General features: G+C 40.3%; 1 long non-coding RNA gene across 1 annotated transcript; it reads left to right on the top strand.

Annotated features, from left to right (window-relative positions):
* The first annotated feature begins 32,055 nt into the window (after positions 1-32,055).
* On the top strand, positions 32,056-67,453 carry LOC149001246 (uncharacterized). The gene is made up of 9 exons (XR_016170827.1): positions 32,056-32,245; positions 64,657-64,727; positions 64,904-64,993; positions 65,399-65,551; positions 65,692-65,780; positions 66,272-66,323; positions 66,499-66,567; positions 66,721-66,817; positions 67,228-67,453. It is a non-coding gene; the product is annotated as an uncharacterized LOC149001246 (long non-coding RNA).
* The last annotated feature ends 4,636 nt before the right edge of the window (positions 67,454-72,089 follow it).

Here is a 72,089-nt window from a genome sequence, read left to right as displayed (position 1 = left end):
GGTCATGGGTTTGGAATAGTATTACAAGCATCATCCCACAGTTAAAAACCATGGTGAGAAGAGTAGTCAGGAATGGTCGAAGAACATCGTTCTGGTTTGACCCATGGGAACATCATCAAGAACAGAGAATAACAACAGAGCAGGACTTCACAAGATGGCCTCAACAGGCAACAGTGGTAGATGTGGCAGATGAATTACAAAGTCTAAACAGGGACATACGGCCAATAATGGCAAATTCAAACCCGGTGATAACTTTACCAATACTTCTCTCGGACCAAGAAGATTCTTGGTCCACCTCAATTTCTCCAAATGGAAAATTTTCGGCCAAAATGGCTTATCGTGAAATAATGAAACAACGTTTCATGAACCACGAAAACCAATTTGCAAATTGGTGGAACCAAATGTGGAAGTTACCAATACACCCCAAATTTGAAGTGTTCCTTTGGCGTGTTTTAAATGCAGGATTACCGGTTTGTGCAAAACTAGCAAAATGGTTGCAAACTCAACTGGAGTGTGCAATGTGCGAAAAGGAGGAAGAAACAACATGGCATATATCATGTGAATGGGGAAAGAGAGTTCATGCAGCAGGACCCCTGGGGCTACGCACAGAAAACTAGATGAATATATCCATTCTAAGTTGGTGCCACAACATGTGCTCACAATTGACCAAGGCCAAATTCAGATGGTTTATGTCTATCTTCATAATATCATGCTACTTCATTTGGAAAGAAAGGAATGAAAGGGTGTTTAGTCAGAAAACACCCAATCCCCTATGGTGCTAGGAAACCTTATGAAATGGATTAAGGCTCTTCAACTACAAAGGGAGGACGAAACATTACTTTTACCCATTCATATAAATTGTGTAAATCATAGTGATGATGTAGATGAAAATTGGTGGAGGAAGATATCAAAAGCTAATAAAATTATTTTAATATGTGCAGGGGTATATAACCAGCAGCAAGATGGAGCATTGGAATATGCAAAGATGAACATCTCCTGTCTGTCAATTTTGGAAAAGGAAAAGTAAAGGGGATTTTGGAGACTATGCTTTTTGTTGGACTACAACAGGGGATGGACAAAGCGGAAGAAGATGGGCTAAAGATAGAAGAAATTTGGACAAACTGATATGGAGAAAATATAACCGAACCTGGTTCAACCTTGGTACGATACTCGACCCCGGTCGGGACGAAAGGAATAGACTCGCTTCCGAGCGAGCCGGGTCCAAGAGATAGCTTGCTGAGGAAGAAAACTAACTCAGTCACAAGCACGCCCTAATCCGCTACGATCGGAATGGACTAATCATCAAAGAGACGGGTAGCAGCATTGGCGGCTGTTGCTTATCGCTATTATATGGATAACTACTATATAACGATCGTATTATCAAAGGAGTCATCTACTAGTCCAGCCTAGTAGTGATCTATCCGTTAAGATCTGACGACTATTCGAAGAAGGCTCAAATACATCCAACGAAGGAGATTCGAAGGTACACTCTATATAAGACATCACCTACTCACAAGGTAGAAGGACACATACAATCTGAATCATATTCTCGTTATTCATTCCTTAGCTCTGTGCTCAAGCAGAGCCGTTTGTGATTAAGTTCATCAACTGACTTAGCCTTCGGAGGTGGACTCCCAATCCCAGCGGTCGGGCCACATCTGACGTTCGTTTTTGCAGGTCATCCACAGGAGATCTAAGGGCTGAGCAGATTTTGGACGCATCATTTGGCACCGTTTGTGGGAAACACTTCAGAAAGTCATGGTTACTAGATCATCGGCAGCAGCGGTTGTTGCAGCCCAGTGAGACTCTGGCATTCAAATTCCTGGAGCAAATAATCCTGATATCCTTGAGGGGACTCGACCTCTTGAGGTACGAGAAGATGGTGGACAAGGAGGTAATAATCCTCCAGATCCACTCCAGCATCAACTAGATCAACTGAAACTCCAGTTATTAGAGGTGAGTCAAGCGCTCCGTACACTGACCAGACAAGTGGTGGCACCGCAAGCACATGATCACCGTGATGCGGGGAGACGCGCATTACAAAAAGAGCAAAGACTGATCGATGACTAGAATGTCGGTCAGAATTTCCGGGAAGGCGACCGGTGGCGAGAAAGAGAGCCTAGGAGAACTGGAGAACTCCCTAGGAGAGACGATCAGTTCGAAGGATTGCAAGGAAGTACGACCGATTCAAATACGAGGTTAGGTGCAGGAGTACGAACTCACTCACCAACTATCAGACGTACAGCTCGGGAGAATGATCGTTCGTCGGAGATCGGTCAGCGCATATTGGTCAAGAATTGGCCAATATCAATCAAAAACTCAGACAATTGGCGAGAGGGAGAATAACCGAAAAAATTTATTCAGTTATTCAAAAAACTCCGTTTGCCGGGCGCCCGGGCCCATAGCCGAATATTTGTTTCCTCACAATTTCCGTTTGCCAACCTTTTCCATGTTCGATGGTTCGGGAGATCCCACAGCTCATCTCAGTTACTATCAGCAGACTATGGCTGTTGCGGGTAATTCCGATGAAATCCTTTGCAGGGTTTTCGGTTCATCCTTAACTGGAGTAGCACTTGAAATGGTTTCGAACCTCCCTTCGGGAAGGATCGTGGATTTTGAAGAATTGGCGCGCAAATTCATAGGACGATTCCAAAGCGGAATCCAGATCAAAAAGACCGAGGAGACCTTGTTCACTCTCAGACAAGGAAAAAAGGAATCGATTCGAGAATACCTGAACAAATTTAACAGGGTTACAATGGAGATTGAGAATCTAGATGAACAAGTGGCTAAAATTGCTTTGTTCACTAGACTCACTAACCGACGGCTTTTGGAGTTATTACTTTAAGATATGCCTACCACTTATGCTTGAACGGTGCAAAGATGTCGAAGCCAGGCAGAGGTGATGTAGATCCTAGATGCACGCCAAGGGGATAATAAAGCCTCTACGAAAGAACAGAAGGCCCCTGAGAACAAGCAGAGGCCGAAGCAGAATGTTCATGATCAGTTGGGAAGCCTCATAAGGCGTGGCGGCAAAGATCTCCTGGTAAAAGTGAGTATACTCCATTAAATACTCCTCGGGCTGATATTTTAAATATTATCAAGAAGCATAATATCTTGAAATTGCCTCCAAAGCTTCCCACCAAACCTGGGGAGAAGGATAGAGAAAGATATTGCCGTTTCCAAAAGGATTACGGTCACTATACCAACGATTGCAGACATTTAAAGGCGAATATTGAAAGATTGATATCTCAAGGGCACTTGTCCAATTTTATCAAAGGGAGACGAGCAGAACCACGAGACACAGGTAACAAGAGGGAACGTTCGGTTAGTCCAGAACAACCAACGGAGGCTCCTAAATCCAAGAAAGGTAAGGAAATGATCGATGCCACTCGGTCACCCATACTAACAATATTTGATGGTCCCGAACCTGAGTTGCTCCGGAAGCTGAAAGCCAAATCCAAGTTTGTTGGAACCGGAGAATCACAGAAGCGAAAGAGGCTGAGTGGTGAGGGTTTGATCATGTAAAACCCAGCCCTAACCTTGACCCAGAAACCTTGTTATTTGTAGGTCCGATGACCCGAAGTAAAGTAAGAAGTCAGCTTTGGGCCATCCCAGTGGAGGACTTGGTGTCTGGCTTTGAATCCATGAAAGTTGATGATGAAGTTCTATTTATGGAAACTGAATCCTGATGAAGATCTGATCAGTTGATGGACTTGGAGTGCTCTCTATCTTGGTTTGAAGGCATTTTTACCTATTAGGTAAGTCACTTGACTTGTGTGCAAAACCCCTTTAGGATTGGATTTGATCTGGGCCTTCAATTCCCTGTTTTGGACTTGCTTCATCGGCATTGGTCGATTGTGTGGGCCGATCGACCAATCCACTCGACCAATGAGTCTTGTCTTTGGCAATTAGGTTGTTCTTGCTCTATTTAAGTCCAATCTCGAGTCCACTTCGTATTTGCTGCCTCCAAACTCTGGAGCAGACCAAAGACCTCTGCAAGTCATCTCCCTTGCATCCTTGGTGTTTTCTTGACGGATCTTCGTCGAAACTCTTTTTTTGCATCAAAAGGTATGTCTACTCTCTTTTCTTCGCCTCCATCTTTGTTTTTCTTTCCTTTTTGAGTTGAGACAGTAGAAGAGATGCTGCATTCTCTGTTGCAAACATCTCTGAACATGTTCTCATGATCATCCTAAGGATTTGAGGCTAGAACAATGATCTTAACTATGATCATTGCAAGCTTTTGAGGGAATCATGATCAAACCATGATCTAATCTTTGTTAAACTTCTGATTTGAATTCTGATCTCTTTGGATCTTCTATATTGATCATATTAGTAGTTAATTACTTGTGTTTTCCTTCCATGATCCATAATCTATAAATTTCTAGTTGTTCTCTTCTACCATACTATGTGTTCTTCATGATGCATGGTAGTTACATATATGGTAGGTTTTATTTCCTTATTTAGATTTATGCTTCTAAGCCTTGTTCCTTGAAGATCTAAGTATGTTTTCATGATACCTTTACCTGAAGCAATGATCCATCCTCCTATTGTTCTTGTCTTTGTTTTCTATTTCAAATTCATCAAGATCCATGGTTGATCTAATTATGGTAACTTTTTGTTTCCTAATTTGGATCTTGATATCTTGATTTGATTGGTGTTTTGAGGTCCCCTATATGTTAGAATACTACTGATGTAGTTTACCCCTTGATTAGTACCCTTTTGAACCACCAAATTCGGATTTCATATCTTAAAACTGTCGTTTTTGTCTGTGTCTGCATTGGTCGCTGGTCGTTGGACCAGTCGACCAATCCACTCGACCAATGAGTACGGCAACTCCAGAATTGGTGTGTTGGATGTTTTGGTATCTTTTTCTGTTAGGGATCTTTCCTAATATGTTGTATATACTTGTTTAGGACCTTCTTCTCAAGTTTGCCAAGATCTTACTTGATTTCTTAGGATTCCTTTGCGAGTTATAAAAGGTAAGGATGGTTATTTCCTTAATTACATAGATAGCATGAATCTAGTTTCTATATTTGAATATCATAGATATGATTCCTAAATTAGATTCTTACAATGATATACTACTGTTGCATAACTTTGATTACGGTAGCATTACTTATTCATATTGAATTGACTCATGTATGATTTACTTACCAATTATATACAAGGTGATTGCAATTATTGATTTCTTTCCATATATAGAGGTTACCATATATGTGATGATATGAATTGATGCATGTGTATGCTTAAGTATGGTTTGGAAAGGAGAGGTGTCCTTTTGACATACTGTTCTTGGACTACTACGGGAATATTATGGGATGTTTCCGGAGATGCCCTCTGGACACCTTCCTAAAGCTGTTGGATGACATATCTAGGATTGTCTAGTAGTGTTTGGCTAGGATGTCTGTTATGTCAGACCCTAATCGGAGGGGTATTGAGACCGAACGACCCGTGGTAGCAATGGGGATTCATGGGCGCTCAAGACCGGTAACCAACCCGTGAGAGGACGGGAATCACATTGTGGGGGCCATTTATTGGTAGGGTTGCATATGGTTAGACTTGGGCTCACGGGCGCTTAAGACCGGTAACCAACCCGTGAGAGGACGTGAGAGCTTCCCGTTTACCATATGTGGATGATCAATAGGGTTGATGAGTCCGTAGTCGGGGACTATGAGGACTCTAGTGTGAAGGATACCGGAAAGGATCGTCGGGGACGAGGAATGGAAGTATCGGATCGACTTGATGTAACTAAGTAGAAGACTTGCATTTGGCTAGGTTTTACCACGACATGCGCCGTACTTATACCAAATGGTTGTGAGAGAGTGTGTTGACTTAACCCCCTGCCATGGTTTGTTCTGAGGGATGAAGGACCAATTACCAATCGGCTGCTCAAGACCGGTGAAATGATCCGTGAGAGAATCCAAGATATCTTAAATGGTTGAGGATGTGAGTGGACTTTCCTAAAGAAGTACGGTGCTATGACTTAAAGCATGTACGCCAATAGAGACCAGCATACATAGAGTTAGATTCATTCATTCATTGCTTGTCTCATATCATATTGCATTTATGTTTGTTACGGAATCCTGCCATTTATGTTATTATGGATTTTAAGCGCCTTTACCGAGTTTCTTTGAAACTCATTCCTTTATTGTACAATGTTTGTTAGACTATCCTGCAAGTGTCCGAGTACTATGACGGTCCCTATGAAGAAGCGCAAGGCGAAGAGGCATATCTCCGGGGAAGGTGATTGCGGTTACCACAATTACTCACGAAGATCCCGCGAGTGGTTATGCTCCGTACGATGCTTAGTCCGACCATCGAGTGGAAGCGTCCTTGTGCCATTTATGAGATTTACACTTATAAGGATGTTGTCTATAAAGTGGAGAACAATTTAGTTACCCAATGTACTAGCTACTGGGATTAGATTTTATTTAGTTTATTCTCTTTAGAGCTACTTTTCCGCTGGTTGTAAAGTGGGATTTTTGCCTCACTTTACTTATCTGTTTGATACTCTGATTATATCTATTATTCTGATTCATTTATGATTCATTCTTTCTTTATTGGATCTATGGTTTATCTTCCGCACTTTTGTTATTATTGTTCATGATTATGTTATTGTTTATGTGGGAGGTTGATCACTCGATACCTGATCTTCGGGTTGTGGATCACACTCTCGGGTATGCCAGATAGGGTACCGGTTGGGAGGGCGTGACAGATCACCTTCGGTAAAGAAGATGAAAGAGGCGTCTGTTTACCTCATGATAAAGCCATAATCATCAAGGTAGAAATCGCACGCCGAGAAGTGCATAGGGTGTTAGTTGACACCGGGTCTGCTCTGAGACTTTTTATCTTATGCAGCTTATCAAAAGCTTAAAGTGGATGAATACTTGATGGAGCCATCATCCACACACCTATATGACTTTGCGGGATCGTCCGCAATAGCAGAAGGATTTGTACAGCTAGATCTATCAATTGGAAGCTTCCCCAAAGAGGCTACCTTTCGGGTGAACTTCTTGGTGGTTCGAGAACTTCCGGCTTATAACGTCATCCTCGGAAGGCCATCCTTATCGAAGTTAGGTGCTATAGTCTCAACAAAGCACCTGAAAATAAAATTCCCGACAGAAATGGGAATTGGTCAGGTTACATCTGACCAAAGAATCTCCCGACAATGTTATGTAGCATATTTAAAGGATAAGGAGGGCCCGAGAAAGGTAACTGCGTTACCAATAGAAGTACGAGATGATTGGGACGAGGCAGAGATGCAAAGGCCCGAGCCGGTAGAAAAGTTAGAACAAATTCAGCTGTACCACGATGACGAACAAAGGATTACTTATATCGAATCTGAGCAGTTGGAAAGATTCAAGAAGGAGTTGAAGTCTTTTCTTCAACAAAACAGCGATGTATTCGCGTGGTCTACGGATGATATGCCAGGGATTGATCGGCAAGTTGCAGAGCACAAACTTTGGATAGATTCGAAGGTGAAACCGGTAATTCAAAAGAGGAGAAATTTCTCCATAGAAAAGTACGAAGCCGTTCGGGGTGAGGTTGAAAATTGAAGAACTCTAGTTTCATTGAACCCATTGAATGTCCGACCTGGTTGGCCAATGTGATAATGGTCAAAAAGACAAATGGAAAGTGGAGAGTGTGTACAGATTACACAAATCTCAACAAGGCTTGCCCAAAAGACTGTTATCCGTTGCCCAGGATTGATCTGTTGATAGATGCAACAGCTAAATATGAAACATTGAGTTTCATGGATGCATACTCAGGATACAACCAGATCCTCATGAACAAAGAGGACGAAGAGTTTACGACTTTCATGACTGATCGTGAGAGTTTTTATTACAAAATCATGCCGTTTGGCCTGAAAAATGCAGGGGCTACTTATCAGAGGGTCGTCAACAAAATTTTTAAAGACTTGATCGGGAAGAACGTGGAAGCATATGTTGATGATATGCTGGTAAAGAGCACTGCAAGGACAAAGCACATTGAGGATTTAGCAGAGGTATTTTCAGTACTGCGGAAATATCAAATGAAGCTGAATCCGGAAAAGTGCACCTTCGGAGTTTTGTCGGGCAAATTCTTGGGCTTTATGGTATCACAAAGAGGTATTGAGGCTAATTCGGCCAAAATACAAGCTTTGATTGATATGGAAGCCCCCAAGACTATTTGAGATGTGCAATGCTAAACGGGGAGAGTAGCCGTGTTGAATCGTTTCATCTCACAGTCGGGAGAAAAGTGCCTACGTTTTTTCAAAGCACTCAAAGATTTGAGGGGCAGTAAGGAGGCCAAATGGACTGAAGAGTGTCAGAAGGCTTTCGAAGAGTTGAAGGAAACATTGGGAAGACCACCGCTATTGTCTCAACCTGAAAAGGGGGAAACTTTGCAATTATATCTAGCAACATCCTCTTCGGCAGTAAACGCGGTACTCGTTTGGGAAAAAGACAAAAAGCAGTGGCCAATCTACTATGTCAGCCACGTATTACTCGACGCAGAGACACGGTACTCTTAGATCTAAAAGCAGGCTTTAGCTCTTATGATAGCAGCTAGAAAACTACGGCCATACTTTCAGGCTCATCCAATCGAGGTATTCACTACTTTTCCCCTTTGTAAAGTTCTTTGTAAACCTGATTTGTTTGGAAGAATGGTAACTTGGTCGGTCGAACTCAGCGAGTTCCAAGTAAGCTTTAAGCCTCGAACGGCAATTAAAGCCCATACATTGGCCGATTTCGTAGTAGAGACTACTACACCAGTAGAAGAGATTGTTGAACCCACTATTCCAACCGTTTGGGAGGTATACGTGGATGGTTCGAGTAATAAGCAAGGAGCAGGGGCTGGAATTCTTTTGAAGAGTCCAGTAGGTTTTATTATTCAATATGCATTAAGATTCGCATTCGAAGCAAGTAACAATGAAGCAAAGTACGAGGCTCTAATAGCTAGACTTCGATTGTCAAAAGCATTGGCGATAGCAGAGGTAACTATTTTTAGTGCCTCACAGCTTATTGTCAATCAAGTACAAGGGGAGTATGGTGTCAAAGAGCCCCGATTACAAAAATATCAAGAGATTGTGCAAGCATTGCAGAAAGAATTCAGGAATCTAAAAGTATGTCAGATCCCAAGAAAATAAAATACGATGGCAAATGAGCTATCAAGATTAGCTAATGCCAAGGAAAATAATTTAGACCCTTCGGTCTATATCAAGGAAGTAACTTTCCCAAGTTATCACGAGAAGAAGATATCCTATATAGAAGCTGAACGGTGCTGGATGGATCCGATCGTGGAATATCTGAGAGATGGTAAATTACCAAGAGATCCAAAAGAAGCAAGATTAATCAAGGTGTGATCGGCACGATTCATAATGCAGAACGGAAGGCTATACAGAAGATCCTATGCTGGACCCCTCTTAAGATGTTTGGATCCTAAAGGATCGGAGTTAGCTCTAGCTGAGGTGCATGAAGGAATTTATGGTGCTCATATGGGCGGTTGGGCCCTAGCACACAAAATTTTGAAGCTCGGTCTATATTGGCCTAAGCTTCAGCAAGTTGCTATGGAATATGTTTGTCGGTGTAGCAATTGTCAAATCCATGCTACGGTATCTAAAAGCCCGGTTGAAACCTTGACTTCGATTATAGACCCCATCCCTTTTTCGATGTGGGGAATCGATATCATGGGAAAATCCCACCAATGCATCTGGCGGAAGAGAATATCTTATAGTAGCAATTAACTACTTCACCAAATGGGTCAAGGCTAGCGCCCTCACAACTATCACTGAACAAAAGGTGGAGAAGTTCATGCTTGAGTCTATCATTTACCGGTTCGGGATGCCAAAAATAATCGTGATCTATCATGGAACTCAGTTCGATAATCCACAATTTGAACAATTTTGTAGTACTTATCTGATCGAGCATCGTATGTCATCAGTGGCATACCCCCAAAGCAATGGTCAAGTGGAAGTTACAAATCGAACATTACTTGAGGGGATAAACAAGAGACTTAAAGCTGATAAAGCCTTATGGGTCAAAGAATTGCACAACGTTCGTGGGCCTTACTGAACCACGGTTCGAACACCCACAGGAGAAACTCCTTTTAAACTGGCTTATGGATCTGAAGCATTGGCACCTGTTGAAGTAATGGCTGGAACACTACGGGAAAGAGAGTTCGAAGAAAAAGCGAATGAACAAGGACTGCTGACTGCTAGATAGCCTTGACTTGTTAGATGAAGTTCATGCAAAGGCAATAGCACGAACTCAACATTATCAACGAAGGATAGCGTCACATTATAATTCCCGAGTGAAGAATCGTTGATACATAGCGGGAAACTTGGTATTAAGAAATACCTTAGCTTCAGATCCATGCCATCAGAGGAAATTGGACCCTTCATGGGAAGGCCCATATATGGTTATTAAACCAGTCGGTTCGGGAGCTTATAAGCTGAAGAACATGACAATACAGAAAGAGTTGGATCGTTCGTGGAACGCCAGGCACTTGAAGAGATATTATCCTTGAGGAGATTATCATTTTTCATTCATGATGTAACAAAATTCAACTCAATCAATACAATTCTCAGTTTTTCCACATCTGTCTTTTGATTGGGGGCAACACTCAAGATCAGATCCAGCGACAAAATCAAAAGGCATCGGTTTAAAACCTGTGTGGGACCTTCTACAAGGCATCGGTCTAAAACCCGAGTGAGTTCCTTCTCGAACTTATTGAATTTCTCCGGAAATCCTTAAGTAAAGGCATCAGTTTAAAACCCGAGTGAGTTCCTTCTCAAACTTATTGAATTTCTACGGAAATCTCTAAGTAAAGGCATTGTTTTGAAACAACTAAGACCTACTGCAACAGAGATTCAAGTGATTGACAAAGTTCAAAGATGAAGTTAATTCTTTATTCCTTTAAACGACCAGAAGGGGCCAACCTTTACATCAAATATACATGTGAGATAACAAGTGTTGGGTTACAATCTCCGTTCGGTCAAGAAGGAAAATCGTCTTCGGCGATCGTGAAGAACTCTAAAACAAGATCGAAGCAGCTTTGTCAAAGGCAACACAGAGTCAAGAAGAATAGAGTTGGGAAAACATATGTTATCACTTGTTTATCTCCCTCGGGGATTGCGAAGCATTCTGCAAATTCCAAAATCCTCCGCAATTCCATACTCTTTATCCAGCTTTTCCTAAAGAAGCCTGGCCTTTGGTCAAACCTGCATTCAAGACAAGCTCTTCATAGCTGAATCCTTTAAGAGGAGACAAAGGAGGAGAGTCATCAAGATGATTCATTATATCTGGATCTGGAGGTGGAAGGTCCATCACGTCCTTGGCCCAGGCAGGAAGAGGAAGTCCCAACTTTGCAAACACTTCAGGATGACAATTGGCGCGGTGGGGAGTCGTGTTGAAATAAGGATTTCTCCTTAGTATCGATTCCCATACCTCGTTCTCACCGTCCCGGTATGCCTGCAAGTTATAAGCGTTCAGCATGTCAACAAAAGGCTTACTCTGCAAATATTTGAAGATGCAAGCCCTGCGAACATCAGTCAGAAGGGACTAAGGCAAAAGGGTAACAGCTTGCCTTTCAAACCCTTTCACCCCTGCTGAAAGCTTTCCAACTTCCCGCTCCAGCTGTCGAATCTTCTCCCTGACACCATCCAAATCCGAACGAAGACGCTCATTCTTGGAGTTCTTCACTTGGGTAATCTCCCAAGCGTTGTTTCCAAGACGAGCAATCTCAACATCTTTGGCTCTAGATTCTTCTCGAAGCCTGGAAAGCTCATCACTCATGCTACTGAGTCTAAAGGTTGCTTCCACTTGATTGTGGAAATTACCAGTAAGACTCCTGCAACAACTTAAGAGTTAGCCAAAAGCAAAAGAAAAATTTTCAAAATGAAAGATAATGAAGAAAAACTTACATCACTAGGGATTTTATAAACTCCCTATCTGGGACTGTAGAGAAGGCTCTGCTCTCGGCAGGCATTTGACCAGAAGTGCACCATTCTAGTGCCTTGTCAAAATCGCCTGTCACCAAGTCAGATCTCTTCAGCGACCAGGAAGGATGGAATACATCATCGGCCAACTGAGGGCGCTTCCTAGAAGCAGAATCCTCGGCCTCCTTGAAAACCTTCACAGTAGAAGGATTGGAGGAGGATGCCAAACAAGCACTAAAGTCAGGTTCGGAGGCCCGAACGACGACAGCAAGGACCACATCTTCCTTAGAAGCCCGAAGGGTTTTCATCATGGACGAGGATTCCGGCGTAGTGCCGCAAGGGTTTCAGCAGGTGCGAACAACGACAGAGGGAGCCACATCCTCCTTAGAAGACCAAACGGTCTCTCTAGGCAAAGGAGGCGTGGGAGAAGCATCAGCAGAAGCTGTGGAAATCTGATCTGAAAATTCACCAACAGCAATTTCCCCGCGTTTAAAAGATTCACCAACAACAATCACCTCAGAGGGAACAACCTTCGTCAGCACTGGAGCAGTCTTCTTGGAAGATTTCGCCCTAATATTATCCAAGTTAATTCTTGGAGGCACTGCAAAGGAAAGGCAAGCATTGTCAGTACGAGAAACCAACAAAAATATGGCAGAAAAGGGAAAACCCTAGATTTTTTACGAACAGACGAAGCAAGGAATATCCAACAAGAGAACTTCTGAATGAGTAAATCCCAAGTATGAATACTGTGGAGATTACTCAGGGAGAAGAAGAAGTTCGTGATAAAACTGAATGACAGAGGAGAAAACTTACTTGTTCAGGTTCTGTGAAGATATTGTCGGAGGATAAGAGTACAGAGACGGCAAAGGAAGACAAAATACTACTTTGCAAATTTAGCAGACAAGAACAACTTGCAGATAGCGAGGATAAAGATGAAGCACCCTTGAGGAACTTAAATAGCCTCAGGGGGTGATGCGGGGCCCCGACGGGGGGGGGGGGGGGGGGGGGGCGGGGGGGGGGGGGCCGGGGGGGGGCCAACGGGGATGGGGCTCCTCGTGATGTCCTGCAAAACGAAAGCGTCGAGATGTGGCCCGACCGGCTGGGGTCGGGAGTCCACCTCCTAAGGCTAAGTCGGTTGATGAACTTAATCACAAACGGCTCTGCTAGAAGCGCGAGCTAAGGAATGAAGAAGCTGGGAAGGGTGATCTAGATAGCGGATCGGCCGATAGTTTAGGTCTATCGGTATGTATCGAACACTGAGTCTCGGATAGTATTCTTTTTCGATCCCCTCACCTTGTATGGTAATGAGGTTTATATAGAGTGTACCTTCGAATCTCCTTCGTTGGATGCACTTGAGCCTTCTTCGGGTAGTCGTTGGATCTTATCAGTTAGATCCGTTGAGCAATAGACTTCTACTAGTTTGGGCTAGTAGAGGACTCCTGAGATAACCTTTAGGTTATGCGATGATTATCCCTTCGATAATGATTATCCGCAGCCGTCAATTCAAGTCTGCCATCATTAGGGTGATTACCCTAATCCATAAGTAGGATTAGGGCACACTTGCGGCCGAATAAGCTTTCTTCTTGACAAGCCATCTTCCGGATCCGGTTCGCTCGGGAGCTAGTCGGATCTCTCCGTCTCGACCGGGGTCGAGGGTCGGACCAGGTATGAACCCGGTCTGATCATAATCTCTCCATATCACGAGCCCCCCAGACCAAGCGTTCGGTCGATCCCGAGGGCTTGGTTTTTAACTCAGGTTCGTCGTCGGGTGATAATCTCTACGTGCTTCATTAAATGTCATATCACATTTAATGCGGTGGTCACTTTTCCTCGAGCGTTGTGAGTGTAAGGCCACATATCTCCTTGCAGTTGATCTGTTGTGGCTCACGTCATCCAAGCGACGGTTTCCGAACGCCTATTTCGGATTCGTGAGTTCAAACTTTCAAAACGTCTTTCAATCTTGATCGCTGATTTTGAATCAATCTCGATCGTTCAGATTCCCGAACACTCGTGCGGGAATTTTAAAAACGGTTCGTTGTCTTCGAAGGTTTCATTCTTCTTGTCTGGAATTTGAACCTTTGTTGTACGCCTTCGCGCCTTCCTGCTCTCAAGCTTCCGCCTCCTTGAATCGGTAAGTTTCTTGATCTTTTTCTTTTGTAGTTTCTTGAAACAAGTAATGGCGGACGATAGGGCTTCTCCAGTACCAGAGTGTTGGTAATAGCGGTGAGGCTTTTGCTTCTCCTGCTCCCGAACAGATCGGATTGTGATAACAAAACCCTAAGCGTCCTCGCGCGAGTTCGCTGAAGTTTCTCAAAAAGGTTTTGAAAGAAAAACCGAAACTTCTCCTGTCCTTCTCGAGTCCTGGATCTTCCAAGATTGTCGAGTCTTCTAGGCAGCCTCAAACTTCCGGGTCCGATGGTGGACCTGGCTGCATTTCCCTCCATTTATGATGAGGAAACCCTTCTTTCAGCTGTCCAAGATTTTGATTTTCCTTCCTCATATCGGGTTAGGGCTCCCCACCCCGATGAGAGGGTTGATTCATCCCTTTCGGGTGAATTTTCTCTCTATATAGATGCCTTTGGAAAGCGGGGTTCGCTTTCCCTTTTTTAATCCTTGTCGAGCGCCTCCATCAGATCTTAACTTCCCAACCACCTGGAGGAGGTGTACTTCTTCTTCCGAGAATAACCGAGGCCTTCCCTTATCCAGAGAAGACGAGGCGGCCATCAGGAAGATCAAATCCATTCCGTGGTATCAAGAGATACATGGACTTGAAGTGGAGTATAACTCCATCCCTCGATCTTGGGGCTTGGCTCATTGTGAGCTTCTAACCACCATCCTTTAATTTGGTGAAGTGATATGTTTTAATTCGACTCTTGTCCTTCTTCTTTGTAGTGCCTCCAAGAATGAACCACGAAAGCCTGCGGGTGAAGGCCGCTAGGGCCGTTGTGACAGCCGAGCAACGATCGCCCAGAGCCTTGACCGTAGATCAAGAGGCTTCTATTCCCTCTCCCGACCCCTCTTATAGGGGTATCGGGAATATCGGGCCCGTGGGCGATGCTTCGGGTAAAGGGAAGAAACCGATGGTGGAGAGGTCTAATGTCTCTTCCTCCGCCCGAACCAAGAGGAGGCATGACACAATTGATGCTCCCTCCAATAAAAAATCCAAAGCTTCAACGGATGGTGAGGAGGTCTTCACCCCCCCCAGTGGACCCCGAAGGCCGACCGACAGGGTGACTCGGGATCCCGAGAAAGCTGCAGAATGGAGCTCCCTCAGTCTTGCTCCTTCTGATCGCTAGGAATTTGAAGCCCTAGATGACACCTCCCTTGTTAGTCAATCTACAAGGTACCGGTCTTCTTGCTTAGTTATTTTTTCATAATTCCTTATGACTTCTTCTGATATTTTCCGCCTTCCCAGGAATGCTGTGTTGAGCTTTTATCAACACATGGAAGCATTGAGCCCGGTTGGTCGCACCAGCTCCTTGCTGCAAACCTGTGAAGAGAATTTGGCGAAAGCCAATTCTGAAATAGACCAGCTGACTGCAGCTGCCGTGTAGCTGCAGAAAAAGCATGAGGAAGAAGTGATCTCCCTCAAGGAGGCCCTCGAAGCGTCGAAGATTCGTGCCGCTGCTGCCGAGCGCGAGGCCAGGAACCAAAAAGCAGCTGCCACGTTGTTTGGTGACAGGCTTGAATTCAAAAGTAGGGAGCTCGAAGAACATCTGAAGTTGGCAATCCCTAGCAAGCCCGAGCATATAAAGCCAGAGCTTCGGAAGGAGTGTGTTCGGAAATACCTGAACAGCGTACCTTTCTCCGAGCTGCTAGGTATCTACAACCTTCAAGCTTATCGCTTGGGGCAGAACGACGTTTGGGAGCGAATCCTCAGATCAATCCCTGCCTTCGACACTGCTCCTTTTCGTGAGGTGTGCCACAAAGAGGTCTTCGGGAAAGTTGGTATGGATCTCCCGGACTGGGCTCAGGAAGAAGATGATCCTTTTCCAGCTGACCCTCAATATGAGGCATACCTGGCTGACGAGCCGGCACTTCCAGAGGAGAAATCACAAGCCGAGTCTCAAGTTGCTGCTGTAGAGGACTCAGCCGATGCCATTCTTGAGGAAGGCTCTTCTCATGATCCTGAGAAAAGTCCTCCCGACCAGGGTCCCTCGGGCAACAATAAAGAAAAGGCTTAGGGAATTATCTTTTTGTACAGATTTACCCTCTATTTAATGAGTAGACATTTCTTTCTCATGTTGGCCTTTATATTTCCCTGTCTCCTGCCGAAATCTTGCCTTGAATATCAAAGTATTAATGATAAAACTCATCACTTAACTTTACATTCCTCGCCGAATAATAATCTTGTAGAAATATTGTGAAGATGCGTTTCGAGAAGATGCATTAATCTTCTCCACTACTTCATTTATTGCAAAGTCCGCACGTTTCCCTTCTGCGAAGTTCAAACGTTTTCTTGCCTTTGTATACCATTCACTGTTTCCAATGAATCGGAAATACATCCATTATTTTAATGGCGGTGCGACGATTGGAGGTATCTCTGCATCAGGTGCTCGCTTCCACATGTTTCCATGTGGCATCCCTCCGACCGTTGATCTTGCTTTTTGCGGATTTCGAAGCGTCATTTCGATCTAGGTCGTCGGTTGTCCTTAGCCTTCAACCGTCGTCTTAATACCTGAGGCTATTTAAAGCCTTCGTGGGTACTCTCCATCTATCCTGTCTTCTGCAAGTTAGATTTGCTAAAGTGTTAAAGCGACCTTTCGTCCTTCGGCCTGCTTCCGTATTCCTCGTACTCCAACAATAGCTCTATCAACTTCTGAACAAGTGAGTTTCTTGATTACTCATCTCTTTCCCCACTTCCCCCCTGAGTAAACTGCACAGTAGTTATACTTGGGGTTTAGTTATTTGGGTTTGTTGGAAGTAATAAAAAACTAGGGTTTTCCCTCTTGTTGTTGTCGTTTATTTCTGTACTGATACGGCTTGTTTGTTTGCATAGTGGCTCCCAAGATCAACCCGAACTTTATCAGAGCAAAATCTTGCAAGAAAATCGTTCCGTCGGTGGTGGTTGGGGCCGGTGCGGTGGTTTCAACTAGTGAATCCTCCAAGCGTAAGGCGGCTGCTGCCGGTGAATCTTCAAGTCGATTCCCACGGTTTCTATTGATGTCGTCCTGCGCCTCCTTTGCCCGAAGTGATCGCTCGTCTTTCCCGGGGAAGATCTTGATCACTCCGTTGCCGATGGTGCTGCCGACGCCCTGCTGGTGAGAGCTGTTGGTGCACCCCCGAAAGAGACTCTTCGGGCATCTGAAGCAACTATGTTGGCGTACGATGAAGGTGTGGTCCCAGCAGGTGCTGCTCCTATTTCCAACTCCGGTGCTTGTTTGGCATCCTCCTCCTCTCCTTCCGAGTTGGAGGATTTTGCCACTAGGAAGCGCCGTCGGGTGACAAGTGATGCAGCTCATCCTTCTCTTGGTGTAGCTCATCCTTCTCATCCTTCGCCTGAATTAGTGTCAAACGAGTTTGTGGAGCGTTGGAATGGTGTCTTGCTGCTCGAATGACTTCCGAGAGCGCAGTTCTTTCCAAACTTCCGGATGAAGTCTTTACGAAGTCACTTTGGTGATGTAAGTCTTTCTTCATTATCCTCCGATTCTGAAAAATTACTTTTTCTGCTCCTCGTTAACTCGGAAGTTGTTTGCGGGAGTCTTCTTGGTAACTTCCACAACCAAGTGGAAGCAGTTACTAGGCTCGATAGATTGAGCAATGAAGTTTCTAGGCTTGGGAAATCTCCGAAGCTAAAGATGTTGAGATTGCTCGCCTTCGGAATCTAGCTTGGGAGGTGGCAGGAGAAAAAAATTCGATGATTGGTCGTCTTCGGTCAGACATGGATGATGCCAGGGAGAAGATCCGGCGATTGGAGCGAACAGTTGGAAAGTCAGGAGCCAAAGGATCTGAAACGTTACCGAAAGGCAAGCTGTCGTTCCTTTGCCCGAATCCCTTCCAAGCGATGTTCGCAGAGCCTGCGTCTTCAAGTATTTACACGGTAAGCTTTTTGTTGATATGTTGAATGCTTATAACTTGCAGGCGTACCGGGATGGTGAGAACGAAGTATGGGAATCAATATTAAGGAAGGATCCTCATTTTGATACGACTCCCTACGATCGTTGTTTGCCATCCTGAAGTATTTACCGACACGGGTATTCCTCCTCCCGACTGGACCAAGGATAAGATTGATCCTCCACCTTCCGATCCAGGATATTATGCATTATCTGGATGATTCTCCTGTTTATTCTCCCCTGGAAGAAGTCAATTATGACGAGCTTGTCCTGAATGCGAGTTTGGTCGAGGACCATGCTACTCCTAGACAAAGAGTATGAAATTGCGGAGGATTTTATGCATACCGAAATATTTTTGTAATCCTCATTTCTTCTCTTCTTTTCCTTGAATCCCCACCAATGGTTGACTCATATGTTTGTTCTAGCAAAGTCGCGTTGATCTTGTATAACTTCTCAACAGTCACCTATGATGACTTTCTTTTTTGACCGAAGATTGTATCCAGCTCTTGTAATTGTTTTGATACTGGCCTCTTTGGATCTTTTGAAGAAATAAGAAATTAACTTTATCTTGAACTTTGCTAGCCACTTGAATCACTGTTGCATTAGGTCTTAGTTGTTTGAAACAATGCCTTTACTTAAGGATTTCCGGAGAAATACAATAAGTCTGAGAAGGAACTCACTCGGGTTTTAAATCGATGCCTTTACTTAAGGATTTCCGGAGAAATACAATAAGTCTGAGAAGGAACTCACTCGGGTTTTAAACCGATGCCTTTACTTAAGGATTTCCGGAGAAATACGATAAGTCTGAGAAGGAACTCACTCGGGTTTTAAACCGATGCCTTTACTTAAGGATAATTCAAAAATTCAATAAGTCTTGAAGGAACTTACTCGGGTTTTAAACCGACGCCTTGCAAAAGGAACTCACTCGGATTTTCATCCGATGCCTCGACTTAAGAAAGTCCAAAAATTTTCATAAGTGTTGAAGGACCCACACGAATTTTCATCCGATGCCTTATAGTTGGATCTTGTTCTTGAATGTGGTGTATAATGCCCCCCAATCAAAAGATAGTTTGTTGAAGGCCAAAAATTGCATTGATTGAGTTGAAAATGATTGCATCGCGAACAAAATTGAAATCATCCTCAAGGATAAAACTTTTTGAGATGCCTAGCATTCCACGAACGATCCAACTCTTTCTGGGTGTTGATGTTCTTCAGCCTGTAAGCTCTGAACCGACCGGTTTCACAACCATATAAGGTCCTTCCCAGGAAGGGTCTAATTTTCTTTGGTGACGTGGGTCAGAAGCTAGGGTGTTTCTCAACACCAAATCTCCGGCTAAGTACCGACGATTCTTCACTCGAGTATTATAATGAGACGCTATCCTTCTTTGATAATGTTGAGTTCGTGCTATTGCCTTTGCCCGAACTTCGTCCAACAAATCAAGACTATCAAGCAGCCCTTGTTCATTTGCTTTTTTCTCGAACTCACGATCCCGTAATGTCCCCGCCATTATCTCCACTGGTGCCAATGCTTCGGATCCATATGCCAACCTGAATGGAGTTTCTCCTGTGGGTGTTCGAACCATAGTTCTATAAGCCCACAGTACATTATGAAGTTCTTCGACCCAAGAAGCTTTGTCGGCTTCGAGTCTTCTCTTTATTCCTTCCAGTATGGCGTTCGGTTAGTAACCTCTACCTGTCCATTGCTTTGGGGGTATGCCACTGAGGACATATGATGCTCGATCATATATGTTCCACAGAATTGCTCAAATTGTGGACGGTCGACCGAGTACCATGGTCGGTGACAATAATCTTTGGAATCCCAAACCGATATATGATTGATTCAAGCACAAATTTCTCCACTTTTTTCTCGGTAATTGCCGCCGGTGCATTGGCTTCTACCCATTTTGTGAAGTAATCAATTGCTACTATCGGATATTCCCGTCCCTTTGATGCCTTGGTGAATTTGCCCATGATATCAATTCCCCACATTGCAAAGGGAATGGGATTTAGAATTGAAGTCATAGTTTCCCCGGGCGCTTCGAAATCTTGTAGCATGAATTTGACAGTTACCACATCGACGAACGTACTCCATAGCAGCCTCTTGGACCTTAGGCCAATATAACCCAAGTCTCAGAATTTTGTGAGCCAGGGCTCGTCCACCCATGTGAGCTCCACAAATTCCTTCATGAACCTCGACCAAAGCTGATTTTGCTCCTTCGGGGCCTATACATCTCATAAGGGGTCCAGCATAAGATCTTTTGTATAGTCTCCCATTCCGAATGACAAATCTAGCTGATCGAATCTTGATCAACCTTGCCTCTCTTTGGATCCTCGGGTAATTTGTCATCCCTTAGATACTCGATTATTGGATCCATCCAAAGCAACGTTCGCTTCAATATAAGAAATTTCTTTCTCATGATAACTTGGAAAAGTTATCTCTTCAATGTAGACCGAAGGGTCTAGATTCTTTTCCTTGGCATTGGCTAGTCGGGATAGCTCATCGCCATTGAATTTTCATTCCTCGAAATCTGAGATATCTTCAAATTCGAAATTGGTTTTGATATGCCTGCACTATCTCTTGATATTTCTGCAAGCGTGGTTCTTTAATACCATACTCCCCCTGGACTTGGTTGACTATAAGTTGAGAGTCACTATAAATAGTAACATCTGCAATAGATAATGCTTTTGACAACCGAAGTCCTGCTATCAGAGCCTCATATTATTCGCCGTTATTACTTGCGTCAAATGCGAATCTCAAAGCATATCGAATAATAAATCCTGCTGGACTTTTTAATAGAATTCCAGCTCCTGCTCCATCTTTATTACTCGAACCATCCACATATACCTCCCAAGTGGTTGGTATAATGGGATCCTCAATGGTGGGTTCCACTGGTGCAGTAGTTTCTACTACAAAGTCGGCTAATGCCTGAGCCTTGATTGCAGTTCTGGGCTTAAAGTTCACTTGGAACTCGCTGAGTTCAACCGACCAGGACACCATCCTTCCAGACAAATCAGGTTTGTTAAGAACTTTACTAAGAGGAAAAGTTGTAAATACCTCAATTGGATGAGCCTGAAAATATGGCCTTAGCTTCCTGGCGGCCATCATGAGAGCTAGAGCCTGCTTCTCAATCTGTGAATATCTTGTCTCCGCATCTAGCAACACGTGGCTTACATAGTAAATCGGCCATTGTTTTTTATCTTTTTCCCGAACAAGTACTGCACTGACCGCCGAAAGGGACGTCGCTAGATATAGCTGTAATATTTCCCCCTTCTCTGGTCTAGGATCGGTGATAACTCTATGAAATAGAGTTAAGATTGATAACTTTTATACTTGAGATGGCTTGATTTAGGAGTATTTTGTCTTTGTTTTAGTGATAGTATTCATTAGGTGTTGTCTTATTTAGTCTTAACATGTTGCATTTTGTTTAGTTCATTATTGTCACCATTACATGAATTTCCCTTCTTTTTATGGATGAATTTGACTGTTTCTCTTTCTCTTGAAAATGTAGGTGAAGATTCATAATAGAAGAACATGTCCTCTAACTTTGTTGTAGAGTTGTTGCTGCATTGCTAGAACAACGGAGCAGAATATTCTCAGATCCAATTCAAATGGAATTGACCAAAAAGGGCTAACTTAAGTGGACAAAATTCTTGTAAATACATGATGGTTTTCAGCCCTTGATCTCAGGAGGAAAATTCTAATCCTATGGCCAGAATCTAACCTAATGATTGAAGACATTTATGGAAGAAAGAGAAGAGACACAAAGAGAAAAGAGGAGAGACATTCGACCAAGGTGGGGGGATAGAGACTCGGCTGAGAGGAGGGAAGATAGAACCAAAGCTGGAGCTCTTGTGGAAGCAAGGAGCTGCTGGAGTTGCTGATTTGCTGGAGAAGAAAGCTGGAGCTCATGTGGAAGCATTGAAGCCTTAGTTTATTCTTGTTTTTATAACTCTATCTTCTTACTTTCTAGTCTCATGTCAACTATACTTGGTTTTATGCATTTCAATTCTGTTATGGGCTAAATCTTAGCTATGTTGGGATGATAGTAGTACCTAAACCTGAATTTTGATATGTAACTAATCATGTGTTCTTTAGTTTTATTGCAATCCACTTTATTGTTAATGAATTCAGCATGTTATATTGACTAATTTCAGTTCTTGAATGATCTTTCTTGAATGAATGTTATGATTTCATTGATTGGAAAATTAATGAAGTCCAGGTGTTTGTTGAATTGTGTGAGTTAGCATCATCTTTAATTAGGTTGTGTTAATTAGTAGGTTGGGTAGGAATACCCAATTACCTCACATTACCATTGATTGGATTGGGTTTAAATTGCATTCTTAATTCAATTCTTCATAGGAATATGCAGATGTTGATTTAGGAGGCTAGCTTATGTGTATTGGAAAATACCATATTGCCATTCATTCCAAGTTCTTGATTTATCTTGGGGTTGTAGTATTGCTTTAGTATTTGTGTTATAAAATTCAGGGGAAGGGAAACTTGATTCCTAACACACTTGTCACTCATTAAGTTTCTTCCATTGCTTAATCTACATTTTAGTTCCTTAGTTTTCCTTATTTGTCATTTGGTTATTTAGTTAGTCAATCACCAATATACCTTGTTAATTTCATTTAAATCAATTTTACTTTTACATTGAAAGTTAAGGATATAATTCTCCGTGGGATCGATTTTGTACTTATCATTTATTACTTGATTGCGATACGTATACTTGCGTAATATCTTGAGATACAAGCAACAACAGGATCAGTGGTTGTCCAAGTGCTTCTTTTAATTCCTCGAAAGCTTTCTGGCACTCTTCAGTCCACTTTGCTTCCTTACTGCCCTTCAGGTCTTTAAGTGCCTTGAAGAAAGGCAAACATTTTTCTCCAGACTTGGAGATGAATCGATTTAAAGCAGCAACTCTCCCTGTTAAACACTGTACATCCCGAACGGTTTTGGGAGCCTCCATATCAATCAGAGCTTATATTTTGGCAGGATTAGCCTCAATTCCCCTCTGTGATACCATGAAGCCCAAAAATTTGCCCGAGGAGACTCCAAAGGCACATTTTTCTGGGTTTAGCTTCATTTGATGTTTCCGAAGTACTGAGAATACCTCAGTCAAATCTGCAATATGATTTGCTTTTGTAAAGCTTTTCACTAGCATGTCGTCAACATAAGCTTCAACATTCTTTCCTATCAGCTCTTTGAAAATCTTGTTGACGGCCTTTTGATATGTTGCTCCTGCATTCTTCAGGCCAAAAGGCATGACCTTGTAATAATAGCTCTCACGATCAGTCATGAAAGCCGTATACTTCTCATCCTCCTTATTCATAAGGATCTGATTATACCCCGAGTAGGCATCCATGAAACTTAAAGTTTCATATCCTGCGATCGCATCTATCAAGAGATCAATCCGAGGCAACGGGTAGCAATCTTTTGGGCAAGCTTTGTTAAGACTGTGGTAGGTCCGTACACATCCTCCACTTCCCATTCGCCTTTTTTACCATTACCACGTTGGCCAACCAAGTTGGGCACTCAATTGGTTCTATGAAACCAGAATTCTTAAGTTTTTCAACTTCGCCCCGAACGGCTTCATACTTTTCAATGGAGAAATTTCTTCTTTTCTCGTATCTACTTGGTTTCGCCTTAGGGTCTATCCGAGTTTGTGCTCCCTCCGCAATGGCCCGATCGATTCCGGCATGTCCTCGGCAGACCATGCAAATACATCTTTATTCGTTGAAGAAAAAACTTCAACTCATCTTTAAATTCTTCCAGTTGTTCGCACCCGATATAAGTAATCTTTTTCTCATCCTCGGTACACGGATGGATTTGTTCCAAGCTTCTCCTCTGGTTCGGGTCTTTGCATCTCTGTCTCTTCCCGATCATCTTGAACTTCTATGGGGAGGGCAGTTACCTTCCTCGAGCCCTCCTTGTCTTTTAAATAAGCAACATAACACCGCCGAGAGATCTTCCGGTCGAGGAGACTTGACCAATTCCCATATCAGTCGAGAATTTTATCTTCGAGGTGCTTTGTCGAAACAATAGCACCTATCTTGGATAAAGATGGTCGCCCGAGGATCATATTATAGGAGTTGGGGGGGCTCCGGGAACCACCAAAAAATTGATTCGGCCAGTTGTTTCCTTAGGAAAACTTCCAATGGATAAATCCAACCGGACCGATCCTTCCGCCACCGAGATGACCCCGCAAAACCATATAGATGTGTGGATGAAGGTTTCATCAAGTCCTGATCCACCTTCAATTTTTGATACACTTCGTAGGAAATTAGGTCAGCTGCATACCCTGTATCAATCAAAACTCTATGCACTTCCCATCGTGCAATCTCTACCTTGATGACTATAGCATCATCATGAGGTAAACAAACATCTCTTTCGTCTTCCTCGCTAAAGGTGATAGAATCTTCACCATTCAGCTTCTTCCGCTTGCGTCTCTCCGGTTCCAACAAATTTGGATTTTGTTTTCGGACTCCGAAGTGATTCGGGCTCGGGTCCCCCGAAGATGGTAAGGATCGGTGACCGAGTAGCTTCAATCACCTCCTTGCCTTTCTTAGACTTCGGGGCCTCCCTTGATCGTTCCGAACTAACCGAACGATCCCTTTTAGGAGCAGCCGCACGTGGCTCACGTGGCTCTTCCCTTCTTCTGCTAACGAAACCGGACGAGATGTCCCCGAGATATCAATCTCTCAATATCTGCCTTGGGATGACGACAGTCATTAGTATAATGACCATAGTCCTTGTGGAATCGGCAATACTTTTCTCGATCCCCGCTGCTCTCCGGGTTTCAAAAGAATTTTAGGCGGCCACTTTAAAATATTTTTTCTTTTGAGGATATTTAAAATATCAGCCCGAGGAGCATTCAATGGAGTGTACTCACTTTTACCGGGGGACCTTTGGCGCCAAGGCTGAGATTTTCCAACCCGATCACGAACATTTTTCTTTGGCTTCTGCTTCTGCTCAGGAGCCTTCTGTTCCTTATTGGAGACTTTATTATCTCCTTGGCGCGCATCTAGAATCTCCATGACTTCAGCTTGCTTCTGGCATCTCTGTACCAACTCAGCATAAGTCGCAGGCATATCCCGTAGTAATAACTCCAGGGAGTTTCCGATTAGTGAGTCCCGTGAATAGAGCAGTTTTGGCTACTTGTTCATCCAAATTTTCTATCTCCATCGTCACTTTGTTGAATCTTTTCGAAACTCTCTCGATTGATTCGCTCTTTCCTTGTTTGACAAGAAACAAGGTTTCTTCCGTTTTCTTGACCTGTATTCCACTTTGGAATCACCCTATGAATTGGCGCGCCAATTCGTCAAAGTTTACGATCCTCCCAGAGGGGAGGTTCGAAAACCACTTTTCTGCTGCTCCAGTAAGTGATGAACCAAAAACCCTGCATAAAATTTCATCAGAATTACCTGAAACTGCCATGGTCTGTTGGTAATAGCCGATGTGAGCTGTTGGATCTCCGGAGCCATCGAATGTTGAAAAGGTAGGCAAACGGAAGTTATGGGGAAACTGATATCCCGCAATTGGCTCGGCAAAGGGAGTCTTCCGAATGACTGAGTAAATATCCTCAGTTATTCTTCCCTTAGCCAACTGCCCTAATTTCTCATTGATGTTGGCCAATTCCTGACCAATCTGGGTCGGGTGATCTTCAGCAATATGATCACGACCTCGATTAACACGATCATCCCATGCTACTCGATCATCACGAACAGCCCGTCCTTCCCGAGCATTCCTCTCGTCGCGAATCGCTCGATCATCACGAACGGTTCTTCGACGGTGGGTGAGTGAGTTCTTACCCCTATATCCAACCTTGTGTTTGAATCAGTTGTACTCTCTTGCGGTCTGTCGAACCGATCGTCTCGCCTCGGTTGATCATCGATCCTCCTAAGTCCTCGGTCTCCTTCACGGAAATTCTGATCAATATTCCGGTCTTCAGCCAATCTCTGGTCACGTGGCAATGCACGTCTCCCTGAATCGCGTTGATCAGGCTCTTGTGGTAAAACCACTCGTCTGGTGAGCATGCGGAGTGCTTGGCTCACCTCCAAGAGTTGAATCTTTACCTGATCCAATTGATCTTGGATTGTATCGGGGAGGAGGATTACGTCCACCATCTACCTCGATAGGATTTTGGCTTTCCGGGGAATATCTCGTATTATTCACTCCGGGGGATCCGAACACCGGAATTGCGTTGTGCAGCGGCTGCTGCGGTTGCTGATCTAGTCACCATGGCTTTTCAAGTTGTTTCCCACAGACGGCGCCAATTGATGCGTCCAAAATCTGCTCAGCCCTTAGATCTCTTCGTGATGTCCTGCAAAACGAAAGCGCCAGATGTGGCCCGACCGCTGGGGTCGGGAGTCCACCTCCGAAGGCTAAGTTAGTTGATGAACTTAATCACAAATGGCTCTGCTAGAAGCGCAGAGCTTAAGGAATGAAGAACTGGGAAGGGTGATCTAGATAGCAGATCGCTGATAGTTTAGGTCTATCAGTATGTATCTGAACCTGAGTCTCAGATAGTATTCTTTTTTCGATCCCCTCACCTTGTATGGTAATGAGGTTTATATAGAGTGTACCTTCGAATCTCCTTCGTTGGATGCACTTGAGCCTTCTTCGGGTAGTCGTTGGATCTTATCAGTTAGATCCGTTAAGCAATAGACTTCTACTAGTTTGGGCTAGTAGAGGACTCCTGAGATAACCTTTAGGTTATGCGATGATTATCCCTTCGATAATGATTATCCGCAACCGTCAATTCGAGTCTGCCATCATTAGGGTGATTATCCTAATCCATAAGTAGGATTAGGGCACGCTTGCAGCCGAATAAGCTTTCTTCTTCAGCAAGCCATCTTCTGGATCCGGTTCGCTCGGGAGCTAGTCGGATCTCTCCGTCTCGACCGGGGTCGAGGGTCGGACCAGGTATGAACCCGGTCTGATCATAATCTCTCCATATCAAAGAGCCATAAAGGGGGGGGAAAAAAAAAAAAAACCCCCCCCCCCGGACCCCCCCCCCGCCTCCGCCCACCACAAAAAAAAAAAAAAAAAATTAAAATAAAAAAAAACATAATTCAAAAAAAAAAAATATTTGAGGTAAGAGAGAGAAACGGTCGGGGGGGTGTTATAAAAAAAAAAAAAAAAAAAATAAAAAAAAAAAAAGAAAAAGAGAAAAAAAACTTTTAATCATATATAAAAGGGGGGGGGGCCCAAACAAAAAAAAAAAAAAAAAAAAAAAAAAAAAAAAATATTTTTTTTTTTTTTTTTTTTTTTTTTGGGGGGGGGGGGGGGATCTTTGTCTGAGGCAGGCTTTGGGGGTTCTTCGAGAAGAGGCGGCGAATCATTAAGATACTTCTCAATATCTGGATCTGCTGGAATGGGGTCCTCTTCCTCCCAAACCCAATCGGGGAAAGGCAGTTTAAGCTTCTCAAAAATTTCCTTGTGACATACGCCCTGAAAGGGGGTTGTGTCAAAGGAAGGGTTGGATTCAAGAATATATTTCCAGACATCATTCTGCCCCTCTCGATAAGCTTGAAGGTTGAATGAACCCATCAGATTTCTGATGGGAACGCTGTTCAGATACTTCCAAATGCAGTCCCTCTGAAGATCTTGTGAAAGATGTTTAGGTTTGCTGGGAACTGCCATCTTCTTCAGACGTTCGTTATCCTTGGCCTGAAGTTCGAGGCTCTCAGCGCACATGGTAGCAAGATTTTTCTGCTTCTTGGCTTCGCGTTCAGCAGCAGCAGCACGACTGATTGACAAGTCCAGATCCTTTTTCAAGGAGTTGATGACCTAGTCATTCTCCTCTTTTGACTCTTCGGCTGCTTTCTTCGGCCGATCCACCTCAGAATTGGCCTTCGCCAAATTCTCTTCACAAGTCTGCAGTAAGGAGCCACTACGACCAACTCAGCTCAAGGCCTCCATGTGCTGGTAGAAGCTCAGCACGGCATTCCTGAGAAAGTAGACGAATTATCAGAAATCACAGGAGAGATTACAAAGCAAGTAGCAAAAAACTCAAGAAAAATAATACCTCGTGGAAAGATGAACGAGAGCGTCATCTTGTAGGGTTTCAAAGGCTTGCCAATCAGTAGACATAAGGCTGAGAGAGCTCCACTCGGCGGCCTTCTCATGGTCCTGCGTGACTCGGTCAATCACAGCCAATAACCATTGAGGGACGAAGATCTCCTCAGAATCTTTATTCTTTTTGGATTTTTTCAGGGCAAAAGCATCGACCGAGTCATGCTTCCTTTTGGTTCGGACGAGGAGGGGACTTCGACCTCTTCCACCATTGGTTTTTTCCCTCCCTCGAAACCTCAACCACTGGCTTCAAGTTTCTTATACCCTTATAAGAAGGGTCTAGGGGAGGCATAGAGGCCACCTACTCTGCAGTCAATGCTCGAGGAGACCGTTGCTCTGCAGTCACAACGGCCTTAGCAGCCTTCATCCGAAGGTTGTCTGGATTAATTCTTGGAGGCACTGCAAAGAAGGACAAAGATCAGAAAATTGAAATAAGTTTGCAGTACATTCAAGAAAGCAAAATGTGGCAGTTAGAAAGCTCACGTTGAGCCAGTCCCCAGTATTGAAGAATGGAGTTGTATTCCATCTCATATTCATGTATCTCTTGATACCTTGGAATCGACTTGATCTTCCTGACAGCAGCTCTGTCTTCCTTGGATAGTTGAGGGACCTGGTTGCCCTCAGAGTAGGAAGTGTACAGTTTCCAGGTGGTCGGGAAGTTAAGATCCGATTGAGGCGCTCGGGAAGAAAAATACTGCTTGCGCCATCCCTTGTGATTGGAAGGGCAAGTTCCCCTGGCAAGAATGCTGCCCAACCAGTCAAGCTCAACTTTGTTGCGCTTGGAAAGAACAACCTAGCCAGGAGGATGGGAAAGAGAAAGAACATGAAAATGTACAAAAAGAGGAAGAGAAGGTATGATGCCAAGTTCAAAACATAAACCCAAAAAGTCGACGATGAGATGCCAGCTATTGGGAAGAAGCATGCCAGGACATATATCCTAGTGATTTAGAACAGCAGAAAACAAAGAATTGAAGAAAGGAAAGCAAACCCCGCTTTCCAAAATATCTATATACAGGGAAAATTCGTTAGGAAGGATCGAATTAACCCTTTCATCAGGAGTGGGGGCCCTAAGATGGTATGAGGAAGGAAAGTCGAAGCGTTCGATGGCTAAAGGAAGGTTCTCCTCGGTAAAGGAGGAAGCAACAGAACCAGGTCCATCAGTGGATTTGATAGATTGTTTGGACTGCCCAAAGGATTCGGCAGTCGCCTTTGGAATTCTGGATGGTCCAGACTTAGGAAGTGTAGAAGGGGCCTTACCACTTTCTTCTGCTCTTTTCTGTTGGCTAACTTCTTCGAAGTCACGCCATATGGCAGTTAAGGTTTTCTGGTCACTATTCGATTGCTCAAGAGGGACTGAGGCAAAGGCCTCGTCACCAGAGTCAACCTTACCGACACTAAGTTCAGGATGAATTCTAGAGGAAACCCTCTTGCCTTCCATTACTAAAAAAGTCTGGTTGTGGTTTTTAACAAGAAAAAAGAAACCTAGAGATGAAAGTAAAGATTGCAAAGGAGTTAGTAGACTTATTGAATCACCTGAAGCGAAGCTTGAGAGTGAGAAGATCGTTAGAGCGCGAAGAAGACGATGAGGTTTCAAAATTCCAGACAAAGAGAATGAAACCTACGAAGACAACGAACCGCTTTTAAGCACTGACACGAGTGATCGAGGACGTGTACGATTGAGATGGATTCAACATCAACGATCGAGATTTGGAGACGGTTCGAAAGTTTGAACTCACGAATAAAAAACAGGCATTCAGAAACCGTCGCTTCAATTTCGTGAGCAACGATAGTTTCGGTTGCAGAGGACGTGTGGCATCACCCCCATAAAAAGTGAAAATATTCACGATGCTCGAGGAAAAAGCAATACAGCCGCATTAAATGTGATACGACATTTAATGGGTTGGGGATTATGCAAAGCTATTGTTCGACAGGATACCCAGTTCAAAACCAAGCCCTCAGGATCGTCCGAACTCTTGGTCTCGGGGGCTCGTGATATGGAGAAAATATAACCGAACTTGGTTCAACCTTGGTTCGATCCTCGACCCCAGTCGGGACGAAAGGAATCGACTCGCTTCTGAGCGAGCCGGGTCCAGGAGATAGCTTGTTGAGGAAGAAAACTAACTCAGTCACAAGCACGCCCTAATCCGCTATGATCGGAATGGACTAATCGTCAAAGAGATGGGTAGCAGCATTGGCGGCTGTTGCTTATCGCTATTATATGGATAACTACCATATAATGATCGTATTATCAAAGGAGTCATCTACTAGTCCAGACTAATAGAGATCTATCACTCAACAGATCTATCCGTTAAGATCTGACGACTATCCAAAGAAGCTCAAATACATCCAACGAAGGAGATTCAAAGGTACACTCTATATAAGACATCACTTACTCACAAGGTAGAAGGACACATACAATCTGAATCGTATTCTCTTTATTCATTCCTTAGCTCTGTGCTCAAGCAGAGCCGTTAAGTTCATCAACTGACTTAGCCTTTGGAGGTGGACTCCCGATCCCAGCGGTCGGGTCACATCTGACGTTCGTTTTTGTAGGTCATCCACAGGAGATCTAAGGGCTGAGTAGATTTTGGACACATCACAAACAAATCCCAAATAGCATATCTATTACCATGGCCCTCAAGAGAAACATGGTCTCTTGGGGAATTACCTATGTTGATGGAACTGGCAAGGTTAACAAAACTGGTGAAATATGATATAATCCCAAATCCAATGCTCTAGACTTATTTTGAAAAGTATGCAAATATAACAGCTACTCTACAGGATAACTGTAATAGAACAATATTTAGTATTTGTAAGTACTTTCAGTCTTAATTTTAATGTTAAGTTTTTCTTCTATAAAAAAATAAATAAATTCACATGCTCGCTTCATTAATTTCCTCGATTTTGAGCCACGAGATCTATTTAAATCTTAGCCGTCCAATTTCAGCATGTGCTCTTAAGTGAAGCAAACCGTGTGAAGGTGAGCTTTCGCCGAGATTGTGTAAAATGTCGATTGGATTTCGCCGGAAAAAACGAGGAAACTAAGGGGCACCAAGCTTTCGCATATGATTCCTGATTTCGCCGGAAAAATAGGAAACCAAACAAACTTGTTCCGCTAATCTTCAGTTGCTTCTCAGAGCTTCAAAGAAAATTTGTTCCTGTCTTCTCACTGTCTGTCGGATCTGAGGTAGTTCTCTTCTATTATTGTATCTGAAGTATATGGATCAGATGCTGAGGCTTTAGAGGAAGATGAAAGAGAGAGAAGAAGAATGAATGAATGAATAACGAAACCCTAAATAAGGAAGGACTGAGGAACGGGAGAATAGAGAATAGGAAGGTTTAATAAGACAGATATTACATCACGAAGTAACCCTAATTATCCATTAACTCTCTCTCCTTATCTCAGGTGTTGATGATGATGTGAGAGAGAAAGAGAGAGAAAGCTGAATTGCGGGAAAAGTTTTTGGGCGGGAAAGAAGGGAGGTAGAAAATGAGAAGAGAGAGAGAGAGGGACAGAGAGGTGCCTGCGTGGTAGCAACATCCACTGCCACCCGCCACTGACTGAGACTTTTCTTTCTGAACTTGGGACTTCTCCTTCTTCCCAGTCTCTGCGGGTTTCCTTGATCAGACACACAGTATTAAAGACAGCTTCTTCTCTTCTCTTCTCCCACAGAAGAATCCCCAACGGTGAGTCAAAAGATCTCTTCTCTTCTCCCACAGAAGAATCCCCAACGGTGAGTCAAAAGATTTAACGGCACACCTTCTAGCTTTTTGCGAAAGGTTGTTGTTTCGGCGAAAATGGCGATTTTCCACCGAAAAGTTGCTGTTTCGCCGGAAATCGGCGATTTTCGGGTGAAAGGTTGCTGTATCGCGATTTTCCGGCGAAAGGTTGTAATTTCGATTTCGACACTTTTTTTTTATTTCGCTCTCCATCGAACTGGGCGAAATTCGCAGATATATTGTTCCTTGATCCTCTCTCTCATTTCAAATGCCAAAAGCGAGGGAAAACGAACATTTCATTTGTTCTTCGGCTTCCTTCGACGACTCCTTCTCTGCAACAAATGAACACAGAGAGAGAGAGAGGTGGGTTTTGGAGGGGAAGGCAAGGCTTCAGACGACGACAAGAGGAAGGTGAAAGCATACGAAGGGGAAAAAATAGAAGGAGAAAGCTTAGGGCTTCCTGGTTTCGCTACGTTGGTAAGCTTCCATATTTTCCCTTTATTTAGGGTTTTGATCTCTCAATGAGTTGTTCTAACGATTTTGTTTCCATATTTTCCATTTTTTTAAGGAAAAAAGAGAAGTAGAAAGCTTAGGGCTTCCGCGTGTTCCTTCCCTTTCGTGTTGTTTGTTTTGGGGGGTGGGGTTATTTTTGGGTATTTAGTGATTGAACCGAACCGGTTTGTTTTGGTTCATGTGGTTCAAGTCTTATTATTAAGGCTGGGGTTTTTGGTTCGCACGAGTTATGTAACTCAGTTTTTCTAATTTCGATTTGCTCTCTGCTACGGGTTCTTGAAGCATCTTGAGGGTTTCGTTCATGGCTTCCATCTTCGATCTTCTGTACCTATGGTTCTAGGTGGTTGTTGATCATGGAGAGATAGGGCTTCTGATCGTGTGAGCAAGGCGGTCGTTCGATGGTCATATGAGAACCAGATACATTGTATTACAGGTTATATGTTCCTTGCTGTTCTTCTTCTTTAGTTTGTAATCACCCAAACCTATAGTGGATTGGATTCACACTCGAGTCCCGGAGACGTAGGCTTTATAGCCGAACTCCGTCATCAGTTGGTTGTCTTCTCTGTTTTCTGTTTCGTTTTTACCCTTGTATGATTGGTCCGAAACGATTAGGGCATGAGGAATTTTGACCTTGCGATCACAGATTGGCATCAGAGCTAAGTTAATCATGGTCCCTGCTTCTTTAGGTTTTGTGAAATCAATTAAACCCTAAATTGTGAAGATAGTCTATACGGTTAAGATTGTAACATGTTGTTCTAAATTTTCTTTAATTTCTTTCGCTGCTGACATTTTCTGTTATATGAATTATTATGTTGTTTGTATAATTTCCATTCAAGTTCTGTCATAAGTATGAACGTATGAAATTGATTCTCATCTCATATGTTTGGTATGTGATATGACTCTGATTCGGGTTATATAAATCTCTGTTATATTTTCATATAACTGTTTGTTTGTTTAGTTAAGTGTTTAGAATCTGTTAAGGAAACAATCTGAGTATAGATATATGATTCTGATATGTCTTTGGTTGTAATTAATCTCATTCAATCTTGAATTTCTCATTATAATATATGCTGTCTAATTTTTCGTGTTAGTATTGATCTAATACTTGGTATGTATTGATCTGTGGTGTTAACATCTGATTATTAGGCTGCTGTTTTTATAATTTGTATAAACTGAGACTATTCTTTTTTGTGATTAATTAATATTGATTATTTAACACTTTGTTAGAATAATCTTCATTTTTCAGAATTGATTAATCAGTATTGTGAATTGAATTCTTATATATACCGATTAGTGTTTTGGACCGGGTTCAAAGTGGAGCCCGTAAAGGGTTTAAGTCTACCAGGGAGGATACTCCTCCCAAAGGTGGTTAGTGTTATAACCACAGTGCTCTAGTAGAGCTGTAGGACTAGGGAGGGACCCTAGTTACCTAAGTTTGGATACTCCTATGGGGAGTTCCAGGGTAGACATTGAGAAGTTCGATGGAACTGGGGACTTTGGGATTTGGAAGAGGAAGGTTCGAGCCTTAATGGCTCAACAGAAGCTCCTAAGATCTATTGATGACCCAGATGCTTTCTTTGAAAGTATTGATCCAGTCTTGAGGACTGAAGTGATGGAGAATGCAATTGGATGCATGCTCTGGAATATCACAGATGGGGTCATCGAGTGTCTTGATGATGAAGACAACACCCCTATAAAAGTCCTGGAACAAGCTTGGAGCAGATATACCGTAAGAAGAATCTAGGTAACAAAATTTATTTAAAGGAGAGGTTGTATGGGTTTAAGATGGACCCTACAACTACCCTTGACAAGAACCTAGATATATTTAAGAAGCTTATTCAAGACTTAGCCAATACAGTGAAAAGACTAAATTGGAAAATCGAGACTTGTCTATTATCCTATTGAATTCATTACATAATGATTACCTTGTTGTGAAGAACTCAATCAAATATGCATGTCAAAACATTTCCCTAGAACAATTGATTGATGCCTTAAAGAATAGGGAGTCTGAACTATTGGCTTCTGGTAAGACTAAGGGCAGTGGGGAAAACCTGTTTGTAAAGGGCAAGGGCTCTTACAAACAAGGGAGACCAAAAGGAAAAGGGAAAGTTATTGAAAGCCATGAGTCTAACAATAAGAATAATAATGGGAACAACAAGTCTGAAACAAACCTCAAGAGATGCTTCTTTTGCAAGAAAGTAGGACATTTTAAGAAAAACTGTTTTGCTTATAAGAGAAAGATGAAGGAATTGGAGAATACCCATTCTCGATATGCCCGGACCCAAGAATGGTCAAGCCAATGTCTATGAAGACATCAGTGAGGTGCTTACCATTTCGAGGTTAGTAGGCAAGAAGGATGGATTTTAGATTCAAGGTTGTACATATCACATGTGTCCACACTTACACTGGTTTACACACTTGTCTGAGTTGAATAATGCCAAAGTTATGATGGGTAATGATGATTTATGTGATGTAGTTGGTATTGGTTCTGTTGAATTGTTAAATCACAATAAATCTGTTTTTACATTACATGATGTTAGATACATACCTGACTTAAAGAGAAACTTGATTTCAATTAGTAGCCTTGACAGAGGCTGGATTTGTAACTTGTATCTCTCGGGGGTAGTCTGCTCGTATCTAAGGGATCTCATGTATGTTTAAAGGGCATATCTCGACCTGGTTTGTATGTTTTTGATGGTAGTACATTCCTTAATAATATCTCCAATACTTGTTGTCCGTCAAGTGAATCAAATATCACTAGTGTGTGGCATGCTAGGCTAGGACACATAAGCAATAAAGGAATGCAAGCTCTAAGTAAACAAGGCCTGTTTGGCAAGGATGTCATTGATAACTTAGAGTTTTGTGAGTCATGTGTCTTAGGTAAGCAAAGACCGGTTAAGCTTTGGAGCCGGGTCTCACTTATCCGGGGATATATTAGAGTATGTACATGCCGATTTGTGGGGACTCGTCTTCACTCTTGTCTTATGGTAGAAATTCTTATTTCTTATCCCTTGTTGATGACTACTCAAGGAAGGTGTGGATCTTCTTATTGAAGACCAAGGATGAAACTTTTGAAAAGTTCAAGTATTGGGTTGCTTTGGTAGAAAACTTGAGTGATAAGAAAGTCAAAACATTAAGGACTCGACAATGGATTAGAATTTGTTAATGAAATGTTTAATGGATTTTGTAATGATAAAGGGATTCAAAGGCATAGGACTGTTAAATACACCCCTCAAAGAAATGGTATTGCTGAAAGAATGAATAGGACAATTTTAAACAAGACTAGATGTATGCTCATCGGTTCAGGGGTACCTAAGGGTTTCGGGGTGAAGTCATATAACAACACTGCTCACCTAATCAATAGGAGTCCCTCTCGTTACCTTAGGGTTTAAAACCCCCGAGGAAATGTGGTGGGGTAAACCTCCCAGCCTTAGTTACCTCAGTGGTATTTGGGTGTGAATCCTTTGCTCATCGTAGTATTGGAAAATTAGAACCCGGGAGTAAAAAGAGCATCTTTCTAGGTTATCCCGAGGGGGTGAAAGGATACAAGCTATGGGATAGGACTGTGCCTCGGTGTTAAGACCTTTATTAGTAGGGATGTTCTCTTTAGGGAGAGTGTGTTCCCTTGTCTTTCCATTGACAATACCAACTTGAATCCACTTGATCAAAGAATGACAGACTTCACTCAATTTGATTTAGGGCAGTGCTGATGTTTTCTTAAGTCCCGCTTCGTACTCTTGATTTTAGTATACCAAAAGTACCCTTGACTTCCCCTCAACCTAGCTCGGTAATAAAGAGTCCGAGGTTGTAGTTTCGAGAGTGAGAGTGGGCCATTGCCCTCTCCCCGAGTCTTCTACTGGTAAGGTGGAAGAAGTTCCTGATCTGAGTAGTTACCAATTGGCCAGGGATAGAACTAGGAGAATGATTAGGCCACCTAGAAGGTTTGTAGCCAACTTTGCACATGAGACTGATATTTCTGTCTCTGATATTGGGTTAGAAGAACCTAATTCCTATGAAGAAGCTTTGGGTTCCAAAGATAAAGATTTATGGGTTCAAGCCATTAATGATGAATTAGATTCATTAAATAAGAACCAGGTTTGGGAATTAGTTCAGAAGCCCAAGGATCAAAGGTTATTACCTTGTAAGTGGATATTTAAAATCAAAGATGATGGAATTGATAATTCCAAAAGATATAAGGCCAGACTTGTTGCAAAAGGTTTTGTTCAAAGAGAAGGGGTGGATTATGATGAAATTTTCTCTCCGGTTGCCAAGTATAAGACTATAAGGTTGTTGTTGTCCCTTGTTGCTCAGAACAAAATGACAATAGAGCAATTGGACGTGAAAACTGCCTTTCTTCATGGCAATTTAGAAGAAAGGATATATATGCAACTACCTTTAGGCATCTCGGCAGCTGGAGATGAATCACAAGCTTGCTTGTTGAAGAAATCTCTCTATGGACTTAAACAGCTCCTAGGCAATGGAATAAACGTTTTGATTCATTTGTGTTGAGTGTAGGGTTTAAGAAAAGTGTTTATGACAGTTGCCTATATTTTCTCATTTCAGATTTTGTTGTGTTATATCTTATACTTTATGTTGATGATATATTGATTGCTTGTGTTGATTCTAGTCTGATTCAAGATGTTAAGAACAAGCTGAAATCTGAATTTGAGATGAAGGAACTTGGGACAGCCAAGAAAATTTTAGGGATTGAGATTCATAGGGATAAGGGGGAGGATACTATGTTCATTGGTCAGAGGTTATATTTATTGAAAGTGCTTAAGAAGTTTAACATGCTTGATTGTAAACATGTAAATGTTCCTTTAGCTTCACATTTTAAACTCTCAAATGATCATTGTCCTAAGAATAATTTTGAAAAAGATGAAATGTCAAAGATCCCTTATTCTAGTCTTTTAGGTTCTCTTATGTATCTTATGATATGTACTAGACCCGATATTGCTCATGCCGTTAGTGTATTGAGTAGGTTTATGTCTAACCCCGGTAAAGAACATTGGCTTGCTCTTAAGTGGCTTTTAAGGTATTTGAAAGGTACTGCTCATAAAGGTCTAGTGTTCAAGTCCACACCGGTGATCTTATTCTTGAAGGATATACCGACTCGATTATGCTAGTAATATAGATAACAGAAATCATTATCTTCTTATTTCTTTCTCGTTATCCGGTAATTGCATCGCTTGGAAGGTGCAACAACAGCCTATAGTTGCTCGTCCACTCGCGCAGGCCGAGCTTGTTGCCGCATCCGAATGTGTTAAAGAAAGTATATGGTTGAATGGTTTGTTATGTGAACTTGGTATTTTGAAGATTAAACTCGTTGTCTTTGTTGATAACCGAGTGCTATCTTCTTATGTAAGAATCCTGTTTATCATGATAGAACCAAGCATATAGATATTAAATACTTCTTTCTCAGTGGATAAAATAACCGATGGTTCACTTTTAGTTGAAAAGGTAAGTACCGAGCATAATCCTCGCAGATCGTGGTACTAAGTCATTGCCTCTTTCTAAATTTTTACATTGTCTTGATTTGTTGGGAATTGGTAATGTTGTTTAGTACATATGTTCCCGTAAGTTTTTTTGAGTTGTATATTACTTGTTTTTTAGATTGTGGTGTGTGTCTTGTGGTTATTTGTTTGTTTATCGTGTTTGCATTTGTTGCGCTTTTAGGGGAGATGCTGCCCAAATTTTTATAACTCTTATTCTCGTTTATCTCGCTTTGGGATATATGCCTGGTGTGTGCATGTTTGCTCTTCATTGTTGTATGAGTGAGTTATGAGTTATGAGTTATGTTTAGGTTTTCTCTACCTCGGTGCACTGTTGCATGGTATATCCGCATGGAGTCATTAGTGTGATGGTTAGTGTGTCTAGGTATTTTGCATATTCTTTATTTGTTTTGTACTATGTTTTCTTTTGTCTTGTTGTGTGTGTGTATACGTGGACGATGACGGTCGCATCCAATTCACTATAGTTAGTTCTTTGGGGATACAGATTAAGGGGGAGAATGTTGGGGTAATCTCGGTAATCTTGTATTTAGTGATTGAACCGAACCGGTTTGTTTTGGTTCATGTGGTTCAAGTCTTATTATTAAGGCCGGGGGTTTTGGTTCGCACGAGTTATGTAACTCAGTTTTTCTGATTTTGATTTGCTCTCTGCTACGGGTTCTTGAAGCATCTTGAGGGTTTCGTTCATGGCTTCCATCTTCGATCTTCTGTACCTATGGTTCTAGGTGGTTGTTGATCATGGAGAGATAGGGCTTCTGATCGTGTGAGCAAGGCGGTCGTTCGATGGTCATATGAGAACCAGATACATTGTATTACAGGTTATATGTTCCTTGCTGTTCTTCTTCTTTAGTTTGTAATCACCCAAACCTATAGTGGATTGGATTCACACTCGAGTCCCGGAGACGTAGGCTTTATAGCCGAACTCCGTCATCAGTTGGTTGTCTTCTCTGTTTTCTGTTTCGTTTTTACCCTTGTATGATTGGTCCGAAACGATTAGGGCATGAGGAATTTTGACTGGGACACGAAAAATCCAAATTTCCCCTTTTGGGGGGTTGGCCCCCGGGGGGGGGGGGGGGGGGGGTGGTTTCTTTTTTTTTTTTTTTGGTGAAAAAAGAAAAAGGAAAAAGCCTGCATTTGGCTCCTTTGTAAGATTCCATATACATATATATTTTTTTATGGTTTTGATCTCCCATCTCTCTCTTGGTAAACTCCAAGAGTACTCCTACGTTTGTCAACAAAATCCAGTTTCTATAGCTTATTCAGTTTTTTAGTGGTAAACAGAGGATGAGTTGTTCTACTCATTCTCTGTTTTTCCTCCATTATGCATTGCCGCTACCACTTTTCGTTTGCGGTAAATTCCATAGCAATGATATTTGTATTCAGAGGGTTAAAAACTTATGGTGTTTGTTTTCTAATTAACCCCTATTTGGATGTGGTGATTATAACCAGAAATGCGTACTACATACAGAAAGTTATCTTAGGTGATCATGTTAGCAATTGATTAGTGTAGTCTTGAACTGAAGCTTAACTTATTATGGTCCGTAATTATATTCCTTGAGATGTCTGGATGATCCCCCCAATCTACATCCACTGAAGAAGAAAAATAGCATGCTTGGAATAAAGATCTAGTTTGCTTCTTGATTGGTGATTAGAATGTAAAACTATTGTTTATCCTTTATTATACCATTTGCATGAAAAATTGTGGGATCTAAGAGTAGTGGGACATGGTTGATCCCTCATCCTTACTTTATGTTTGTTGGTCTACCATTGATCTTGTGCATCTCTAGGGAGAGTAGAGACACCTTTATCCTTTAATTTTCCCCATATTCTCCTTTCAACCATTAAATTGAATGTGGAAAGTGGACATGATTTCAGTTGCTCTTTACTTGAGGTCTGTGAAAATATGAACTAGCTTTACTCTGAAAAGGTTTATCATGATAAATTTATTGAGAGACTTGTTTAAGGTGGTATGTTCATATTCATCAAAGGCACATAGTGGTGCACCACCATGCAAGAATGTTGTGATCCTTATTGGAGGAGCTAAAGTGGCAGACCTAAAATAACCTTATTCATAGTGTTGAGGACATGGATAGTCTAGGTCTTACCAAGTATGACCATTTACAGAGCCTTTTGGCCATATCTAGCTAAGTGTACATGCTGGTTGTGCTTCTTTCCTCTTAACACTTTCTCTTTTATAGTTTTTTATTTGATTTTTTTCCTTCTTTTTAATCTCCTTTGGTTCTTTCTTTTTCTTTTCTCTCATTTTTCTTAGTTTCGTTCTTTTTTAAAATTTATTTTCGTTATCGTAAACTTTTGCCTTTTCCCCACCCTTTCCCCAGCTAGAACTCTGTTTTCCCTACATTTAACTATTTGGATCCATCATCTTGGTAACCAACCTCATTAAGTTGGACAAGGTTGACTTTGTTGTTGTTATTGTTGTGGAGTTGGCTAGGGATTATGTAGTGTTGTGGGAATGTTTTTGTTATTGCATTGTATTCATTTCAGTGTTGGATGTACGCAAGAGGTTCAATTTAGTCATCACTTTTCCTTGTTTGAGTTATTTTCCAGTTTCATTTTTCTTTATAAAAATCTACTTTAGTTGGAGACTGAGTCATCCATGTGATCTTTCCTGTTCTCAGTTTATCCAACCTTTTCCCCAAGTAAGTTTTTTTTTTAGTTTTTCTTTCTTCTTTGTCACTACCTTTATGTGACCTTAATCTCAAAGCTCTAGACCCAAACCTTGCTAGGACTGAGAACTAACTCGGAGACTGTTCTCCTATTAACTATATTTGAGTTGCAGAGTATTTAATCTCCTTTTACCACTAGCTCTGGCATGTTTTAAAGTTTCTTTAATTTGGTAGTTGTTAAATTGTATTGGGTCGGGTCATAACCCGTATCCAGGTAGAGAGGGTAAGGCGGTGGAAATAAGCCTATAAATTTTGGATCGTTGTAAAACCCTAGACTCAATGAAAACTAAAGCAGCCTCCTTTCTCCCGTGGACGTAGGCCTCTGGCCGAACCACGTTATCTCCTTTTGTTCCTTTTAGATCTCACATCTTCTTCATTGATCTTATATTTGATTATACATTTAACATGGTATCAGTCAAGGTTCTTGATCTGTCCCCTCTTTAGCTGCTGCAATTTTTTTTCTTTCTCCCACCGTTGACTCTTCCTTCTGCTGCGATTTTTGTTTTTCTGGCTTCGTTGGCGTAGACACCGTGGTTCCAATTTTTTTTGGCTTCATTGGCTCAGACGCCGTGGTTCCGTTGGCGAAGACGTCTTATTTTATTTGAATCGGTGATTCCAAATCCTTTTGGGCAATCCTTATATTTTATTTGGTTGGATCCATTGCAAAGCATAAGAGACAAAAGGGAAGCTTATATTCTTATATTTTATTCGGTTGGCAACATCTTAGTGCGGAGAACACTCAAGTTCTTTTTTTTTGTTTGAAGCTGATTGTGGCTGCCCCATTTCTTTTTGGGTAGTTTTTTTTTTTTTTTTTGGATTCTTTTTGTTGCAAAAGATGGCTGCTACTTTGGTTGCTTCTACATCTGCTATTAAATCCGGTGGTTATCATTCATCTTATTATCTCCATCCTTTTGATAATCCGGGTATCACTCAGGTCACTCAAATCCTCAATGGTGATAATTATCATACTTGGCGAGGGGCTGTGCGGATGGCTCTCTCTGCCAAGAATAAAGTTGGTTTCATTACTAGAACCTTATTTAAATCTTCATCCCCACCTTTTGCGATTGGTACTTGGATTAGGTGCAATGACATGGTCTTATTTTGGTTACTTAATGTTATTTGTCCAGAGATCTTATCTTCAGTGGTTTTTATTGATACGGCTTATGATCTTTGGAATGATTTGGCGGAGCGTTTTACTGAAGGGAATGCCACTCGCATATATCACTTGAAACGGACCATTAGTAACCACACTCAAGGTCAGTCTTCAATTTCAGTTTACTTTAATAAATTGAAAGCTCTTTGGGATGAGTTGGCTTGACTTTCTATCATTCCACAATGCTCATGTGGGGCCTTAAGGGAATTGATAACATTACAGCACGCCGAGAAGATATTTCAATTCTTGATGGGCCTTAATGATAGCTACTCTATTATTAGCTGCTAGATTTTGACCATAGAACCTCTTCCAAATATGAATAAAGTGTTTTTTTTATGGTTCTTCAAGAAGAGCGACAATGAGAATTGCGGGTTACTCATTCTGTACCTACTCATCCTGATGTCGTTGCCCTTGCAGCTACTCGCAATAATTCTAGCCGTGAGTCGTTTTTCTGGCACTCATCGATCAAGATCTAAATGTGATTATTGTGGACGTGAAGGGCACTTGAAGGCTCATTGTTATAAACTTAATGGTTTTCATCCTAAAGTGCCAGATTCAGGTTCCTCCTCATCCAGTCTGCAACTTTTATAGTGGCTCCTAGCTCTAGCCCATCTCTCATCGCAGAACAGTACCAGCAGTTTATGCAATTTATCAATAATGGAAGCCCTGGACGCCCTCAACCTTCTGCTAATCTATCTGGTGAGTCTATTTGTTTTTCCTCCATTTTTTCATCTCATTGGATCATTGATACAAGTACCACCAATCATATAACCCACTCTTTTCATCTTTTAAATAATGTTCTACCTTATGCTTATTCTAGACCTATTCGTCTACCCAATGGTACATCTGTCCCAGTGACTCACAAGGGACTGCTCCCTTATCATCTTCTATTTAACTTCATGATGTGCTTTATGTTCCTAATTTTCATTATAATTTATTGTCTATCAGTCAACTCACCAAATCCTTGTATTGCGTTGCTATTTTCTTTCTAGATTTTTGTGTTTTTCAGGACCTCACCACGAAACGAGGGATTGGGATTGGTCTCTACTTTTATTGTGCTCATAATCACTTTGCTCCTTTTGTTTCCCAGACTTCACATAATTTTAACATGTGGCATTGACGAATAGGGCATCCTTCTTATTTTCCTCACAATTTTTTTTATCTCAAATTAATTTTGACGTTACCATTTCACCTCAACATTGTAATATTTGTCCTCTTGCTAAGCAATCACGTTTACCTTTTCCAATGCATGTTAAACGGAGTAATTATCCTTTTTCTCTTTTTCATTGTGACATATGGGGTGATATTTCTATTGCTTCTTTTTATGGTGCTCATTACTTTCTTACCATTGTTGATGATTATTCTCGATGTACTTGGGTTTTTCTTATGCGTCACAAGTCTAAAACTCAGTGTCTTTTGAAAATTTTTATTGCCATGGTAAAAACACAATTTAATTACCTTGTTAAGAAAATTCGTAATGATAACGGAATTGAGTTTCTCTCTATCTTCTTACTTTAATGAGTTGGGCATAATTCATGAACGCAGTTGTGTTGCTACTTCTCAACAAAATGGAGTTGCTGAATGTAAATATCGACATATCCTTGAGGTTGCTCGAGTTTTACATTTTCAAGCACATCTACCTTTTAACTTTTTGGGGGGAATGTGTTCAAACTGCAGTTTATCTCATTAATCGTCTTTCTACCCTTTGTTAAAGGGTAAAATTCCAAATGAGCTTGTGATTGGTGTTTCATCTAAGTATTCTCATCTTCGTGTTTTTGGTTGTTTATGTTGTGCTAAGAATTTAAATCCTCATCAATCCAAGTTTTCTCCACGTGCTATTCCAGGCATTTTTTTTGGGTATCCATATGAGCAAAAGGCATATCGTATTTACAACCCTGTCACTCATAAGATATTCACTATTAGGGATGTCATATTTCATGAGACGGTATATCCATACCAACATGCTACCTTCTCTCAATCCATTCCTTCTCCCCACACCTCTTCCCCACCTGTCCTTCCTTGTCCTGCAATTGATGATATCGTATCCCCTCCTCATCTTGCTCCAACCCCCTCTTTAATAGAATCACACTCTAGAGGATCCTAGAGTCCCTCTTCGTTGTAGTACTCGTCCTATTTGCCCTCCTCCTCACCTCCAAGACTTTCAGTGCAATGTTGCTTCACTCCCTTCTTGTCCTTATCCACTCAATAATTACCTCTCGTATTCGGCTTTTTCTTATACTCATCGTGCTTTCCTTTTTAGTATTTCTACTGATTCTGAACCTCGTTCCTTTGTTGAGGCTTCCCACAATCCCAAATGGTGTGTTGCCATAGCTGATGAGATTAAGGCTCTTGAGCTAAACCATACTTGGAGCTTGCAACCTCTTCCCCCTGGTAAGGTTGCTATACAGTGTAAATGGGTATACAAAATTAAATATCGAGCTGATGGTTCTATTGAACGCTACAAGGCTCGTTTGGTTGCCAAATGATTTACTTAAATTGAAGGTGTTGACTACCAAGAAACATTTTCCCCTGTTGCGAAATTAGTCATTGTGCGATGCCTCCTTGCTATTGCTTCAATTAAAGTTGGCATCTTTTTCAAATGTATGTTAATAATGCTTTTCTTCAAGGTGATCTAGATGAGGAAGTTTACATGTCTTTGTCATCTGGTTTTTCCCCAAAGGGGGAAAATAATTTGGTTTGTTGTCTTCATAAGTCCATATATGGTTTAAAACAAGCTTCTCGCAATTGGTTCTCCAAGTTCACTTCTGCTCTATAATTTGCTGGATTCAAACATTTATTGGCTGATTATTCTTTGTTTGTATCTTCTACTGGGTCTAGCATCACTATTGTTTTGATTTATGTGGATGATATAATTATTACTGGAAACGATCAAGTTGCCATCAATGTTTTGAAATTGTTTATTCATAGTTGCTTTCATATCAAAGACTTAAGACTCTCAAATTCTTTATTGGCATTGAGGTTGCTCGATACCTAAAGGTATCTTCTTTTCTCAAAGGAAATATACCTTGGAGATGCTTAATGACACAGGTCTACTTGGATCCAAACGCATTAATTGTCCTATGGAGCCAAACTTAAAATTGAATAGTGAAGATGGCGAATTCTTCCTACTCCAACAGAATATAGAAGACTTGTTGGGAGGTTGATTTATCTCACAGTCACTAGACCTGATATTGTTTATGTTGTACAAGTTCTCAGTCAATTTATGGAGAAACCCAGAAAACCTCACTTGGATGCTGCATTTCGAATTTTACGCTATTTAAAATCTTGTCTAAGGAAAGGCATTTTGTTATCTTCTGCTAGCAACCTACACATCAATGCCTATTGTGACTCCGATTGGGCAAGTTGTGCCACTTCTCGTCGTTCTACTACTGGCTATTGTGTTTTCATTGGATCAAGTCCTATCTCTTGGAAGAGTAAAAAGCAGTCAACTGTTTCCCGATCTTCTGCTGAAGCGAAATACAGATCAATGACCACAACAACTTGTGAATTGACTTGGCTGCGTTGTTTACTTAAGGATTTAGGAATTTTGCATTCAGAACCTATGGATCTATTTTGTGACAATAAAGCGGCTATACACATCGCTGCAAATCCAGTCTTCCATGAGTGAACAAAGCATATTGAGATCAATTGTCATGTGATTCGTGAAAAACTTCAAGCTTGGCAAATTCAAACAGTTTATGTTCCTTCTAAGCATCAAGTGGCAGATATTTTTAATAAAGCTTTGAGTCAAGAACAATATCATTTTCTTCTTAGCAAGTTGGGCGTTCATGATGTTCATGCTCCAACTTGAGGGGGAGTGTTAAATGTATTGAGTCGGGTCATAACCCGTACCCAGGTAGAGAGGGTAAGGCGGTGGAAATAAGCCTATAAATTGTGGATCATTGTAAAACCCTAGAGTTAATGAAAACTAAGCAGCCTCCTTTTTCCCATGGACATAGGCCTCTAGCCGAACCACGTTATCTCCTCTTGTTCCTTCTAGATCTCACATCTTCTTCATTGATCTTATATTTGATTATACATTTAACAGTAGTTATTCCAAAACACCGACCCAGGATTGCATTGGGTTCAGTAGGAACAAAATTTTATTCGAGCAGCCTTATTAATAATTCCTTTTAAAAGTGCCAAAAACAGTACGCGAGCAGTGTCTGAAATGAATCCATGAGACCTTGAATATGTATGCGCAAGCGGTGTCTGGAAATGAATCTGTGAGACCTTGAATATGTATGGTTTGTCCATGATCTATGCAGAACAGGTTTGGGAAATCTAATACAAGTCTAAAGCAAAATTGGATTTGGGAAGGTACAGGGAGAAATCAGAATTAAGGAAACCTGATAAGTAAGTACTTTCCTTTGCTGTTGTGTGACTCTGGGAGTTGGTATTGTGATGAAGTGATGAGTCACTACCAATGACATAAAACATGGGCAGATGGAACCAGCTCTAGATGGACCCATGTCAAGCCTGCCGCAGGTCTTCTAGAGGGGGCAAGACACCATTTACATGAGATTTGTGAGCCAATTTTTGTCTTGTTTGACAATGCTCTTTTTTTAAAGCTTTGCAGGGCCCAAAGATCAGATTACATGCAGATGGATATGATTCTGCACTTTCTTGGCACTTTATAAGCAAAAATTTGTTGCTCCATGAAGAGCTTGGTCAAACCATCTATGTTGGACCTCTTCTGCAAAGATGAATAAAGTGGGGGAGAGGGGGTCACCTTGGGAGATTCTTGGGAGTATACAAGCTTAGTTTGGTTTCTGTTTTAGCAGTTATTGTTTGTATTTATTCATGCATGTGGCTTAATTATATAAGCCAATAGTTTGTGAATGTTAGTTTGTATTTATCTGGATTTCTAGTTTCAGTATTACTAAGTTTCAGATTTTGTTATTGCTTCGAATCTTAGCTAAGTATATCAGCAAAGTCTAATTTCTATTTTAGTAATTAGAAGTTTCTATTTTTGTTGAGCAAATCTTTGCTCTCTCTATATAGAGTTGGCTTAAATGGACATGATTATTAAGTATCCAATTTGTTTGAGGATTTTATTTGAAGCCAGAAGTGGAATATTTGGGACTGAGAGGAAGGGAATGAGGGTGAGATGCCATAACAACATTACTAAATAACAGTTTTGACAGTGAATGAATGAACTAAAACAATGAACAAGCTCCACAGAAGCAAGTAAAATATAAAATCTAGCCACACAAGTTAAAAAAAAGGGACATCTAGGCATAGTTATTGCTGTATACATCCGTGTCTTCTTTGATATGTCCTAATTCCATGAGTGAGGTCCTTTGCATCTTGCCACTGCATGAAGTTTGCTGAAGCAATGAATAGATCAACCAATGGTGGTCGGTTATGAATGAGGGGTTTTTTACATTGGCCTTCGAATACGTATCAAAAGTTTGCTACAAGAAAAATTATATTTGACAATGGTTTTTTCCCGACGGTTGCAAAAATTGTTGCAAAAAATTATATTTAGCAATGATTTGTAGAAAACCGTAAGGAAAAATGGAAGTGTGGTGATGCAATTACGATGTGTGGGGAAATATAAATATTAGGGTAAATATCACTTACCTCCCCTCTTAGCTAGACAAATAGCACTTACACCCCCTCTTAGTTGGATAATATCACTTACCTCCCCTCTTACCTGGCAAATATATCAAACATCTCCCCTCTGTTAACTTTCTTGGTTAAGTTTAACTTTTACTGTTAAATATTTTTCTAAAACTCCAACCTACCCTTAGCTAAAAATATTTTTTATTTTAAACCCTAAATTACCGTAATCACCCAAATAATTAAAATACTAAATTACCCTCAATTAAAATAATTATTAAAAACCAAAACACCATAGTTAAAATCCAAATTATGTTTAATTATTAAAAGCCCAACATACCCTTTTTTTTATTATCATTTTATCAAATAATTAAAAAAACGTACTACTATCAAGTAAATAAAAAATGCAATTAAAAAAAAAAGGTATGTTGATAAAATTAAACACGTACTACTATTTTGGGTTTTTTTAATTGTTTGATAAATTCTTTTTTTTTTTTTAAAAAGAGGGTATGTTGGGCTTTTAATAATTAAAGATAATTTGGGTTTTAACTATAGTGTTTTGGTTCTTAACAATGATTTTAATTGAGGGTAATTTAATATTTTAACTGCTAGGGTGATTACGGTAATTTATGTTTAAAATAAAAAAATATTTTTAGCCAAGGGCAGTTTGGAGTTTTAGATAAATATTTAACGGTAAAAGTTAAATTTAACCGAGAAAGTTAATAGAGGGAAGGTGTTTGATATATTTGCCAGGTAAGAGGGGAGGTAAGTGATATTATCCAACTAAGAGGGGGTGTAAGTGCTATTTGTCCAGCTAAGAGGGGAGATAAATGATATTTACCCTAAATATTATGATGGTTTATTGTAAGTGTTTGGGTTGGTGTATCTTTTCGGCGACAATATTATGTAATTGTCGGGAAAATGATTTTTGATGGTGCTTTGGTTAACCGTTGAAGAATATATAGAGTTTTGGCGACGATTATCGGCAAGTGTTGGGGAAAATACATGTCTAGTGGTTTCTATTTTGGCCGACAGTTATCTTAAAACGTCCCCGAAAGTACATTTCCCAACGATTTGAGCATAGTGTTGCGGAAAAGTTAAGTTTTTAGTGTGTTCTCCCATCTTGACGGTTCGTCGATTATGTTGGGGAAAATTGTTTTTTTTTTATGACGATTTGTTCGTAAGCGTGCTGCGTGGGTAAATATGTAAAATGGGCGATAGTTATGTGAAATCGTTGTCTTTTTTTTTTTTTTGATGATAAAGATAATAATATATATAAACTTAGATATGTTGGTTACAGCCCATATGAGGCATGGTCTCAGTGCACCTGAGTCCTATAAGTTTATCTGATAAACTAAATAACCAGGTTCTTGCTGCATCCTGTTTTAAATTACATACTTCTAATTTGGTTGTGATTGGTATTATCCTTGCCAAAATAGGGAAAAAAGTGGGGGATAGTTGATATGTTTTGCCAACTTTTGTGAGGATGTCCCCTCCTAGGTAATCACACCAAATATATTTGGGCTGCATGTCCTGTTCTTGTGCTTTCTGTAATACTTCCCAGATAGCTTGTAGCCAGTGCTGCAACATTTGTCCTGAAGCTTCCTGTCCCTTTCGTACATCTCGAATTCTCCCTTCCCATAGTAATCCGACTTGCCAGTTGTCTCGGTTCAGTTCATCAGATATCCCTGCACACAGTAACAGTGGTAAGTTTCCAAAGTTGTTGTGTAAGTACATACATTTAATGCAAGTGTTCTGGTATAAAGTAGCATTATTGGTATAATCAATGTTTTTTATCCCAATATTGAGATCGTTCATCCATCTGTTGACATTTCCAATTATTTGAGATGGGTTGGTCATCTTTTTGCTGTATAATTTGGCATTTCTTGCTAGCCAAATGAAATAACAGCAAATTATAAAATTTGATAAGAACCAAATTTTAGTGCTTTTGTCAAAATGGTAATCAGTTAGAAAGGATGTGCATAAGTTAAGAATAGAAGTGCTTCTGATGTGTTCCATTCTGAGTCCCAGCGGTCCGGCAGCCCAAATTCTTTTTGTCCATTCGCAAGAGATGAAAATGTGACAAAGTGATTCTTCCTTGTCGTTGCACAATTCACATGTTGTACTCATTCTTGCCCATTTGTTGATGATCAATTTGGTTGGCAATCCTGCATTTAAAAGTCGCCAAAAGAAAATTTTAAACTTCGGATGAATAGGTAATTTCCATAAAAAATTCCACCAACGGGGAGAACTTTGTAGGGACTCATTATTATGTATATTAGACAACGCAATTCCTGCTAGTTTTGCAGTAAATTCTCCTGTTGTTGGTAATAGAGATAACCATGAGTCTTGTGTTGGGGATGGGTGGATTGGGATATTTAGCTGCGAAATAAAAGAGATTAGTGGATCGGTAATTCTTTGGTTGTTCAGATCCCTTCTTCGCTGCTGATAATCGGTGTAAGCTTCTTGTACCGTTGCATTCCTTTTCCCTAGCTGGAGATTGATGTTGCTTGTCCTGTGATCCAGCGTTGGCTGTACCCATGGGTCAAACCAAAAGTACGTGTTTCTTCCGTCACCAATTTTCCTTTATACCATGGTTTGTAGTGTAGGGAGAATGGTGGTCACACTATTCCATATCCATGATCCTTTCTTTTTTACAACTTTAGGATCAAATATGGAAGAGTTAGGGAAGTGTTTTGCTTTGAGAATTCCACCCCACAAAGTCTGCAGTTGATTGATGAGTCTCCATCCTTGTTTGAGCAGTAATGCACTGTTGACCTGTGCCATTCTTCTGAAACCTAACCCTCCTTGTTGCTTGGGTTTGCAGCATTGGTCCCAAGAGATTAGCGTCAATTGTTTGATTTTGTTGGGTTTTCCCAACCAAAATCGTTGACAGATTGTATCTAGTTTCCTGCAAATCAATTTGGGAAACCGAAAGCACTGCATTAGATAGATTGATTGAGATTGAAGGACAGATTTCATGAGTACTTCCCTTCCTGCGTAGGATAAAGTTGAAGCTTTCCAGGTGGCCATTTTGTTTCTCATTCTGTCAATGAGATGGTCATAATGTTTTTTCTTGCTTCTTCCATGGAACATTTTAGTTCCTAGGTAGGTTGCATTCTTTTTCATTTCTTGAATGCCAAGCACCGATAGGATTGCTCCTTTGTTGACCTGGTCCACATTTCTTGAGAAAAAAACCCCACTTTTGTCAAAATTCATTTCCTGTCCTGTGATGTCCGAGAACAAGTCGATGGTAGCTTGAATTACAAAGACATCTTCCTTTGTTGGCTCTGCAGAATAGAAAAGTGTCATCCGCAAAAAAGAGATGGGAGACTTCCGGAGCATACCTGGCTATTTTAATTCCTTTGAAGAGGTTGAGATCCCTATATTCAGTGAGTAACCTTGATAGGACTTCCATAATCATGAGAAAGAGGTATGGACTTAAGGGGCATCCCTGCCTAAGTCCCCTAGAAGCAGTGAACAATTGGAAAGGGCTTCCATTCAGCTTTATTGAGTATGATACCGAAGAAATCAAGGTTTTGATAAGTTGACACCAATGGTTGTCGAAGCCCCACATTCGAAACAAGTTAATGATGACTCCCCACTCTACTCTGTCATATGCTTTGGACATATCTAGTTTAAGAGCAACATATCCAGTTTTGGATCTAGTTGTGCTCATAAAATGGAAGATCTCATGTGCAATCATAATGTTGTCCGTGATTTGTCTGTTGGGGGCAAAGGCGCCTTGATAGGGAGAGATGATATTATGCAAACAAGGTTTGAGTCTTTTAGCAAGGATTTTTGCTAAAAGTTTATAGGTAACATTGCATAAACTGATAGGACGAAAGTCCGACAGTTTTCTAGGGGTTTCAGATTTAGGGATGAAGCAAACAAGGGTATGGTTAATGCCAAAAGGTAACTCTGAGGTGAGAAAGAAATTATGGACAAAGAGGCATAAATTATGTGAAATCGTTGTCAAAAACCCAATGTAGGGTGACACTATTCTCCAACCGTAGGGAAAAATAGAATTGTTTTCTCCGCGAAAACTCCAGAAGTCTATTTCTGTTCTCCTACACACACTCTCTTTCTCGCTCTCACTCATGGATACTCTGCTTCGTTGGTCACCAAGGATAACGTGTCTCCGTCATCTCACTCGATCCTACACCACGAAAACTCAAACGTTGCTCTCTACATGTTGATCCCTAAGCATTTTCCCGCATCTTATGAATGCTTTCTCACTGAAAGCATTGTTTCTTCTACAAACCCTGTAACTAAGAAGATTGAAGACCTATCGACAGCCAGATCATAACTTCAATCATACGATCCCAGTCCCAGCAACAACTCAACTAATTCGTTCGCAACGGCTTCTCCATTGAATCTTCCATCGAGAAGGTATATGAGAAGTGGGGTTTTTGCTCCCTTTCCAGTTTTGTCTTAATATTGCAATTCTTCATTCAGGTTATGATAAAGGAGAAATAAACTAGCTTGAACCAGTTCGGTTTAACTCGAACCAGTTCGGGTTGAGCAGTTCAGATTAAGTCAAACCGACCAAGACAAGGTCGGTCGAACAAGTACAAAGGCTTAATAGCAAGACAAATCTGATAAGACTTGTAGCCAAAGAAAAAGGTATTCAATTGGGATTCAACTACCCATATTTGAGTAGGACTCATTTATTAAGAAGAGGACTGCGGTCTAAACAATGTTTGAATCCCAATCAAACTCGTACAGAGAAAACCTATAAAAGGGTAAGAGAATACAAGAGAAAGGTACACTGAATTGAGCTATCACTACTCAATACTTTATTGTTCATTGCTTTTTTGTCTTCTTTAATCAGAGAATTTCCTAACTAGATCGTCGGAGGTGAAACTCGACCACCCCGGTTAAGCTCATTCTTGCAGGTTCATTCGGTTGAGGAGACGTGCAGGATTGCGTAGTAACAATTGGCGCTGTCTGTGGGAACTTGATCAAAAAGCCATTATGAAAACCAGATTAGAATTATATTGACATGAGACGGATCTGACGAAGAAAAGGAGGTCGATCAGGACGAAACTCCGCAAGGAATTGAAAAAAATTCCTGAACACCAAATTCAGCAAGATCCTCCAATTCTTCCAAAGCCTCCAACAAATCAATTCGCGACAATGCATCAATTTGTCGAAATTCAAAAAGAGCAATTTAAGCTCAAAAAAGAAATCTTGTCCTTGAGCGAATTGGTCAGGATGGCCATGTGTCATATAATTGCTCCCGAAGCAGGTTCTCAGGAAAAACAAAAAATTCTGGAGGGGAGCAGACATGAGTGACCACTTGTGCTTGACCAAGCAGCCCGACCATCCCTAAAAGAGCTGCAGAAAGAGAAGGGGAAGGAGATAGAAAAATCTCGAGCTTCTAAAGAAGTTATTCCAGAAGAAAATCCTCCAATCAATGAGGACGGAGACCGGGGAAGCAGCACAGATCCAATAAAAAATTCAAAGGACAAAAAAAGTCACAACAGTCCAAATAAGTGGGATGAGGAGATGAATAAACGCATAGCTGTGTTGGATGAAACAGTCAAAAAATTAAAGAACCTTGGCAAAGACGAGCTATATGCTGTCTTAAAAGAGTATCCTTTCATCCAAAGCATCTCAGAAGCAGAGATGCCAAAAGGCTTCAAGTGTCCTACTTTTACCGCTTTCGATGGATCGTGATGTCCAAAGCATCACATCATACATTATAAGTCCGTTATGTCCACTTTTAGACATAGTGAAGCAGCCATGTGTCGAAGTTTTCCCGTTTCACTGATTGGAGCAGCGTTGGACTGGTACTTGGCACTTCCAAACGGCTCTATCAAAAGTTTTGACCATCTAGGTCGGATTTTCCTACTACGATTTCAAAGTAGAGTAGGTACCAAAAAGAGGGAAGATACCTTGTTTTCTATAAAACAAGGGCGAGCGGAGTCCATCCGAAGTTTTCTTCAAAGATTCAACAATCTGACCATGCAGATTGAAAATCTTGATGTGAAGATCGCTTTCCACGCATTGTACCAAGGACTCAGTCATGAAGGTCTGCTCGAGCGACTCCTGCTAGATATGCTTAAAACATATGAAGACCTTCTTGAACGATGTCACAAACAAGCAGAGATTTCAGAAACAATCGAATGCCGAAAAAAGGAGCATCCAATCACTGAAGCAAGATTGCATAAAGAAAAACTCCAGGTTAAGAAACCGACCATAAACCCGACCAGGGATGGTCGGACTGGCCAAGAAGGGATATCAGATTTAAAAAGATCGGAGATCCTAATGCAAATCAAGATCAAGGAATTCTCAAATGGCCAAGCAAGCTGTATTCCCGACCAGAGGAACGTGATAAAAGTAAATATTGCGAATTCCACAAAGATCATGGACATTGGACGGATGACTGTAGACTATTGAAAACAGAAATTGAGAAATTAATATCTCAAGGACAACTAAAGAAGTATATCCAACCAAGCCAGGTCAGCCGACCATAAACAAGAAGGGAATAAAAAAGAGTGAGATCTCCAAGTAGGGAAAGATACCCAAATCACAAGGCCCGACCAAAGGAGGGAGGAGGTGATCGGAGACGACCACCAATATTTACGGTGTTCGGCGGCCCAACAGAGGAATCAACTAGACAAGCCAAGAGAAAAGCGAGATATGTAGGGAACGTCGAACTCGAAAAGCCAAAGAAGGTCATGTCAGAACCAATCGCCTTCTTAGCCAAAGACAAACAAGGGATAAACACTCCCCACGACGATGCCCTAGTCATCAAAGTCACTTTGGCCGGATCTGAGGTCCATAGAGTTCTAGTGGATACAGGGTCATCAGCAGATATCCTGTCACTAGAAGCTTTCAGAAAGTTAAAGCTGGAAGAAAGTATGCTAGTCCCCTGTGGGACACACCTATACTACTTTACAGGATCCTCCACCCGAGCAGAGGGAACTATTAGATTAGATCTCCGCATCGGCGAATACCCTAGAGGTAGGGTCATTCAATTAAATTTTATGGTCGTCCGGGATTTGTCTACTTATAATGTGATCTTAGGTCGACCAACCCTTTGGACTCTAGAAGCAGTAGTATCATCCCTACACATGAAGATGAAATTCCCCACAAAAAAGGGCATAGGAGAATGCTCCGTTGACCAGAAAGGAAGCCGACAAAGTTACACCAACTACATGAGAAAAAGAGCAAAAACAAGCTCGACCATGTCGGTCGAAATCAGGGATGATCGAGACGAAGAAACAATGCAAAGGGCAGAACCAGTAGAAAAGTTGGAAAGAATTAGTCTGAATTCAAAAGAAGATCAAGGAACAATGATCGGAGCAGAACAAGAGGAAGAATTCGAAGTCAGGTTGACCAAATTTCTACAAGAAAATTCAGACGTCTTCGCTTGGTCGGCCGAAGACATGCCCGGAATAGATAGAAGAGTAGCCGAGCACAAATTGAACATCCGAACCTCATGCAATTCCAGCAATTCAGAAGAGAAGAAAATTTTCTCTAGAAAAGCATGAGGCTATCCTAACAGAAGTGCATAAGCTAAAGCAATCCGGATTCATTAAACCCATTGATCACCCAACTTGGCTAGCCAATGTGGTAATGGTGAAAAAAGCAAGCGAAAAATGGAAAATTTGCACGGATTATACCGACCTCAATAAGGCTTGTCCAAAGGATTGTTACCCTTTGCCAAGAATAGATCTACTCATTGATGTAACTGTAGGCCACGAGATGCTGAGTTTTATGGATGCCTACTCAGGATATAATCAAATTTTGATGAATCCAGATGATCAAAAGCATACAACATTCATGACCGATAGGGATAGTTACTACTACAAAGTAATGCCCTTCGGCTTGAAAAATGCAGGGGCAACTTATCAAAGAGCAATTAACAAAATATTTGAATAGCAAATATGCAAAAATATGGAGGTTTATGTTGACGATATGTTGGTTAAAAGCACATCTCAATCCGACCACCTCCAAGACCTAGCAGAAGTATTTGATATACTTCGCACATACAAAATGAAGCTCAACCCAGAGAAGTGTGATTTTGGAGTATCATCAGGAAAGTTCTTGGGGTTTATGGTATCCCAAAGAGGGATAGAGGCCAATCCTGAAAAGATTAAAGCCATACAGGAGATGAAACAACCAAAAAGCATCAAAGAAATTCAGAGTCTCACTGGTCGGGTTGCTGCTTTAAATAGATTAATTGCCCGATCAGGGGAAAGGTGTTTCCCTTTCTTTCAATCTCTGAAGAATATATCCAAAAAGGGAATACCAGAATGGAGCGAAGAATTCAACAGGCTTTCGAGCAATTAAAAGAGAAATTGACTACTCCACCTTTGCTTGTACGACCGACCACCGGAAAAGAATTAATCATCTACTTAGCTACTTCACCTATAGCCGTCAGTGCGGTGCTCGTACAAGAGGAAGAGAAACAACAAAGCTCGGTTTACTTCGTGAGTCACGTACTTCTTGATGCAGAAACAAGGTATCCAGAGGTACATAAACAAGCTTTGGCCCTGGTCGTAGGCCCAAGAAAGCTAAGTTCATATTTTCAGTCACATCCTATAGCAGTATTAACAAACTTTCCTCTTAAGAAAGTACTGCACCAACCAGACCTAGCCGGAGACTGGTGACGTGGGCGATAGAGTTAAGCGAACATCAAATTGAGTTCTGACCATGACCAGCTATTAAGGCACAAGTCCTTGCTGATTTCATCCTCGAAACTTCAGAACCGGAGCATGAGCAGGCCGAAGCTACCTCTGAAAATGTCAAAAAATGGATACTTTTGGTAGACGGATCTAGTAATGCACAAGGAAGTGGAGCGGGATTACTCATGGTAAGCCCAGGTGGATTCCAAATAAGATATGCACTTCACTTCAAATTCAAAACCTCGAATAATGAAGCAGAATATGAAGCATTAATCGCAGGTCTTCGTATAGCAAAGGCCCTCGACATCCAGAACATAGAGATCGGAAGCGACTCACAATTAATTGTGAATCAAGTAAACGGACTATATGAAGCAAAAGAAAGCGGATGAGTAGATATCTATCTATGGTCGACCAATATAAACCACACTTCAAAAGCATCCAAATCAGACAAGTCCCCAGGGCAGAAAATGAACAAGCAGATGCTCTATCCAGATTAGCTACGGAAAATATGGATGCTACAGAACCAATCGTATACATGGAAGAGCTCCAATTTCCGAGCATAAATCTGACCAACCAGATGCACGTACAGACCGAGCATGGATGGATGACTCACATAGTCAATTATCTGGAAAATGACTTACTACCAGAAGATCCAAAAGAAGCTAGAGCTGTAAAACAAAGAGCAGCCAGATACACAGTCAGAAACGACAAGTTATACAAAAACTCTCTAACCCGACCATTACTACGATGCCTAGAGGCTTGTTTGCAAAATAAAATAACCGCAAGCGTACAATATCGTGTAGCTAACGGGTCGATCTTAGGGAGATATGCCACCTATAATTCAACTTCTTAATAGTAATGCGAGAGTGGAATGATTCAATTTTTGTTAACTAATTACTTAAACTAAACCAACGATCCTAATCCATACATCTAATGCAATCGAATTGAAACGAAAAAAATAAAGCAAACATAACCAATGCATAAATAGAAGATAGGAAAAATAATGCGAACAAAGAAATTGCAGAAAGAAATAACAAAGCAATAAACAAAGCAATAATAGCAAAAGGGAAACCTTAACCAAAGAGAGGCACGACTGTAGGCATCTTTGATCAAGGACCTAGGGGAAGGGAGAATAGTAAGTAAATGCTGAAATTTAAATCCTAAATTAAGAATATGGAGGGGTAGCTAGTAGCGGGAATGGAGGAGGGAGAGAAGATTATTGAAGAATCTTACTTACTTGCATCTTTCAAACAAAACTTGAATAAACGATTCGAATCTCAACCAACCCTAACAGCCAGATCTAGAATAATCTAGATCTGCAATTGCTAGACCCAGAGAGAAAGCGAATCCTCAAACTTGAGATTGCATTGATAAAACTAAAGGAATTACACTTGCATAAAAGAAAAATTACATAACTTCAATATTCCTAAACATTTAATCTAAAAACTAGAACCCACAAATTAATCAGAGAACTAGAGAAAACCTAGAGCAAACTAAAGAGAATAGAAAGTGCAAAACTAAAGTAAAACTAAAGAGAAAGTAAAGTGTAAAACTAAAGTAAACTAAAGAAAAAATCAAGTGTCCCCTAGACCTAAGAGGGAGATAATATTTATAGAAGAAGGAGAATAATTTATAAACAAAGAAATAAAATAATAATACCTAATAATAATAATAACAAAAGAGTAAAATAGAAAAAGAAAACAAATAAAGAAATAGCAAAATTCATTAGAAATAAAGAGAGAGAGAGAGAGAGAGAGAGAGAGAGAGAGAGAGAGAGAGAGAGAGAGAGAGAGAGAGAGAGAGAGAGAGAATGTGGGGAGAAATAAAATAAAATAAAAAATTGAAATACGTTAAGAGGGAAAGTGGATAAAAAGAATAAATAAAAAAATAAAACTTAAGATTGAGTTACACGTAGAGAAGGTGGAGAAGACAGAGAAAGAGTGGAAAGAAGGAAAAAAATATACTTTTAGAAAAATGATTTTGAGTTAATTAAGGAAAAAAATTAAAATAAAATAGTGAAAATAATGTTAGTGGGAAGAGAGAGAAAAAAACTAATTAGAGAAATAAATTAAATCTAACAAAATAAAATCTTCTAAAAAAATAAAAAATCCTAGTCTTTGACAACTTGTGGGCCCATACAACTCTCAATTACAATAAAAAAAAATCATAATATAATTTTACAAGATATTCTGGAGTTGGCCCATAATTGCATCTCTAGCCCATCATGCTCCAAATCAGGCCCACTTTCGCACTTGAGAATTTGAACGGACCTCTTGACGTGTAAAATCGCATGTTTCATACCCAAAACTCTAGATATTCGCTAAAGTCCTATAAATTCATAAAATCTGCAAAAACAACATAAAACCCAAGGTAGCTCCACTCAAAGTGTTAAAAATGCATGCTTTATGCCCTAAGATTTCACACATAAATGTGCTCATCAAGGCTCTAGAGGCAGTTGTCATCTTAAGAGAAATTCATGAGAAAAACTGTGGAAGTCATATAGGAGCTAAAGCGCTAGCAGATAAGGTAATAAGGCAAGGGTATTACTGGCCCACACTACAAGAAGACTCGAAAACATATGTCCGAAGTGTGACAAATGCCAGGCACATGTCAACATACCTCACGCTCCTGCAATGCCTTTAACATCAACCCTCTCCCCAATTCCTTTCGTTAGATGGGGGATAGACTTAGTAGGGAAACTACCAAAAGCTACAGGAAGTAGAGAATATCTGGTGGTGGCAATAGATCACTAATAAATGGGTCAAAGCCGAGGCACTAGCATCAATCAATACTGATCAGATGAAAAAATTCGTCACACATAATATCATGTATCGGTATGGTATCCCAAAAATCATCGTCGCCAACCACGAAAAACAATTCGAAAACTCTGAATTCAAACGATTCTGCAAATAGCATGGTATAGAGCATCTTTGGTCTTCTATAGCATATCCCCAGAGTAATGGTCAAGTAGAGGTTACCAATAGATCAATGCTCGAAGGATTAAAGAAAAGATTGGATCAATCCAAAGCCAGATGGGTAGAAGAATTACCTAAAGTTCTATGGTCTTACCGAGCAACTGCCAGAACGACCACTGGCGAATCCCCATTCCGACTAGCTTATGGAGTCGAAGCTCGAATTCCTGTGGAAGTTAAGGTCGGATCTATTAGAGAAGAAGAATTCAATGAAGAAGCAAACATTGAAGGAATGAGGGAAAATATAGATTTCATCGAAGAAATCAAGGATAAAGCACAATATCGTCTGGAAGAAATCAAAGACGCATTGCAACATATTACAATGCAAAAGTTAAACCAAGACAATATCTCCCTGGAGATCTAGTCTTCTGAAAATCATCCGCTTCTGATCCCACAAATCAAGGAAAGTTAGTTCCAAATTGGGAAGGACCATACATCGTAGTGCAACAAGTTGCACCTGGAGCATACAAGTTGTGAGATCCAGGGACCGAGCAGCTAATACCTCGAACTTGGAACTTGAACAACTTGAGGAAATACTATCAATATAGAATAGTATCAAGTCCTCATCAAATATGGAAGTTTGCGATACCTGTATTTTTTAGTCTTTTTAAATTTTTAGACATTCATGACTTAGTCTTTGACTTTCTATGCCTCAGACTTTTGAGGCTTTGCCTTGTTAAATATAGCTATTGAAGTTTTGTCCATGGTTATCAAAGCGGTTTTTGAACCGGTTAAATTGTGACCGCTTAACTAACGGGCTGATTTCTTGCCGCTTTTTTGCTTAGACACTACCGCTTTGCCGCCTAGATGCTGAAGCAACCGCTTTTTTTACATTTTGTAATTTGTGCATATTATTATTATTTTTTTAATCATAATTTATTCTATAATGCCGTATATAAATTTAAATATGTGAGCCATTTCGGAATAGAGGCCCAAAGTGCCTACCGGCAACATAATATGAAGCATAAGCCATATTCAATGATTACTGACATAGTACATACTACTTTTCTTTCATTTTCATTTTTCACATTGATTACTGATATAGTACATACTACATAATTATTGTTATGATCTTATGATGTTTGATGAGATGAGGTTATGTTTTTATTCTTTTTTGGATAATTTTTCATAATTGTGATTCTTGAATGTTTTTTATTTTTATGAATGTGATTGTTGAATGTTTGTTTAGTACTTTAGTTTATTATAAAAAGTATTTGTATTAAAAAGTAGTTATATTAAAAATATTGACTAAACTGCTTTGGTCACTTTGTTGCAGCCTAAGCGCCGCTTAGTCGCCTAATCGCCAAGACGGAGCCCCAATCGCTTTGGTCGCTTTGCCGCTTTAAGGACCATGGTTTTGTCAATCCTTTGAATTTCCAAGCATATCATCACAGCTTAAATCAGAAACCGAGCTATGATGCTCGGTGGAATAAGAACAGGAATAAAAACTTCAAAAGACCTAAGTCTCCTGGGCATTCAAAAGACCCAAGTCTTCTTAGGCATCCAAAAGACCTAAAATCCTTAGGCATCGAAAGACCTAAAACACTTTACGCACTAAATAAAACTTTAAAAGACCTAAAACACTTTAGGCGCTAAAAGACCTAAACACCTTAGGCACTAAAAGACCTAAACACCTTAGGCACTAAAAGACCTAAATATTTTAGGCACAAAAAGACCTAAATTCCTTAGGCACCAAAAGACCTAATTTCGTAGGCAACCAAAAAACATAAGTAAAACTGAAGCATCTAACAAAAAACCGACCTACAGTGCTCGGAAAATATGAAGAATAAGAAAAACTGAGCAGTTGTAGTCAAAAATCTAGAAAGGCACGACGTTCGATGTTCGGAGTGGAATGACTTATGAGTTATGACCATTCCCTTAATCAAGCTACGGAACTAAAAGCATAAAAAAGACCTAAGTAAGCTTAGGCATCAAAAGAACTTCAGGATACCAAAATCAAACATGCACCGAGCAAAATTACTTGGCCTCAAAAAATATTCAATATCAATTAAAGCAAAGGCCTAAAAAGGCCAAACATACATGAAATAAGGACCAGAAAAGTCATACATATATACAAAAGCAATCAAGTCTTCAAAGATAAAGTCACTCAGGAACCTTCTTATCAGACTTGTCCTTGGAAGAAGCAGCTGGACTCCCGACCTCAAGCATTGGGTCCCAATCCCAGTCTAAAAAACCAACTACTTCAACATTCTGGGGCTTGGGAAATCTGAACACACCACTAAGGACGAGGAACTTTGAGGTCGTCATAAATTTCAGGGTTGACCAAACCTTTGAATCTCTTAAGATCTAAATCCTTGAAAGCCCCTTTGATTCCTTGGTAGGTCTGACGCGAGCATAAATGTACCTTGGAGCAGCGACCTTAGCCATAAATTTCCTGCATCCAGCCGTCCTGTCCCATCTCTTAATAACTTCATGACGAAGTTCATTAGGAATGTCTTCAAAGACGCAAGGAGCCTTCTCCTTAACCAGCTTGGTCAAACGAGCAACTGCACTATCCAAACTCTCTAGTTTAGCTCGGAGACTAGAGATCTCAGCATCCTTGCCGACCATCAGTCTCATCTAAACGAGTCTAAAGAGAGGACTTCTCGAGCATTATAGCTTCATTTCTTCCTTTCACAGCAGCTACCTCGCTCATCAACTCGGCTTCCCAAGCAATTAAAGAATCCTTGCTCGATTTCAAGGACGACAATTTAGCCTCTAATTCCTTGACACGTTGCTCGGATTTCTGCATAGAAAAGTAGTCTTCCCGAGCAGAATGAATACTCTGACCAACAGATTGAACTAAGGCACAAGCCATCCTATAACCAAAAGAAAAAATGGTTATAAACAAAATAAAAATAAATCACCAAAATTAGGTGGTCACCACATACCTAACAATAATACCGTGAGCCTTAAGACGACCAAACGCCTGGAGATAAGCCATATCGGTTGGAAGAAGAACTCCAGACATCCATTCGTTGGCAACTCTAGAAATGGAAGAAGAAGTGCCGTTGAACATTGAAGAGTTGGTATCCAACGACCAATCTGGTCGGGGAATGTTGGTCGGCCCTGGGGCCCCTCCGACCCAAGGACATCTTTAAAAGAAATACCCTCATCCAGAGATGGATGAGGATCAGAATCTGAGGCTTTCTTCGAACCAACACTCGAGCTAGCCACCTTCTTAGATGGTCGGGAAGGGAGGTCGGAAGGCTTCTCTTTCCGAACTCGGGAGATTTTCCCCTTTGAAGAAGAGGCAGGACAGGCCGGTGCTTTGTCCGGCTTGGTCGGAAGCTTTTCCTCCACTTGCAGCATAGTGGATGCAGCATCTTCGAAGTCTTCCTCACCGAGCAACACTGCATCATTTCCGAGTAAGATAACTTGGCAAAAAATAAAAACGAATGAAACAAAAGAAAATGTACACATCTTACCAGTCAAGAACCCCCATTGATGAAGGATATTCAGATATTCCGGACAATATTCATTCACAGCAAGCAAGTTCCGATCTTCAGTGGGGATCATCCGAATACGATCCATTGCTTCTTGTTCTGAACGAGAAAGGGGAGGGATGGCATTTGAATCCTCCCTAGGTTTTTTTGGCCAAGAAGTCGGAAAGCTAGGAGGAGAGGGAGGACGAACAAAGAAATACCTGGATCTCTAACCCTTGGTATTAGAAGGAAGGGTGCCTTTTCCTACAAAATTACCCTCCCATCTAGAGTGAAGAGCAGTTCGTTTTGAAAGATAAAACCAACGACTTTGCTCTTGCTTCTTGTGCATAAAAATGGAAGAAATAAATTTAAGGTCGGAATCACACCGACCTCATTTTGCTTACAGAAGCCCCAAAAACAAATTATGTTATGCCAACTATTTGGCGCCAACATCCCTGGACACATCTCAAAATGATTAAGAATGTCTATAAAGACTGGGTGTACGGGAAGCCTAAAGCCACTAATGAAAGTATCCTCATACACAGCAAACTCATCTAAGGGAGGTCGGTGAGCTCGTTCATGAGAAGAAGGGACCTGATCACAAAATCATTAGGAATCGCATATCGAGCTCGGATAAGGTCCAAGTCACTCTCAGTCAGCTCGGAAGGAAAAAAGCTGAGACCTGAACTACTAGGATCAAAGTCTATGTGTTCGCACGTCCTAGGTCGACTTCTCTAAAAATTCAAGCTCGGATGAAGAATGGCTTTTTAGCCATTTTCTCTTATTCGTACGAAATCGAGCACGAATACTTAATGACCTAAACTCAGCGTCACTAAGCAAATTTGGACGAGCATCAGGAGACAAGGTCGGGTTAACAGAAGTATCACTCTCAGTGTTGCTATACCCAGAAGAGGAAGCCCCACTGTTCTCAGAACGAACAGTCTCGCTTTCAGAAGAGGGTTGGCTAGAGGGAACCCTAGAAGGCCTAGAGGCCATCTTCTTGACACCCATCACAAATAAGAAGCTAAGGTTACAGTAGCAGAAAACAGAGAAGCAGAAACAAAAAGAAATGCAAAGCAATCTTATAATACAGCACGGAATCAAGAATAAAAGCCATCAAAAACATCAGGAAGCAAAAATGAACTTACTGGTGAAAGGAATCAGCAAGAGAAGCTTCAACGAAGATGGGAAGAACAAAAAACGCAGGCAGCACTGTTCACCTTCTTCATGAACAAAAACCACAGGCAGCAGAAATGAAAGAAGAAAAAGGAAGATAGGTTCTTATATTCTTCAGAAAGTTCTAATCTAACGGATCAAAAAGGGTGGTTGCATAATTTCTAGAAAAAATCCCAATCCAACGTCTTCAAGAGTAATCCCCATCCAACTATCAAAGAGATTCTTATCTTTAAAAGATTCAAATCCAACGAGATGAAGAAAGAAGAACGGTTGGAATTCATGTCTTTTAAAATTCAAAACAATTATGAGATGCCATGAATGTGTGTACACGTGTCAATAAAGGTGAACATGCAAAAAGTCGTGCGCCGTCGTTTCCCTTATTATGGCGCACTGTCCTATCAGTGACATCAGCAATAATGCCTCCCAAATCAAGTTTCAAATAGCTCAAGTTACAGTGGTCGGGAGCTCAAGCATGTTCAATCATTAAATCTCTAAAATCGAACAGTATGAAGTTCGGATTTCAGAGACTGGGGGGCTTATGATAAAGGAGAAATAAACTAGCCTGAACCAGTTCGGGTTGAGCAATTCGGATTAAGTCAAACCGACCAAGACAAGGTCGGTCGAACAAGTACAAAGGCTGAATAGCAAGACGAATTCGATAAGACTTGTAGCCAAAGAAAAGGTATTCAATTGGGATTCAACTACCCATATTTGAGTAGGACTCATTCATTAAGAAGAGGACTGCAGTCTAAACAATGTTTGAATCCCAATCAAACTTGTACAGAGAAAACCTATAAAAGGGTAAGAGAATACAAGAGAAAGATACACTGAATTGAGCTATCACTACTCAATACTCTATTGTTCATTACTTTCTTGTCTTCCTTAATCGGAGAATTTCCTAACTAGATCGTCGGAGGTGAAACTCGACCACCCCGGTCAAGCTCATTCTTGCAGGTTCATTCGGTTGAGGAGACGTGCAGGATTGCGTAGCAACAGGTTATAAGCACATGGGGTGTTCATAATAATATAGATTCCTCTCCTTTTCATATACTGGCATGCGGAAGATGTCCGCCATGCAAGTACTGTTCTTGATAGTTGTACTTTGGGCTTTATCACATACTTATCCCTCTTGTAACCCCCTTTTTTTTGTGATTTGCCTGTTTATGTTTGCCTTCTTTTGGTCAAAATGATTGTATTCTACTGTCTTATTGCAACCTGTGACCAGTCTTGTATAATCTTCTAATGCAGACACAGCAGTTTCTCTCCAAATTGGGTGATCTTTGACAGACCAGATCTTTGCAAAGATTGAAAACATAGAGGTAAGCTGGCAAACCAGGTTAGGTGGGATGAAAAATTGTTGGTTAAGTTAGCGATTGTCTTAAAATAATGAGAAATAAAAATCTGATTTTCAATGGTGACCCTGTTTGGTACTAGTGCTTGTTTAAGAATGCTAATTTGCAGGTTTACAAATTTCTTTTCTTGCAATTGCTTACAGGGCCTAAACTGTTTTGATGAGATTCTACAAGAAGCAGATGGAATTATTCTTTCTCATGGGAATCTGAGCATAGATCTTCCTCCTGAAAAGGTCAGGTTTCTGAACATTTGACAGAGGAATAATGTATGGGTCTTCGATTGCCCCAAGTGAACAAATATGCAAAATTTTATGATGCGACTTTATTTCTTGTAGTAATCTTGGTTGGATAGGTCTTGCTTTAAAGTTGGATCCTTCTAACCTACGTGGCATGTTCATACCTTTTTCCTGTCAGACGAGTAAATGCTAAAATACATTCAGACCTATGTTGCTTGTTCTAGGTCGACTATAAATTCAATGATTTGTTAGCAATGACTACTCTTGTGCTGTCCTATTGCCCTAATTTTCCATTTTTCTACTTCAGTAAACCTCATCTATTTTGTGCTAGTGAGCTTCTACAATTGGTAGTATTTGTGCAAATCTGACTATACACTGCTGTTTATTCTTCTCAATTTTTAGGTTTTTTTCATTTCAAAAGGCTGCTGTTTTCAAGTGCAATATGGCTGGAAAGCCTGCAGTGGTTACTCGTGTTGTGGACAGTATGACTGACTACTTGAGATCTACTTGTGCAAAAGCAACTGATGTTGCCAATGCTGTATTATAGATGGTATGGTAAGTTGATGTTGAGGTCCTTAATATCCTGGTGCACTGTCTCCTCATGTTTTATTGAATAGGACATTGTTTTGCTTGTTCTATATGACATGTTGCATTGCAGGATCTAATGTATACCTCTTCATTTTTTGTTGACGCAGATAGTGATGCAATTCTTTTAAGTGCAGAAACTCTAAGAGGATTGTACCCTATAGAGACTCTTACCACTGTTGGTAAAATTTTTGCTGAGGTGTGTATTCCTCATCTTTCGGTGAAAATTACTTCAAAAAAAGTTTATATTGTTCACGTTTTGTTAAGTAGTCCAAATTGACATTAAGTGTGTGCTGTTGATTATTGTCACTCACAATATGTTTTGACATTGCCTGTGGTCTGAAGTTTTCCTCTTCTGTTGAATGTATATCATCAATTCATATTGAATGCAACCATTCCTCTTGGTAGCTTTTGTGTCACTATAGAACATCAAGGAATTACTAGAGTATGTTTCCTCATTGAATTCATTCAGTCTCTTTTTTTTTTCCTGCTTGTACTCATGTGGTATTGGACTGATTCTGCCCCCCTTCCTCTTTTTTTTTGCGTGGGGGCGAGGTTGGACTGATTCTTTTTCTGTTATACATCTGTACATATGGCTCACATACTAGTACATCTTCATTATGTAGCTAATTATCATATGAACTCTATAAGTTTATATCATTATATTTTCTTATAATGCTATGTCCTCAGGCGGAGAAGGTTTTCAATCAAGATTTGTATTTCAAGAAGACTGTCAAATATGGTGAGAACCAATGACACACGTGTACTTGATAGCTTCCTCTGCAGTATTTTCTTTTGGGCCTTAACCTTTTGATTAGCAGTTGTCATTACTAAATGGATCAATAGTTAGATTAGATCGTAATTCTTTTATGAGAGTTGTTTACAATCTTCGTTCTACGTCTTGGGCTTTTATCCAGGTTCGTGCAGCAATTAAGGTAAAAGCTTCTGTAATTATCTGCTTCACTTCATCAGGAAGGGCTGCAAGGGTAATTTCTTCCGTCATGGCTTTGTCAAAATAAGGCACATTTCTTTTGTTTCTTTGTGTGACAACTTCTGTTGGTTTCCTCTCAGCTGGAAATGCTGCATATTTTGTCTGTATTTATATGAGAAGTGTTGATGTAAATTTCACATGAATGCAGATTAATTGCAAAGTATAGGCCAACAATGCCTGTTCTATCAGTTGTTCCTCAACTCACTACAAATCAACTCAAATGGACCTTTACTGGTGCTTTTCAGGTTTGCCTTCTGCTTAATTTTGTTATTACTCATAAGATTTAGTTTCTTTTTACCTTCTTGGGTGCAAATTGCAAACCATCACTTGTCGTTGCTCTTCCTAATTTGACCCATTGGGGTATGGTGGCCCTGCAATTTACTTGAATTGGACACAAAAATGCCTGTGACACTAGAAAGAAAGAACAATTTCTAATTCAAAATTGCTTTAGTTACTTCCATTAAAGTATCTTGGAAAGTTATAGTATCTTAGCTATTCCACTGTGTGATAGTTTGAAACTTCTTTGCAATTTTGTACATCTTAATATTTTCCGAACATTGGGTTTTTTGGGAGTTTTAATTCTTGGGAGATCTCTTTGTTTGAGTAGGAAATCCATCATGAGATTCTGAGTTACTATGTGTTCTCTTTTTTGTAGTTGTTTGGATTTTGAGTTATTGAGGACCTAATTCGTCAGAGAAGTGATCTCATAATATTTGCATTTTTAGGAAATAGGAGAATGTTCTAAAATTGTTAAGCAAACTGAGACACTCAGCTATGTATTTTGTTTTTGGATTCTAATTATTTTATTGATTGTGGTGTTGTACAATACATGTGTTGGCTTCTTTCTTGTCAAGTTTTTGAAATAGCAAGTAGCATTGTATAAAATTATTAGGTGGATGAATGGGTTTAAAATAAGATTGTAGGTTCTTGGCCATAATTTTGATTATTGGTTTTCTTTTTTAAATATAAATATTTTTAGCGACGGTTTCAAAACCATTGCTAAAGGTCTAGAGGCTTTCGAGACAACAAACTTGCATCTTTAACGATGATTATAACCATCGCCCTAAGTGTTTTTTGGCGACGATTTAGCATTTACCTCCAAACATTCATTTTTGTTTTTCGCGATGGTTTTAAGCATTGCCAAAAATAGTTTTCTACTCGGTACCCAAAAACCTTCGCCCATTTTCCGTGACTGCAGTATAGACAACGATGTGTCGATAGAATAGTAGGTGTCAACCATTAATTTTTGCGACGGTTTTTAGGTTTTGGCAACGCTTTTAAACCGTCGTCAAAAATTACTTTTGTTATAGTGGTCTAACTAATTGATGAGCACATTTATGTGTGAAATCTTAGGGAATAAAGCATGCATTTTATACAGTTAGAGTGGAGTTACCTTGGGTTTTATGTTGTTTTTGCAGATTTTAAGACTTTTCAAGATTTAAGCAAATATTTGGAGTTTTGGGCTTGAATCATGCTATTTTACACGTCAAGAAGTCCATTCAAATTCTCAAATGCGAAAATGGGTCTGATTTGGAACATGATAGGCTAGAGATGTGTGATTATGGGCCAATTCCAAAATATTGAAGAGATAAAGAAGGCAAATTTGATCTACGGCTGAGATTTTAAATCAAATCTACAGAGATATTATTGAGAGAGTCCAAATGGAAAAGAGTCCTTGCATACCTCAATATCTTATCTCTTATCTTGGATTTAATTAAAGAATTAAAAAGAGGAAAAATCCCGTTTTTGAGTGCCTCTGTCCAGTTTCGATCAAACCCTTCATCGAACGGTCATCTAATATCCGATCATGCTGATTTTTGGAGGAGAGCTTCACGACTACTTAAACCTCAAATCCAACGGTGGAATTATGCATCTGATCTCTCTAAGTCGGCGCGATTACTACGTCAAAACCCTAATTGGTTGAGTCAATAGAAACCCTGAGTTTTATTCAAATTCAGCCGTATTTCATATCTCATGTAAACTCTATAAAAGGAGAGCATACTCCATCAAAAAAAAAAAACATGTCTTAGAGCTTAGTAGAAGCATTCTTTCTTCTCTCTTCAGTTTATTTATGTTTTCTCTAGTTTTCTTTGCTTGCATTAGTGAGATTTAAATTTTTAGATTCAATGTTTAGGTTTAATCTTTTTATGTAATGCAATTCAAGTTCAAGCTTCAAGTTCAAGATTCAATTTTTTTAGATTCGTTTTTCTCTGGGTCTAGCAATTGCAGATTTAGATCATTCTAGATTTAGATCTGGTTGTTAGGGTTGGTTGAGATTCGAATCGTTTGTTCAATTCGCAAGTAAGTAACCTTCTTTATTAATCTTCTCTCCTCCCTCCATTCCCGCTTCTATCTACCCCTCTATATTCTTAATTTAGGATTTACTTTCAGCATTATTTATTGTTCTCCCTTCCCCTGGATCCTTGATCAGAGATGCCTACAGTCGTGCCTCTCTTTGGTTAAGGCTTCATTTTCCTTTTATTGCTTTGTTATTTACTTTCTGTTATTTACTTTTTGCCTATTCATTCATAATCTCAGACCACATAACCGGAGCAAGCCTACAGTCGTGCCTCTGCTTCTGGTGACGGGTGGTGTTGCATTTGCATTTTAACTATGATCTAAATTTTACTGACTGCTTTAACATACTAACTGGTTTTAATTTTTTTTCCTTTTTATTTTTATTGTTCACATTTTTTTTCCTGTCTTTTATTTATGCATTGATTGTGTTTAATTTATTTTTCGTTTCAATTCGATTGCATTAAACATATAGATTAGGATTGTTTAGTTTAGTGATTAGTTAACAAAAATTGAATCATTTCACTCTCGCATTACTATTAAGAAGTTGAATTATAAGTGGCATATCTCCTTGAGATCGACCCGTTAGCTACACGATACCGTGCGCTTGCGGTTACTTTTAAAATTTCACAAACACTAATCAACTCTAGCATAGGCTACTTGGAAAGGGTTTCCCAACTAACCAACAAACAAAAATTTGATCTATGAATATGAATGATTTTCCCTTCTTTACCTCTCCAAATTTAAATTTTTTGTCAGGTAAATTTGATTTTTTTGGGGTAGTAAATTTGTTTTCGGTGTGTTTACAAGGCTGTTGCTTTCTTCTTCTTCTTCTTTCTTTCTCTTTTTCTTTCTTTTTCTTTTTCTTTTATTTTTTATTTATTATTTATTTATTTATTTTTTGTCAAGCAATACTGCACTACTAAAGAGCTCCATTTATGATGTTAAAAATATGTTTTAGAAGTTCTATATTTGTTTGGATCTTGACTACATTCTAAAGGATGTTGTGAAAACTTGAATGTTCCCCCTTCAACGTGCAAATAATATAAGAAGGAAAATTTGAATCAAAGAAACCTTTGTTGGAGAGCAATGTTAATTTTTGAATGTTATGGATTACACATGACATAATAGAAGTTTTAAGACATACACCGGTAGCTAGGGCTAGCAGGGTTTAGATGAGCATTTATTATGTATTTGCGTTTTTTCTTCTACACAATAGTGCTTAGTGGCTGTTGTTTGTTTTTATTTTATTTTATTTAAATATATTTTTTCGAGTTTCAAGAAAATGCGAAGTATGCATCATATTGTTTGAGTTTTTTTGAAAATGAATTAATTCTTAACATGTTCAATGACTTATAATTATGTTTTGTAATCTAGGTAGCAAATTATGAGTATAAGCCACGATGGCCCCCAAGGTGAAAAAAGGACAAAAGCCAAAGAAGGGCAAGGAGCCAGTAAGGGAATTGCACGTTTTGTAAGGCCAAGGGCTAAACGAAAATTCAAAAACTGGAGGAACGATCTATAGAAGGAAGGGAGGTAGAAACTAAAACCTTCTGCTCTTGGGGTTTAGCTAATAAGTTCAAAGGGATGGGTAGAGAGAATATTCTATACTCGCAACTTTGGTATTTTCCTTATCTGGTTCAGATGTTCGATGCAAACCTACCTTTTATTGGGTTGGAGGAAAACTTGAAAGCCATCTCTCATGTAAAAGGAATTCGTATTGAATTAGGTATTGAAGACCTAGTTTCCATTCTTGATGTTTCAGCTGAAGGGCATTGTATATTTTGGGAACCTAGAAAGAAATTTCAGCATTAGATTGATGTTAATGCCATCTATAGGGTTATTATGGTAAATTACACTAGTGGCACCAACATCAAGGAAAAGCAACTGAAACTCTTCCCCACATTATTAGTCACATCATCCAATAATACATCCTCCCATGTAAGGGGTCACCGTGATTCCATTCATTCTTTTCAAGCTTGTGTGAGACATTGTGTTCAAAGTGTGATCCCTCTAAACCCACCCTACATCATTCTTCGGTGGATGCAACATGCTTCAGCTACGAACAATTGTATTCTTCCCTATGGTGGACTCCTAAGTTACATATTCATTGTATCTGGATTGATGTTGAGGATGAGGAATGTCCCCTGAGCAATGATATTAGTATTTCTTTTAGTAATTTTCGTTGTTGAGAAAAGTGTCAGGTCATCAAAACCCTCCTCTAGCAAATGAGGACCCATACATCACACGGTCTCAGATGTTAGCTTACCAGCACCATGTGGATGAAAGGTTTGCAATCACGTATAGATGATCGGTTGCTGGTTCTGTGTCGATACATGGAGCAAGTCTCTTGTCACCTAAAGCTTCCGGTGCCCCTGAGTTCTCTTCACCTTCTAAGTAGCAATTTGGTTGTTATCTGTTGATTTTTACATGTTGGTTGAGAATGGTTGTTATTTTTTTTTCTTTCTACACTTTGAATGATTTGTACTTAACTTGAGAAGCTCTGAACTTTTGAAACTTTACAATCCCTTGTGGGAAAATGTTATCAGTAAACTTTGTGTGCTATGTCTTTCAATTTTGTATTATGAAAATGATTTTTGCATTCTAGTTCTGTATATCCTTCAATTTCGGGTAGAATCCATGGATCAGAGATGAATCTCAATTTCTGTAGCTCACTATAAGGTTCAACTAAACAATCCCAAAGGTAAGTCATAAAGTGTTAGGTTTTTTTATTAAAATCTATATTATCTATATATTAAGTTTCAAAATTAGCTTTTGCGTTTCTTGATAAGTTGATTTTATGCATATTATTTTATATGATTAATTAACTATATTTCCATGTATTTACAATTGTTTTATATCAATTTACCCTAATATGATATGAAAATGAATATGTTGCACCTTTCCTTTAATTTCTATAATTTTGGTGATTTTATATATTTCCTAACAAATTCTAATAAAGATTTATTACTTTTACATATAGGAAATTATCAATCAAATCTGGGTATTATTGCAAGAGTCCTACCTCAAGTCAAAAACATAAAGAGAATGAGTCCTTGCATGCTTCTACGTTTTATTTCCTATTTAGGATTTGATCAAAGAAGGGAAAAGAGGAAGAAGAATCCAAATCAAATAAGAAGGATAGAAGAATCCCGATTTTGAGTGTCTCTGTCCAGTTTTGATCAAGATCTTCATCGGATGGTCATATGGTGTCCGATCGAG

The sequence above is a fragment of the Hakea prostrata genome, chromosome 11, assembly GCF_041222555.1.
Source record: "Hakea prostrata isolate BN-2017 chromosome 11, UWA_Hpros_2, whole genome shotgun sequence".
In the NCBI taxonomy this organism is placed as follows: domain Eukaryota; kingdom Viridiplantae; phylum Streptophyta; class Magnoliopsida; order Proteales; family Proteaceae; genus Hakea; species Hakea prostrata.
Note: the sequence above shows the minus strand (reverse complement) of the source record. Positions and strands in the feature narration are given on the sequence as shown.